Source organism: Saccostrea cucullata, unplaced genomic scaffold, assembly GCF_032062105.1.
Source record: "Saccostrea cucullata isolate Sc308-1 unplaced genomic scaffold, CSIRO_AGI_Scuc_v1 ctg508, whole genome shotgun sequence".
Lineage (NCBI taxonomy): Eukaryota > Metazoa > Mollusca > Bivalvia > Ostreida > Ostreidae > Saccostrea > Saccostrea cuccullata.
The window spans coordinates 48,426-120,514 of NW_026924048.1; the positions used below are offsets into that span (position 1 = coordinate 48,426).

The 72,089-nt window shown below is 33.0% G+C and overlaps 1 protein-coding gene and 1 long non-coding RNA gene across 2 annotated transcripts; both read right to left on the reverse strand.

Annotated features, from left to right (window-relative positions):
- Positions 1-3,182: 3,182 nt before the first annotated feature.
- On the reverse strand, positions 3,183-5,754 carry LOC134265574 (uncharacterized). Its single transcript, XR_009991777.1, has 3 exons — positions 5,518-5,754; positions 4,869-4,970; positions 3,183-3,703 (listed from the first exon to the last, which is right to left on the reverse strand). It is a non-coding gene; the product is annotated as an uncharacterized LOC134265574 (long non-coding RNA).
- Positions 5,755-31,915: 26,161 nt separating this feature from the next.
- On the reverse strand, positions 31,916-44,547 carry LOC134265575 (calcium-responsive transcription factor-like). The gene is made up of 7 exons (XM_062747800.1): positions 44,199-44,547; positions 43,858-44,021; positions 43,116-43,241; positions 33,620-33,772; positions 33,277-33,488; positions 33,022-33,114; positions 31,916-32,128 (listed from the first exon to the last, which is right to left on the reverse strand). Exons 1-7 carry the CDS (start codon positions 44,332-44,334, stop codon positions 31,927-31,929), a joined length of 1,086 nt encoding a protein of 361 aa, XP_062603784.1. The 5' UTR covers positions 44,335-44,547; the 3' UTR covers positions 31,916-31,926.
- Between the last annotated feature and the right edge of the window lie 27,542 nt (positions 44,548-72,089).

Consider the following 72,089-nt stretch of genomic DNA (forward strand, 5'->3'; position numbering starts at 1 on the left):
TGCATGTATCACATTATTTCATTATGTACATTTTACATATTTAGAATGTCTCAATTACAGTACATAAATAATAGGTGATAAACTTCTATCAGATGAACTGTAAATCTCTATCTCTGAGCCTTATTCAGTTGTGATTATATAACGTCACAATGCATATTTTGTTAAATGTCTAAATAACGCCCACATAACGTCACGAATGACGACATTCTGTAACTTATTATTAAGAAATTAGATATCATTATTCCCTAATTATAAGGATACTTTTATAACTTATATTTACGTATGGGATTGATTTATTACAAGTAGTACGGTACTTGTGACGTCATATTTTATCAATGTGTTTAACTCATTCAGTTTTGAAAAAAAATCTTTTATGGATAAAAAACTTAAGTAGTAAAATATTTAAGTTTTTAATCCATAAAAGATTTTTTTGCAAACATTTGCAAATATAAATATATAATTTTAAATGTACTGATAAATCCGCATGGGGCGCAGGCGCTAAAGATAAAAATTTTATTTGTCGTTTAAATTTGTAAATATTTATATAGGTCCTGAGATTTCATTTCATAGAAAAATAGTTGAAAAGAGATGTGTTTGTGAAATAGTGATTCCCAGGAAAAGGTGCTCATGACATGACAAAGTTTAAAGGTACTTGGACACAGATTTGAAGTCAATATTTTCTCTATAATATTATGACTTATATATTTCAATAGCATTTCACACAAAAATTAATTAAAAATCTTATTTCATTTAAAAGTTATTAAAACTTCAAATTTTTTGGCGGGTTTGATTGACACATCCTTGCACTTTCACAAATTTTAACCTTATCCTTAATCCTTAGGAAAAGTGGCAATCTTGTTGTGTATTGATGAAAAGTATTAAAATATTTATCCCGAAAAATAATTTTATTCAGAGTAGAAATGTTAGAAAGCAAAACTCCTTCACAAGTATCGTCAATCCGAACTAAGAGTTGCGTACAGAGTTTAGCAAATCGGGCACACTCGTGTTATGAACACAGTTTTTGTAAACAGGAAACAAGTTCTGTTATTGTTTATGTTTACAATTCACCGGGTGCGTTCAATTGTCACAGTCTGCTTACCACAACTGCACGGACTGACAATATACTGTGTGTTTGTTTTGCTTTCGAATATGTCAACTCTGAATTTTCTGGATTATAGTATTAAGAGTCATTCTCTGTAAAAACCAAAGAATCCAAGGAGGCCGTAAAAACGAATGTCTCCGAAATACGTAATTTTTTGTATTTAGAGTGTACTCAGGTGTCTAACTGAGAAAACCACCTTAGTTCATGTTTCAGGGTGTCCGTTGCCATGGCAACCGTAACTAACACAAATATGGCCATTTTGACAGGTTCTATTTCATGAAATATAGCATTTTTAACCTCAATATTTCCTTTAAACACGAAAAATATGACCACTTTCAATTATATAATTTATTCAATGCATTCTTATATAATTAAAATAATTAAGAATTAAATCTTTTGCCTGAGGCGTTTCAAGCTGATAGAAGGCTAAAAATATCAAATTTCATGATTTTTTCAAACTGCAGAAAAATCCATTTTACCCTCTATTTCAATTACATTTATCTTTAAATTCCAAGATAGGTTTTTTAAACTTCTTGTTTATTCCAAATATCTATACTATAGTCTTTCATTTCATATAGATTCCAAACATGTGTTTTTCAGATAACTCGGGAAATATCAAAATGAAAATAACCCATAATACCGAATTTCCTCAGATATGGATTGGAAAACTGCGTTATACATTGTATATGGTATATTTTGTAGGGTTTTTTTTTTCTCTTTTAAGGTCATTTTTAATGTAAAACAACCTTAACAGAGAATTAAATGATAAAAATGAATGAAAATTATCATTTTAGGGGCGGATAGCAACATAGCAGTGGTTAACAGGGCTCATGGGATTTTTTTTTTTCATTTCATGTTTTTATCGGTTCAAAATCACTTTTGTGGCTAAATTTTAACAATACTGACGTGTATATTAATCATGCTACTAATCAATTCTTTAAATGAAATGTATATATATTGAAGATATAAAAGTAATACACAGATATTTCATTTTACCCCCCCCCCCCTTTTTTTTTAATGAGGAAAAGGCTGGGGATTAATGACACCCGTTCTATGACTCAAATTTTATCTTCTTCAGCTATTAAACGTATTTGTTACAAATTTGGCTGAAAAGAAAGAGTCGATGAAAAGTTAATTTATTGACTCTATCACAATGTAAGGCTAAGGCTAAGGTCAAAACTTCAAAGTTAACTGAAGAATATATACATGTAGTATAATTGCTTCTCCACATTTTCAGGAATTGACTGGATGACCTTAAGTCAGGATTTCTGATTACAGAAACAGAATGCTATAAAGTACAACATGTTTAATCCAAAATGGTTTAAATGGACTAAATAAACAATTGATAAATGAAAATAAATCTGAAAATTAAAAGATTATTATTTATTTTTTTTTTTTTCAAAGGAAATATAAAAGATTATGGTGTGCAGAGAAAGTTCGGGCTAATTATTTTTTTAAAATAACTTTTCAATTATCAATTTATATTAAAGCTCACACATTGTTTCATATACTTGTAATTGATTGATACACAATGAAGAATTTCAAAAATATGTATGTATATTGTTGAACACAAACCATTCACAGCAACTTATCTAAATAATTTGATTACTGAGCTCATAAAATTATAATACCAGCAGAATAAGGACAACTAAAGTAAAATAAGGCCATACATGTAAGTAATAAGAGTTCCTGTCATTCAGATTTTCAACTTGATTGCAGGCTCGTAAGAGGCAATTTCGGTTGGAAGAGGGGGGGGGGGCACAACCATACATTCACAGTGAAAACTACCAAAAATTTCTAGAAAGCAAAATAAGGACAAAAGATCATTAGACGTATTTTCTGAGGGGGCACAAGCATAGAGTAGCTATGTTTATTATTGGCAAAATATTAGGGGGGAGGCAAAGTTTGGTCATATTGTGAAAAATAATTATATATTTTCTATGAAATACCCAAGAGCCATTAGCAGGAATAGTAGGGCAATGACATACTTAAGTGAATAATTACATAGATGTACAATAGGTGGTTTTTCACTTTTATCAGTTAATATTTTTGTCATCCAAGTGAACGTTATCCTTAAGTCTTGAAAATAGTAATAGACACTTTTGACATAGATTTCTTTAATTTTTTTGTCAATTTTATAAAAATTCAATAATTGTAACAAAGGATGGAATTATCATTTTACATGCAATGAGACTACTGTTTATACACTTTTTATCTTTTATTTAAGAATGTACATTATTAAATTTTTTTTTAATTATTTGAAGCATATTCATAGTACATGTAGTGCATAGTGGACCCATGTTAATATGCATGAATAACTTCAGGATAAGTGGTCAAAACTTCCCTCAGGTATAATACTAGGCAAGACTAGGATTTTCTTCAGATACTGTAAGACTTCACTATTTCTTTGAAGTTCTTTGGGAGAATAACAGCAATGTTTGTCATTATATTGTTGTAGTATAATTTAGCAGACTTAGTGAAGGTGTCCCGACGGTATCTCCCATTCTCTGAAAACTCTCACTAATTTTCATCAGATACTCATTCATTTGCTGAATGTCATGACTGGTCATGACTAAATGTAAAACTCTGGCTTCTTGAGTTCTGTAATAGACAATACAAGTATTTATATTTACCAGGTAGATAATACAAGACTTAAGTTAACCAGAAATCTCTGTCAAGACTGTAGCTCTACTGGTTTGTACTTATAATAAAGAAAGAGAAAACTAGCAGTTGGGACATTTACAAAAGCAATCAATAGAATAATGACAAAAACAGATACATAGAATTATTTATCTTAGTGTAGTTTACTTGTGTGCCAAGTTATATTTAAATCAGACCAAAACTGTAGGAGGAGTAGCATTTTGAAAAACTGTTTACAGACGGACAGACATACAGACAGCTAAACAGACGATGGACACATTACTATCGCATAAGCTCTTCTGGTCTTTGACCAGTAGAGCTAAAAATGATTATAGGTACCAATTGGATCATGAAAACAGTTACACTTGTACATGTAATAGGTCATACATCCTCTCTAAACCAGTGTAAAATGATTTTTGGACTTTGCGAAAATTATATTGAATAAAGATGTAAATAATAAGCTTCTCTATTTCATTTTCAATACATGATACATGGCATTTAACCCCAGGAAAAAAATGTTCAAACACAGTATCAGTAGAAATAATTGCTATTTACTTCTATGGAGAAGATACATGTAAACAACATGTTTATAATTTAGAATTTAAACTATCTTGCCCTTTTAAAATGTTAAGAATACTTGATTTGATTATAAACTGAGTAATATAGTGTAAATGTATATTTATTGGCATTTAAATCTAATGGCAGATAAATAGAACAGAATCGTAACTCTTTAGTGTTCAGTGTAGAGAGGTTTCTTAAGGAAAGTGGTAGAAACTCTTGTCAAAATTTTTGAAAATAACAACTTGGGTCATGTTTTAATGAATAAAATGAATAAGTTTTACAGTGTAGTTTTTTTTTAATTTCTTATTCAAAGTTGCACAAAAATTGAATTTCAAGTAAAAAACATTTGTATAGAATAATTAGGATGATTTCAGATGGGTAGAAATTGGAACATCACAGAACGTTTACATGCCTTGAAAAGTGGGTCAATAATAGTAGTTAATGTATATATGGAACATGAAAGCTGTATCCTCTATCCTTCAAAATTTATTACCAATGTCTAATTTCTTGAAAGATATAGAAGTCAAGGCTATTGGGTCAAAATTATAGTACATGGACACTATACCTCTTTATAATTTGGTTTTAATACGATGTTGAAGGCTCCATGAATGATCTAAATATCTTCCCCTTCCTTGTGATGCCCCTCACTTGATCACACAGCAGCATGCTACAATAAATTGTATATTTTCATAAAAATAATTCAATTTCTTACAGGTACTAATTAAAGCACAATTATATAAAAATGAGTTGTTAATTTTTTTTTTGACATTCACCACATATTTAACGGTACTTTTTATTTAGTTTTTTATGTTGACAGGTCTAAAATAAATAACTGTGTACAATAATTCAAATTGGAGAAACTTTTTAATTAATATCTTGTTAAACTTTAAATGCATACATCATTATAGAGTGTTCAAGATGAACAAGGAAAATGAAATTTACAAGGTCAAGTCCAAAGATTATTTCTTATTCTTACATAGCTATTAATAGCTACAATGTACATGTATGTAGGTTAAAGCTACCCAAAATAGCTATTTTACCCACTTCTAAGACCTACACATGTAGATAGAAATGCTTTAGTTAGTTTAGTATAGTCTTTGGACTGTACCTTTTTACATTCATTTCAATTTAATTCTTTTTCAATAATTTCATCTACTCATAACTCTACGAACAAATTTTTATTATATTGTGCATCAGAAATTGTAGTTCCTTACGTGTACATGCATGGTGTATAACACTGGTAGCGTTGCACCAGCTTGACCAATCAAATGACCTGCTTTCAAATTTTCACATGTTCTGTTTGGAGGGGAATTCTTGGTCCATCTCCTCTGGTGTTTTCAATATGCAGGTGTGAACTTAGAAGATTTGGAATTTGACAAAACTTCCTTCTTCACCTCTTTGTATTTTATTTTGAATAAAATTTAAAATAACGTCCACATTCGATAGTCATTCACTGTATTAACAGTATTTACTAAATAATTAGCAAGTGTAACACATGGCATACGGCCTACTTTAGACAATACATGGCCATTGCTAAAACTCACGAGTTGTTGAATGTCTTCAGAATAAATAATATCACATCTGCCAAGGAAGCTATACTGTATAATCTAAGCAGTTTTGTATAAAAATATCAGTAAAACACATCGTTTGTGAAAAGGAACTCCAAACCGGCAAAACGTCATGCTTACAAATACTTTTGTTTTTACCTTCCTTCACTGTCGGAACTAGAGAGTTCTACAAAGGGAGATAATATTTTTGTGAAATGCTAGTTTTTTAAAATTTTCAAATGCATTTTATTTTTTTAAAGCAAAAAACACACGTCCAGAATAATTATGAATAAATAATCAAGTATGTTTGCTTTCAAAATATTGTTATATTTTATAAACCTATCTTGGGATTTTTTATAAAATGGCACTGAAAGTATGGTTATTTAGCGTGTTGGTTAAGGGTTAAAAATAGGAGGAAATTAAATTTCTTTTAAAAAAAAAGGGGAGTTAGTGATGAAGCAAAATAATTTTTTATCTTTACTTCACACCTTGTTTTCACAATTTAATGCACTTAATCTAACCATAGTGCATTACTTATTTTGAATTTTTTATGTCAAAGTAGGATAAAACTTACCTTTTCAAACATGGGGGTAGCCACATAATGTGTTAGGGGGCCATAACCTGGAGGATAGGTCACATCTCAAAATTTTAAATATACCTAATTGATCTCATACACATTCATAATTTTTTCATATATGTTTTATTAAAATCTGTGGTATTCGTTTGAACGGCATCTGTGGTCCTTACAGAGAATGACTCTTAATATTTTTCATTTATACAAAACAAGATTGCCACTTTTCCTAAGGATTAAGAATAAGGTTAAAATTTGTGAAAGTGCAAGGATGTGTGGGGTATGCCCCTTATGCAAATTATCCAACGTTTCCCACTATTGTTGCTGCGATTCCCTAAATATAGCACTAAAAACCAACAACACTGTATATCCTAAAAAAGATGTACTAAGTAGATGCAAGGTTTTAGATCATGGATGGACATTTATATAAAGCACTAAAAATGACCCATGACATGACTATAAATTGTCGAATGTTCGGAACGACCTGTCCATATCCCTAGGACAAAGAAAAAAGTTTAGAAGTCATACAAACAAAGGAAAAAAGTAGAGAAAACAACAAGCATAACTACTAACACTAAATATTTGCAGTGTGAAATGTTGAATTTGAAGTTTCTGATCAGACTCGCAGAAAAAGAAATCCAGAGCGCTGGAAAATGCGCCCCTTCTGTCAGGTGTACTCTGGCGAAGTCATATATACATATACATGGATATTTTTTTCTGATCGAGTACCCAAATAAGACTGTAATTTTATTGAGACTAGTAAAGCCCTGATGAACCCCATCATTGATTTTTTTTAATCACTTTTTAATGCTGTAACAAATATCAAGCCAAACGAAATTATTTTCTTGTTGTTCATTTATCTATCAATGTCTTTTTTTTTAAATTAATTAAAGTATTCCAATTAATTCAAATGGTAAGTACACAGCTCTTATTAAGGGGGGTTGTAATCAGTAATGCAATTTTGTAACTATTAGAGAAAAAAAATAGAAAAAAACTATTTTTTTAAAGAAAAAGACGCAATTTGTCAGGATCGACAGACGTATATTATTTACTTGATATACCGTTAAAACGGTGTTCATTAAAAACAAAGTATTATTTCTATCAAAAAAGGACCAAGATAGGTGATTACAGCTGTGTGTTAGGCAATTTGGCTACGGTAATTACAGTAACAATATAATCGAGCACACAGCCAATGGCGATAACGGGTACTTTGATAATTTACAGATGTCATTAATAGCTGTATGGGATTATGGTTATTGAAATAAAGAAAAGGTTTGGCTAAAATTATGTAAAAGTTTTGTTTTTTCATTTAAGGTAGATTCTGTGTCAGTAAAGTCTTTGTCACAACATTCTTAAAGTTTTCCATTTGATAAATTAGCATCTGCTTATCAATCAGTCAAAAGCTCATGGCATGTTTACTTGTTATTAAATGGAGTGTAGCCTGTGAAACTTGGAATTGTTATGATATACTGCGACTACACATTTTCGTTCATTTTAGGAGTACTTATTAAGAGAATGTAAACAATCACAAAAATATTTCTTCAAACAGTTTTTAGACTTAATTAACTGAACAGCATTAATTACCCAAGAAAAAGTCTTTTCTTATTTAATTCACATAAAAGATTTCCATATAAAAGTCCACATTTCGTCCTAAGATATGCATTTATTGTTAATATTCTAATATATTGCTTTGACCTCTATGATATTGAATAACAACCAAAGAAAAACTTATAAATTGTTAACTAGGAGACCCTAGTAAAAATATTGCACACAGGAGCCAAATTAACGGACCGTGTTCGCATACATGAGCAACAGATAAAGGACCCGACCATACGAAACACGCTATGTAGTGAGCACTTCGAATCCTGTGGCAAAGGGAATTTTCATTTATTTTCTTATTCAAAGTAATTTAAGAAAAGGAATAATTTTTCAAAACGTAACTGTTGAAATAAGTTTATATCGAATTATTTTATTATGTACAATTTACATAGACTGTCTCCATTACAGTACGTAAATAAAAGGCGATAAAATTTTATCAGATGAACTGTAAATCTTTAATTTATCTCTGCGCCTTTTTCAATTTTGATTATTATAACGTCACAAGCATATTTTGTTTAATGTCATAATAACACCTATATAAAGTCACGAGAATGACGGCATTATGTAATTTGTATTAAAGAAATAAGGTATCATCATACTTATTATTACTTATATTTACTTTGGGACTGATTTATTACAAATAGTAATTATAAGTTACTAAAGTTTTTTATCCATGAAAAAAATATTTTTTTAACAGAAAGCAAAGGTATAAATTGAATATGTTGAACTAATTCCCGGTCGAAGGTGCTTATGACAATGGTTAATGTTTCTGAATTACATTTAAAAAGGTTATCAAGGTTAAGCTGCAATAAAAGAAAATATTTTCAAACAGAGAAATGACTTTTATGTCTCAATACATACGTCTGCATCTGGTACTTAGACATCAAACATTTTAAAGCAATTGACAAGGGTAATAGTTTTAAAAGATTCGGGCCAAATACTCAGATATATTAGTACTTATATACTGATTGTAAACACAAGTACTGTGAAGTTGACAGTTGTAGTGGGATAAAAAGGTACCACAGAGTCTATCGCATCTGTTTTATATTTGGATATTTTACTTTAAAAGGACGTTAATGGTAATCTAACAACCAAGCTCTATGATAAACGTGTTGACTTTAACTTTCCTATCGTGAACTTCCTTTACTTATGCAGCAATATACATTCATCACCTGCATGCGGAGTTTATACGAGGGTTGTCCGGTAAAATTGTGGACAATATGTCTAGTTTGAAAAATAATCATCACTGTGTTCTGAAATTTTCACTACTCTTTAACATATATATTAAAATATTCAGAGCAAATTTCAAATAGATATATGCATAAATAAACAAATTGTGAGATTTTACGAGGGGTGATCAAAAAGTTCTCAAACTATCTCTATATCTACGAAACCACAATTCAGATTAGAATGAAATTCGGTACACACATAGCCATACACAAGGTCTATAAATAGCATATGCTGAATAAAGTTTCTCTCCTTGTTTCTGACGTCACAATGTGAAAATGACGTCACTATTTAGGTCACTTGTGACGAAAAATGGTTGCCTCAGTCGAACTCGTTCAACAAACGACCGTACAATCTATTGTAATATCTTAGAAATCCCTCTACAGTATCATATAATAATTTGTACACAGTTTATTGAGATAAATGATTTCCTATAAATTCAAGTAATGATTGGATTAATCGTTTTAGTGAAGGAAGGCTGATGGTTAAAAATGATACTTGTCATCTTGCCCAGTGAAAGCAAGTTTGAAAAGATATGTATTTTTAATTAAGCAATTTGCTATCAAAGACCTCCAATTAACACTTTGAAAAATAGTTGAATATTTGAACAATGATATAAGTATCAAAGACCTAAGATATCGTTTACTTTAGATTTTAAACATATTAGATATGATAAAAAGGATGCACCCATTCTCTATCCACCTTGAATAAAGGTCTCTCCTGAGACAGAAGATTTGGTTTTTAATGGTCGCCATGCTTATTTTTGGAAAGGATGTTATTATCCACCCATTCTGTTGCCGAGATATGACCATTTCTGACAAATTAACTGTTCTTGTCATAAAAATTAACTCACATGGAAAGAAATATAAAACTCGGGAAAATCTTTTAACTTTTGTGACAGAACGCTACGGAGGGAGTCACGTGACCGCCAATATCAAGTGATTCGCGCATGATTTTGATGTGCATTAAAATCGGGGAGGATTAATTTAAAATATAATCAACATTAAAACCAAATATTGTTTTTTGTATGGAAGTTATTCAATTAGTTTGCGAACTTTTTGATCACCCCTTGTATGTCATGTACATTGTATTTTATCGCCCTACGGCGCACGGATTATAACGTCAAAGTCTATAAAATAGCGTCATGTTACATCTTTGCTATAAATCCCACTTAAATGGAGAAATTCCATTGATTTACGTACTTGAGTCTCCAATCTGGCACAAACTTGCGATTTCTGAAGATTTATTAGCAAGTTACAGACAGTATTCTCACCATCATTCAACTAATACATGTAGAGAATCTTAGATCGACAGTCGAAAGTGACAGCGTCTTTTGATATTACAATAGCAGTTTATCTGTTTGTTTTGTACTACCTGGGGAATCAAAAAGACTTCGCTAAGAAAACTTCCATTTCCTTTGCATACTAAATATCTGGTGATATTTTTCATATTATTTTCTTCTGTATTCATTTAAAGTCTCTTAAAGTGTAATAACAACATCCTAATCAAACTGAACTGCTCTCCAGTGCGCCGTAACGCATCAAACGCCGCCATTTTTTGTGTATTGTGTTTTTCACTTTCCTATTTTGAATGCTCGTGAAACTACCAAAAATGCTTTGTCCACGATTTTACCGGACAACCCCCGTATATCTCAGCTGATTCGATACGCAAGAGCATGCTCTACGTATGTGTCTGTTGTCTGTCGTCGTTGTTGTCGTCGTTGTCTTAAACTTTTCACAGTTTCATCTTCTCAAGAACCATTGGTCCAATTTCAGTTAAACTTACCACAATGTATCCTTCGTTGATTCGTTACGCAGGGGTATGTTCTTTGCATGAGCAATTTCTAAAACGAGGTAAATTATTGACAAACAAGTTAAAGCAATATGAGCTGCATTTTTGATAATTTTATCTAGCTGTTAAAAAGTGTTGTTGTGATAATTATTCATGTAATTCAAATCTCTGATCAATTAGACCAAAATGAAGTACTAAACTGTTTCAGACGAAATACTTTCTTACAATCAAATATGTAGTACTATTAAAGATATCAATATAATGTACAGGACGGACAATAATGTAATGTTCCTTCAATCACAGGTTCTAAATAGTTCTTAAATTGCAAATATGAGTAACAAAGATTTATAAATATTTTTTTTCTAAGTTCTTGAAATAGTGAATTACAATTTTGCACTACAAATTTCCATCATCTAAGTTGCAGCTCATAATGCTTCAATTAAACAAGAATTTTAACATCTCGTTTAAAGTCATCATTTCGTAAGTTCTATGGTCGATACAATGACTTTCTCAGCAAATACAATTTATCATTGAGTCAAACGCTGGCTGACGTTTTACCCACTAACTGGTAGTCCATTATTTAGACTGAATTGACGACGGATGTCCCAGTTATATCCCAATCATTACAAGGAGCACACGGTGGGTATTGTCGGTCGGCAGGGGATGCTCCTCTAAGGCACTTGATCCCACCTCCGATGTTAATGAGGTCCATGTTTGCTCTGCTCCTGTTTTCTATTGTTTTACGGACTTCTGATCTTGAATATTATTGTTTGTTTTGAACATATTTTATACTTTAATTCATACAAAGGGATTGGTAACAAGTTCTTACAACTTAGAAAAACCTTTCCCAGTAATATGTACAATAATTAAAATTATAGTGATTGTCAAAAAAATTTATTGAAATTGTAAAGTTATAATCAAAAAAAAAAAAAAAGAAAAAAGAAAGAAACGCATATTGTTTAACTCATCTAAGGAATTTTAAAAAAGTATATGGAACAACTATCTTTTTTATCATTGGATACCTGTACCTGAGTACAACATGGGCTTTTTGATATTTTTAATATTGATGCTGCAATGCCACGCCTAAACTAAGATGAATGCAACAAGCCTCTAACAATGATACTAACTGGAGCTACGCAACAGGAAGTTGTAACTGCATTTGGTGTACATCAATGGGCTTTGCAGCTCGTTTCCACCACCTAGGAACACGGATGACAGACCAAGAACTGGCTGTCAGCGGGTTACCACACCCAGATTCAACCGCCAGATCCTCCTTCAACACCTGCGCAATCAACTCAGAACTGCTGTACAAAATGCTGAAATCAGCATAAAGTGCACAAACTACTCGCAAGAGAATGAGAGGAGCTGGTATTCGTCACGACGTCTGTACATTGGAAATCCACTAGCGCTGAGAGGTCGCAAATGACTTATGGACTGGTTAAGACGTAGGCCTCTAGAATTTGGAGGCGAAATCAATGACAACAACTTAACTTGTCAATTAGGACATGTTTGATTTTTATGACAACACACTCTAAAATCACTTTTAAAAATCAAGGTCTAAACTGAAAATTTGTTTTATCTGAATATGCGTTTCTTTTTTGTTGAATATATATACGAAATATTTCAAAGACACTTATTAAAGATTCAGAGTTCTTACAATGTGTAAATCTATAATGATATCTGTAAATGATAACACTGACAAAAATGCTTGGGAAAGAAAAGTATAAAGTTTAAAAGAAAAATATATGACAATATTGATAATAAATAATAAACATGATCACAAGTAAAATTCTCACGTTATAGATAATCAAACTTATACATACAGGGTGTCCCAAAACATATTTTACACTTTTAATCATCTATAACTTGATCAAACCAAAAGCGTTCAGAAAGATATTTTGTCCACATCTAGTATATCGGCATATATTTTATCTGACAAACTTTTATGAAAATCTTTTGAAAAGTCAGGTAATTATGATGTGCTAATGACGTCATCATATTTTTAATATGGAACCTTCATGTGAACTGCTGGTAGAAATTGGAAAACTTTACTATGAGTATAAATCTGCTTCTTTTATCATTGGAAACATTAGAAAACAACACCCTGCAATAAAAGTGCTCAACAGAATACTAATTTACAGTCCTGTGGGGGAGTTTGAAGTTAAATGCACCTTAAATGACACTTGACTTAATTCTGGTAGAAGACTAAGAAGTGTCAGTACCAAAGAGTTATTACCGAAACTTTACAAAATCCCTTAGACGGTTACTGCATGGACAAAATAGCACCTTTGGTAAATCTAGTGTTCATAAAATACTCAAATTTGATTTAAAATTGATTTTTTAAAATAAAACAAAAGCAATGCAGCATTTTTAAGAGATGCATAAATTGGAAGTCGTTTAGAGTTTGCCCATTGGATTTTAATTAGCCCAGACTCTGAAAATTTAACAGATGCATGGTTTTCCGATGAAACCTATTTCCATTGTAACAATGTTGTTATCATGAGAAGAATCTTAATTAAATTCTTCTGTTTAGTAAAACCCAATTTTAACATTGAAAAACCTCTGAACTGTTAGAATGTTAACACTTGTTAATGCTTGGTAAAAAAGAACTTCAGATTTCGTGTTCAAACAAGGACGTCATTTTGAACATGTTGTAAAATGACATATGTTATTCAAAAGCAAAAAAAAAAATGTTGATTATTAACAAGGAAACTGTGACAAATGTATGCTTAACAAAAATTTTATTACAATTTATTCTATATTTTAAATTTCATTGACGTAACTTGAGGCATATAATTTTTATAACGGTTTAAAAATGTAACATATGTTTTGGGACACCCTGTATATAATTAAATGATAGAGATACAGAAAAAAAAGGAGATCAAAATATACCTGAATCACAAATGAACTTTTGGACACAGTGAAATATTTTAGTATTCACATCAACAGACAAGGATTCATTTCCGAATAATAAAAGATGGGAGTTGACCATTGTCAAGTGATTGTTTTTAAAATATTGTTTAAGAGGCAATCTCTTGGCCGCTCATATCTTTTACTTGCAAAAATGAAATCGTATACATCTTAAATTTCTCCGCATGAACAATTAGGAGAATCACATATTTCTTCGTATACTACTAAGCCTTCATTTTGTGTGAAATATATTTAAATAGTGTTTCTCATATGAAAAATATGAAGGCGGCTTTGAGGGGTGTGAGCATATTCTTGTTTTAATTTACTAATAGAGGTTGTGACTCTTACGTCTTTAGAAAGGGAATTCCAGGAATTAATTGCGGTGGAAACAAAAGATTTTTTAAACGTTTCAAGTCTACATTTAGAAATAGAATAGTCTTCTTGAATACTGTTTGATATCTCCATATGTTTTATCCAGGAGAAGGACATTTCTCTTCAAAAATAATTAGTGCTAAGATTAATATTTTCATTTAAAGGGGCATAGTCACAGTTTCAGTTAAATTTTCAAATTTTATTTTTCCACTTTTACAAATATTTAACTAGGGTCTTTCTAATGATAATCAATAATTTGAACATCAGTTGTCGAGATACAAGACAGATTTATAGCAACAAACCTTTGTTATGTAAACAAGGTCCGTATAATGTTTTTGTTTACATAAGTTAAGATACTAATATATGTTCGTTGCAAGTAGATAATTTCAATAAAAAAAGTTAATTTTAAATGCGATTCAACAGTTTCTATTGATTTGCTGAATTTCATTTTGTTATAAATATGATATTTTCTATATGTAAACAAAAACAAGGCACGAGCCTTGTGTACATTATGAAGATATCTCGTTTGTAAATCAACAAATAATTTTCAAATTTTTGCTGATCATTAGATGAGGGCTTAGGTAGGAATACTAAACATTAAAATTGGTTTTAAAAAAAATCAGTGGAAACTGTGTCCATGTCCCTTTAAAAGTGAATCATACCTATAGGTAAGCTCAAGAGGTCAACACATTGGTTCCCAATGAAAGGTCTTGTCACAAGGAATACCCATGTGAAATGAAATATGAAAACCAATCATTAACCAATTAAAGTTATAGTCCAGGATGAAGTTTGCAAACAGACACATAGCTAGACAAAGAGAGGGTTGGACAGGCAAATAAAGAATTCAATCCACAAAATGCCTTATTTGGCCTAGCAAATATGTAAATTTTGAAAAAGGCATTAGAAAATATGTTTTGGGTTATTATCAACCTAGAACATTGACACATTTCACATGTGCAACAATTTCGTCAAAACCGGATGTTACGATGTCAAACTAAATTCTAAAACGCAGCATGTTTCGAGGTTTTCCGGAAAATTGCTCAAATTTTACACAATAAATCGTGAATTTCACATAGAGCACAGTCGTTACCGCAAAATATTGAAACAGAAAAATAATTATAACTGTTCGACAAATAATTTCCAATGAAAATATTTTGCGGTAACGAGTGTGCTCATGGTGAAAAAAAATAAAATAAAATGTCAACGCGTGTAAAAATGTTATGATCATGAACCACCATATTTGTCTTTGTCTTTTATTCAAACTTTAAAGGATCAATTAGAAAGGTGTATAATATTGATTATGTAAGTGGATGGACACTCATATCACACAAGTAAGAAAATGTCAACTGAGGCACCTATAGACAGGTCTGACTACTGGAATAAATATGATGGCTTCAGTCTAAAAACATATCCGTTAAAAATGCCGATTTATCGACAGTTCTTTTTCCAAAATTAGATTGATTTACAGACAAGTACAACTTTCAACTTACTATATGCATGAATATCGCAAATATAAACTTTCATGTCGATTATTATGTTTGTTTATGACTGTGACGAGTATAAGAAATTAAAGTTAAATCTAAACTTTGTTATCAAGAATCGGTAATTTTTTTTAGAGTGACAGTCAGTGGTTCATTGGTAGGTCATAGGACATCAAATAAATAGATAACACATGGTGATAGAAAAAAAACAGTCAATTGTTCATTGAAGGCAATAAATGTGGCAAAGAATTTAAAAATTACATTTCTGAAATCAAAGGAAAACAAACTTTTGATTTAACAGTTGTACATGACGTTACTCGGTGTACGTCATTTGTGACGTCATAATAGAAGCAGTCATTGGGAATCAGTGGCAGGGAGAAATGGGGAAAATTCTTTTTTTTTTAAAGATATACATGTAGTTTTCTGTCGCTTTGTTAAATTCATTTAATTGAAACGGGAAATTATCTATTATTAAAAAATTTAACAACTTTGTTAACTGGATTCAACGTAGAATTAAAACGTGTGTGTGTTTACATAAAATGCACATGTTCGCTTTAACAAATCCCCACGATGCATACTATACATATATTTGTATAAGTATCAAATGTAGCAGCAATATATATTAATCAGTTTTTTTTTAAATTTGAAAACCTAAAAAACATTCATTTCACTACATAAAACCCGCGTAGATAATTTTTATGCACTTGCATAACGTGAAAAATAATTTTTAGCTTTCTTCAAAAGTATTATGAAGAAGTGGTTTCAATTTTGTTTTCAGAAACAAGAGCTGAATTTAAAATATATGACCCTAGATAGTGTTTATTATTATTTATAAAAGAACATCAAATCAAAGATGCTTCTTTGGCCACTATAGTGTTTCTCATATCAAATATTGATTATTCTGTATTTTAATTTTTTTGCATGTATAGATCAACATTCAAAATTGCCCCTGCATTGTTATGGCTTAGGGTGGGCGGAAAGGTGGAGTATAAGGGGACTATGTCTTCCTCTGCATTTAATATCTGAAAATCGCTGGATACTACGAAGATTAGATTAGTAGTTTATCACTATACGATTAGAAGAGGTCACGGTGGGGGGGGGGGGGGGTCCATGCTTTGAAAAAAATTATGCATTCATTACATGAGCATTATTATGAACTACAGGACTTGTCTAAAATATACTTCAAAATTATATAATTTACTGTAACTTTTTCTTGAAAAAATTATTTTTAAAAGATAGAACTTTGTATATGTTCGTCCTCTGTATAACCCCCCCTTTCTTTTCTGAAATGACTTACTACGACCATAAATGTGTTTTTATTTCAAGAAAAACTGAGACCATTTTACACTTTCCTGTTATAAATGCTGTCTATAATAAGGTCTTATTAAGGAGCCTTTTTCGGGTAAAATCAATCTTTCCCTGCAAGTATTAGTAAAATGTTAATGTCTGTACTTGTATTTCACTTTTTATTTTACCACGTATTTATAAGAATTACATTCGCATGGAAATCATAATGTGAAAATGAAATGGAAAGTGATAAACAATAAGCTAGCAATGCACAATTAAAAAAAAACATAATAAAATTATTACATGTAAGTCAATCGATAACAATGTATTAATTAACAACACACTACAAATACCATGTCCATATATAAATTATTTTACTGGATTAAACATGACCCAGCGATTGGCTGGTTCGCGAAGATGAGAAAAAATATCTGTGAGATTGAGGTGTGCGCGAATCTCGCGGATATTTCTCGCTTGCCTGTGAAAATTTATTAACAGCTGAGGCCTTATATTCGCGAGTGCTCGCCAAGTTATTAAAAATGTATAGAAAAAAGGTCCTTTCAACTATTGTGTACATGTACTTCTTTTCAAGTAATGTACTGGTATTTAGATCTAGATTTTTATCGCAAATCTCGCTTCAAAGTATACACTTCGGCCGAAATAGCGTTGCGTTGTGTGATGATACTGTTGGATCTGACAACTGAACAATTTGAATCACGGATTTCGTTTTGTAAAACAAGCGTTTTAATTGGTTGATTAGGACCCGCCCACTCTCGCGCGGAAAGCGTTGTTGACTCTGAAAAAAAAACCCAAACAAACTATAAAATTTTTTTTTAGCATGTGATATATTCCTTACGCAGACGATACATGCCGCATATCATTCGATGGCACACGCTATTTCATTTCATCCTACATGCTTTTCTGCCGATTTTCTATTGACGACATTTTACACTTTAGGTGTTTTTTTTCTGTGCGACTTTTCAGTGCATTAAATTTTTTTTTCTCCATGTTTTAGTCATAAGTGAGCTATTTCATTGCGTTGGCAAACACAAATTTAAAACGGGGTATTACTGGAAATCATGTAATTACCCAGCTGACAGCGGACAACTTGTTATTTAGTGGAAAAAAAAAATAAATTCATAATCATAGGTGGTAAAACGCGTAAAACATCGGATTTTTTCAAAAGTTTACTGCTTTATTGTCAATATTGTCAAAAATACCATATTTTTTAAATGCATCTGTGCTACTACGTTCCCATTTCAACGGTCGCCATGGCAATAAACATGCGACCAGAAAAATCTAGATCTTTGTTCTTTTTTGCGGGAAGTGAAATTTTTACTGTTATGGCGAATGTTAGCTGCAGATCTGTAGCGTTAGGGTTTTATATAATTTGTCTTGGACCATAACACTACAGATCCCGTAATGCAAAAAAGGTGCAATTTACGGTGCAATATTTTTTGGGAGAATTTCTCCACTTTCCAGCATCGGTCAATTAACTTATAATCTTTCACTTCCTATTTCTAGGTACATTATTTCATTAACTAACCTGTATATTTTATCCATCTCCCAATCCTTTATAGTCGTCTCTACAACTGATAAACTCGCTGGATTAAAATTATTTGTTAGATTGCTGAAAATTCACTTCAAGCGAGTTTATTGCCTGTGGAGACGACTATAAGTGGTGGAGGTGGATAAAATATACATATTGGCTACAGATTATGTCTAGAATTAGGGAGTGAACGCTAGTTGATTGACCAATGCTAAAATGTGGAGAAATTCTCCTCAAAAGAGCGCAAAAAATAATGCTCCGTAAATTGCACCTTTTTTGCATTACGGGATCTGTAGCGTTATGGTCAAAGACAAATTATATAAAACCATAACGCTACAGATCTGCAGATAGGCGAATGTTATTCATTAAAAATATGAAATATTACTTATAATTCATTTTAAAAATAATTAATGTAACAACATTTACCAAATCTAGGTACGTTTTATTTTTATTGGTGCATTGAAGAAAAAAAAAGAGAAACGCCAACGGTTGTGTTCATGTGCCCCGGGAACATGCACCTGATATAACATGACATGACTGCTGCCAGCTCTGGAACATATCGTATTTGAAGATCATTATACAGATTACCCACATTCACAATAATTAATAAGGTATTGTAAAGGTCTATTAAATTCTTAGTTCAAAATATACCACTTTTTTGCCCGTTTTCTACAGCAGTTATATTTTACTTCGAAACATTCCATATTTTCGGCTTTACATTTGAAAAAGTGGGCGGGCCTATAAAAAAGCACCAATCAGATTCTTTGTTGGATTGCGCAATCGAAAGTCGGTAAGATTCAATTGTATTTCAATCATATTCATCAGTATCGTCACTCAACGCATCACAATATCGGCCGAAGTGTGTACTTTCAAGCAAGATTTGCGATAAAAGGCTGCAGTATCAACTATTTTATTGATCTAAAACAACCGCAGCGGAAGTAATTTCCAATATTTTTTTCTAATTCTATTCATTCAGAATTATCATCTTTATTGATTATGAAGTTGATAAGATGAATATAAAATTGATTCTAATTATTGCATTTTAAAAGTCCTATATTCCTATATATCTGTGCATTATAATAGCAAAGTCATTCTATCGTTAATTGACGTGACGTTACATTACAAAAAAAGACGTTCCTATTGCATTTTTCCATTAAAACATTGCCATATTGCAAGACCTCGTTTTTAAAAAGTATAATAGATATTCAAAAAAGAAAAACGGTTATGAAAAGCTTAAAGTCTATACTATCTATGATAAAAATCGCGTGAATATTTTGCAAGAGGCATTTTTTGATGGTTCGTGGACTTTGCTCTTTAATGCTGAATCTTTGAATATAGAGGCTTTAAAATCGTTTTATACTTCAAGCACGTTAATCATTTAACAATAGATACATGGATATACATGGATATAACTTTTATCAAAAGATGATTTAAATGGGGAAACTTAAGAATCGTGAAATACCTTTTAGACGATTACTAAGCATTTTCAAAGTAAAGAGCTTAATAATGAAAACTAGTTTGATATTTTAGATATTCCTCTTTGTTAAAAAGAATTTTCAAATTTTTCATTTCACCTTTATTTACCAACCCCTTAACCAACTCCGACAATATTTCGAATATAATGTACTCGTGTCAGTTTTAGTGTCCTGTATTTGTCTCGTACAAAACAATGATTCACATACAAATCAAAATATCATATGATACGTTAAACTGTATAGGAATTAATAGCAAGATTATGTAGCATAATCATGATGAACCCCTCTTTTATGACCGACCCCATTTCATTTTAAATGACTTTAGCCATCCCATTTTATGTTTACTTTATTACTTGTTAGTTTCCAAAGCTCTTAAGAGAATCTTACATAAGAAAACTAGATGGAAAATATTGTAGTGTGTTTTCAGATATGAATTTGAATGCCTTAAATAATTGTAGCGGGTATTCCCGGCATATGATGGAAAACACCAAGTAGTAGTTTAACACATTTATTATGATGACATCTTTAGCTGATATGGAATATTGGAATAATGGATAATGGAATAAATAAGGAAGTCCTGCAATATACAAATTGCGTCATAAAAATATGTATAAATAGTAATTTAATTAACATATATTCCGATCATAAATATATAACAAATTATCTGTCTTCCCTTTTACAATTAATTATCATCATTTACTATGATAACACATAAGAAATATACTTTATACATGATATAAGGGAGGTAACTCTTGTAATGCAATTATACTTTACAATCTTGTGAAGAGTTATCTTTCTTTGATATTTCTTTACAAATCATAAAAATATATATACAGTTAGACATACCAATCTATGGAACTGAACTTTCTCCAATTCAAGTATGCATTTCTTTATTTTATGGTGTTACCTATGTACAATAAATATAATAATAAGGACTTGCTCTATACAAATACCTTTCTCAAAATAAATAATTATTTAGATTATCTTGATTACCAAAGTCTTCACTTCAAACTATTTTCAGGTTTATATACAGATTGATCTATGGGAAAACTTCATCAGATTTATCAATACCCTAAAATCTTGAAAATAAGCCGCGGCTTATTTTAAGTTTTGGTAAGAAAGTGGGGGCTTATTTTCAAGACTGGCTTATTTTCAAATTGCGGCTTATTATCAATGCAAAAAACTGGTAAGAGAAAAGAGCACTCTTGTATTCATTGGCGTTTCGTTTCCCGGTGTACGTTCTTTAGGATCGTCTACTTTATATTTTTAGAATGCCGATCCCGAAAAGTTAATTTCATTGTATACAGCATATGAATTTACATGAAATATAAATTTGTTTTAAAAAAGTAAAAATAATATATAAGATATCTGCTTGCAATTGAATTACTTGATAAATTAATCAAACAAACACATATTTAAACAACTCAATTATACGGTACATTGAAATGCAATTACTACCAAGCCCTGCCGATCAGCAGGTTTCTTGCCTCGGGCAGTATTACCTGGCAGTTAAATGCTTTACAAACAGTTTGTACAGGTCTAGATGAGATAATTATCGTTCTGACAATTTCATGAAAAAAAATTCACCATTTTAGCTGGTTCCGCAATTAAGTTGTTTTAGCCAGCGTAACATGATTACTGGTAAAAAAAATTAACTTTATAAACAACCTTTTATTTAGTAAGTTTACATACGTACATTAGTAGCTACAGACTTCGTATATGACGTCGTTACTCGTACTCGTTTGTACTATGTTGTATGCAGAAATTGGTAAAGGTAAAATGAATTAAAGAAAGATAATTTTTTATTTTGCACAGTAAATAAATATCGTCAAATTTTTCACTCGTCAAATTTTTAAGACGAGGAAATCGTCAAACGTTTAACATCTTTCCTAAATGGCATTGTCATGACCGGCTTATTTTCAAAACTGGCTTATTTTCGAGTAATTTTTAATGCAAGAAATAGGTGGCTTATTTTCAAAACCGGCTTATTATTAAATCCGTCTTATTTTCAAGATTTTAGGGTATCTGATTAAATAGACAGATAACTTAATATGTTAACATTTAAAAGTAAAATATCTTGTTTTCCACATTTTTAACATAATATTATAGAAAACATATGTAATGGCATAAAACAAGTAAAAACTTACATTTCAGGAATTGTCCAAGGTCTCAAGTCTTTGGAAAATAAATTACAGTCAGCAACAAAATAAACTAGGTCTTCTCCATTCAAAATCAGAATTTTTAGAGCTTAAATTGAATAAAACTCACTACACCACAAAGACCAAAACACTAACCAATGAAAACTAAGTATTTCGAAAACTGACCAATAGATATGTGTGTGGTCATGTAAAAGTGTATGTACAGGTGAGGATCCAATTGGGCGTATAACTATAGCACTAAATACCCAAGTTAGTAAAGAATGAAAAGAATAAAGCTTTAACGGAAAACTATCATTTATAACTTATTTAATACTTTATTTAGTTTATATTTAATTTATATTTAATATTTATTTTATTTCATTTAAAATCACTTCAACTTTTATTATTTCAAATAAAAGTACCTTTACTACAAACTCCCCCCCCCATTAGAAAATGACGTCCCCGTCATTTCTCTAATGGACTTACCAAGTTCCTGCAATTCTTCAAGCTAACTGGACGATCTGAAATAAAAAATAAATATGTACAGTTAAAAACAGATTAATTTCTCTTTAAAATATCTAGCATTGTTTGGACTATTTCCTTTTCATATGATTTCATTTCTGTTGAAGACGTCAAACGATTCAGATAATCGCATTTCTTCATCCATTCTTGTTGCTGCTGTTGCTGAGCTAAAACAAATTCCTGGGGGTTTAACCTATCTGGTTTTCTTCTCTCCCTATTGCTTCTTCTTGGTAAAACTGGTACAGGTTCTTCAGATCTTGGACTACTGGCTTCAGCATGTTCCTGCTGTTGCTCCGCCTCTGTCTCTACTGGCTGTTGATCTCTTACTTCCTCCTCTGCATCATGATGCTGTATTTCTTCTTCTCTTTCCTGTCTCTGTTCTATCTGATCCATCTGTTGTATGGGTCTTTGTACAGGCTGTTCCCTAGGGCTATGTACAATCTGCTCTTTAGGGCTCTGTACTCTCTGCTCTCTAGGGCTCTGTACTCTCTGCTCCTCTGATCTCTGTACTCTCTGCTCTTCTGATCTCTGTACTCTCTGCTCACCTGGGTGCTTACTAACATCTACTGGGATGTTAACCTCAGGGATCCTTGGTACCGGTACCGGAATGAATTCTGTATCTGACTCTTCTGTCTCTTCATCTGAACTAACTTTGTCATTCTCTGATTCTCTAATCTCTGGTATTTTCTCTTGAACCTGTCCTTGTTTCTTCTTCAGTGTCTGCCTTGTCCTGGGTTTTGGAGTAGGTCTGGAAGTTGATGGTGATGTTTCGTCTACACTGGTTTTATATGAATCTAGATGTCCAATAGGGAGTAAAAGGTTTCTATGTAAAGTCCGAGTTTTTCCTTTTGTTGTTTCTTTCTGTACTTTATATACTGGGATTTCTGGATTAGGATGTTCAATTACTAAGTACGGTTCTTCTTCCCACTTATCAGCAATTTTGTGCTTTCCATCAAAAGCTACAATTTTTACAAGTACTCTGTCTCCTAACTGTATTTCTGCATTTGTTGTTCTTCTATCATAAATCTCTTTCTGTCTTTCCTGTGATTTCTTGGTAATTTTGTTCACTAGTTCGTAAGCTGCTTTCATGTTTTCTTTCAAGTTGCTGATGTATTTCGATACTGATTTCTTTTCTTCTTTCTTTAGGCCAAACTCTATGTCGATCGGTAATTTTGGTTCACGTCCAAACATGAGGAAATATGGGGAAACTCCGGTTGACTCGTTCTTGATGCAGTTGTACGCATGTACTAATGGATTAATATACAGCTTCCAGTTCTGTTTCTGTGATGGTTTCAGGGTTCCTAGCATGTTGAGTAAAGTTCTGTTATACCTCTCACATTGTCCATTGCCCATTGCATGGTAAGGGGTTGTTCTTGACTTTTTCATCCCTGTAATCTGACATAATTCTTTGATAATTTGGCTCTCAAAATTAGCTCCATGGTCTGAATGTATCCGTGTTGGAATTCCGTAGTAAGTAATAAAGTTGTTGTATAGCGCTTCCGCTGTTGTCTTTGCAGTCATGTTGCGTGTTGGTACCGCATGCGCAAAACGAGTGAAGTGGTCAGTTATAACAAGTACATGTTAATACCCTCCTTTACTCATCTCTAACTTCAAGAAATCCATACAAACCAGTTCTAATGGATAAGAAGAATTGATGTTGACTAATGGTGCTTTCTGATTTGTTGATTTCCTGTGCACACATCTGTTACAGTTCTTGATCCAGTATTCGATGTCTTGGTGCATTCCTACCCAATAGAATCTGTCTTTGACTAGAGATGATGTTCTTTCTCTACCCGGATGGCCAAACTTGTTGTGTAATTCCATCAAAACTTTGTCTTTGAATGATGTGGGTATTACCAATTGCTGATTCACATTGTCACATGAAGTTGTTTCCCTGTAAAGAATATTATTGATAAGTCTAAGTTTATTGAAATTCCTAACTAATACCTGTGAATGAGGATGAAATGGTAAGTCCTCAAGTCTAGGTTTCTTTTGTAGCTTTACATGATGAATCCAGGATCTAATAGTCGGGTCGTTTCTCTGAACACTGTACCAATCTATCTGCTGGTCAATAACATCCTGTTGAGAAAAAGTTTGATCAATAATAGAAGTATCTAAAGACAAAGTAGTAACAAGTGGCTCTGCATGAACTGCTTTACATACGGCTTTGATGGAATCTGTAGAAATGGACTGAAAATTATCATTAGTTGGTCTTCTGGACAGGGCATCTGCGTCTTGATTCTGTTTACCAGGCCTGTAAATAATATTGAAATCATAAACAGATAAAGCTGCTAACCACCTATGCCCTGCTGCGTCAAGTTTAGCTGACGTCAGTACGTATGTCAAAGGATTGTTGTCCGTCAGTACTGTGAATTTATGTCCATAGAGATAATCATGAAATTTCTCACAAATCGACCATTTCAAAGCTAAGAATTCTAATTTGTGAGCTGCGTAGTTCTTCTCTGTAGGACTTAGACTGCGGCTAGCGTAGCTAATGACTCTTTTTCTTCCTTGTTGTTCCTGGTACAGTACAGCTCCAAGTCCTAGCTTGCTGGCGTCTGTATGTAGCTCAAATGGAAGATTGTAGTCTGCATATCCAAGAATTGGTGGCTCTGTCAAAAGTTTCTTTAGATGTTGGAAGGCTTGTTGTTGTTCTGTTCCCCATTTAAATTCCTTAGCTGCTTGTTTTCCCTTTTTGTCCTTCTTACTATTGGCTTTTGGCATCATTTCTGTCAGTGGCTTTGAGATTTTACTGAAATTGGGGATAAATCTCCTGTAATACCCGATGAAACCAATAAACTTTCTTATTTCTTCCGGTGTTCTTGGAATGGGCCAATCTAGGACTTTCTGTACTTTCTCTGGGTCTGTCTCTATTCCTTCCTCTGAAACAATGTGGCCTACATACTTTACCTTTCTCATAAACAAGTTACACTTCTTAGGTGATAGTTTGAGTCCTGATTCCCTAAGTTTGTCAAATACAAGTTGTAATCTGTGAATGTGTTCTTCGTATGATCTTGAGAATATGATTACGTCGTCAAGGAAAATAAAACAAATATTCAAATGTAGGTCTCCTAAACAGCTCTCCATCAGCCGTTGGTAAGTGGCAGGGCTGTTTGATAGTCCAAATGGTAGTCTATTAAATTCGTGAAAACCGAGAGGTCCTACGGTAAAGGCTGTACGCTCTTTGTGTTCTTCTAAAATCTCTACCTGATGGTACCCGGACTTCATATCCAAAACTGAAAAGTAACTGTTTCCTGAAAGAGCATTAAGAATTTCTTCTATCCTCGGCAAGGCATATGCATCTTTCTTCGTCCTCTGGTTAAGTTGTCTGTAATCTATGCACATCCTTAATTTGTTGTCCTTTTTTCTGACTATGACCACATTACTGGAGAATGGTGAACTTGATTTTCTTATGACGTTGGAATCTAGAAGCATCTGTAAATGGTTTCTGATCTCTTCAAACATAGCAGGTGGTATTCGCCGTGTTCTCTGCTTGAAAGGTTGTTCATCTAGTAAGTCGATTCTGTGCTTTATGGTGTCATTAAATCCAATATCAGTCTCGCCTTTTGAAAATATATCCTCATACGCTCTGAGTAGTTCATGTACTTCCTGTATCTGACTTGATGATAAGTTGTCAGTAGAAATATTCACATCCTGTAAATGAGTTATCTCCTCTTGTTGTAGATGTTGAGGCTGATCTATGATGGATACTGGGTGTATCTCACAAAGTATTGCCTTTGGATTAACAGTCACTGTTCTTGTTGTCAAGTTGCTGATATTGACTGGTATGATCTGATTTTCTTTAGAGTTGAAGTTTACGACAGAAGGTTCAATGTCAAGATCCGTTGGAATTCTGGAGTATGTTGTTGATTGTAGTAACGCACAAGTTGAGTGGTATGGGATCTTTCTATCTGCATACCCATTAATCATTACTTGGCTACTTGGACGGATGGTGATTGTCTGTTGTTCGGCTGATTTCACTATGGCTAATCTAAAATTCTGCTTCATTAATGTTTTCTCTCTCAGCTGTAAACTTCTGAATGCTAAATACCAAGGTGTTTGCAATGGTGTTTCCTGCAAGAATTTCTCTCCATACTGTTGATGAGTGTTGCTAAGAAATAAGTTGATGATGTTGGTTCCTAATAATATTGGAGTTGATTTGCTGTAATTCGAATCTGGTACAATCAAGAATCAAGATAATAAAAAAATAAGTAAAGTGTAAGAACTGAATTCTACCGAAAACTAGAAAATAAAAAAATACACAGAAAAAATAAAATAAAGATTTTATCCTCCATTTTTTTCGTTGTGGTCTTTCATGTGAAAAAAAAACTTCCAAACGCTGATTTAAAATATTTTGATGCTTTTCATCAAGATAAGGTGATTATTTATCAAGCACATTCTCATGTTGAGAATTTTTTCGAGATTTTACTCAATACCGTGATAAAAATCCACATTATTTGGAATTTATAACATTAGGAATCGAATTCATTCTTCATTGTTTACACGACACGTTCCTCAAAAATGCATAATTTTTCCCAAGAATTTGTCATTGAAGTAAACGTACTTAAACAAGTTTCCTCACAAAAAATAGGGTACCTTGCCAAGTATTTGGACAAGATACTACAGGGTTATTTTTTATATAACCCTTATGGGCTACAAGTTTGGCTTTCCAGAAAGCCTGAAATGTCATCTCTTTGGTATCAATAATGTCAAAGAAATAAAACAGAAAGGGAAATATTTTAATGCAATGAATATACGGATTATTACACCTGAAGTTCCCAAATGACTTATTCAGCAAACTCCACAGTAAAGTACGCAGTTTCTATTGGCTGCAGCATATATATGGAAAGCATAGACGTCTGCGAGAGCACCCAAGGCTATTTTTGGTGAAATTTCATTCTAGCGGTCTTTGTGGTTCTGAGTGTTTACAATTTACTTAAATTCAAATACTTTCCTTGAACTATATTTTCTTAACACAATATGGAATTATCAACAATAATTATCATTCATTTAAAAGCAGCTAATCATTAAAGTTTGACAGGAATTAATTTAATAAATCCAATTACAGACTAAAAAATTAACATAAGATTAGCGTTGACCACTCTTCATTCATTTTTTGCAGAATCTAATTGTAAGCTTGTTCTTTTGTGCGAGAACCAGTTTTCCCTTCGCGTCAACAAATCTATATATAGAAATCACGTCATTGTCAATTCTTTTGTGGCTTACCCATTTAATAAGGCATAGTATTGAGGATCAATATATATACGACACACCGAAACTATAGATATCTATAAGCATCGTACTTCTTTTCTAAATTTTCCTTGGCTTTCAAATAGGCCTAAACCGAAAGTAGATCACACACTCCTAAGCTAGTTCTTCTAAAAGAAAACCAGTTTACAGACTACTTGGAACTCTGTAAAACATCGAGGACTCCCGATAGATAAATGGAGGCTTACACCAGGACTTCACTTCCGGCATACAATCTTAATGTGGTGAATGCTAGTTCAGATCATTTACAGGGAGGTCGCTTTTCGAAACACCTCTTTTTTTTTCATTTTTCGTTCGGGCTCGTGGTACAATACTCAATGAATGTATCGAAGTACGGTTGTATCGAGTTAAAAAAACGTTTTATAATTAAATATCATGATTTGTGGACATAGGTCCACAATCAGAACGAAAAATTAAGGTCGATTGAAGTTCCGATTGGTCTTTATATACATAAAATAGAACAAATTATTTTTTTGTGTGCAGTATAATACTCACACATCAATGTTCATGTTCATTGCATAATGAAAGAGTTCACCAAATAAACGAGGATTTCAGGTTTCTGCATGATTGTAAATTATATCACACCCACCCCTTATAACTATTAAATAGGCCAATAAATATGGTGAATATAAATAGAATATTAATAAACATGATAAAAGAAGAAGGAAAGATGTTTCTTTTTTTTTTTTGGAGGGGGGTATATAAATCAAATACATGACAACAAAAAGTAAAAGGAATGTTGGTTAATTACTTTTTTTTCTTTTTAATTGATACTCTATGGAATTTTTATTTAATGTATTCGTCGAATAATGCCAGTCTCAACTTAATTATATAAGTTCACTTTGTTGTAGGTACAACGACAGCAAAGAAAAATATTAGGGACTGGATTTAGTCAGATAATATAAAATTAATATATAATTATAATATATTTATCATATTATAATCAATAAATACGTGGGTTGTCCCGTAAAATCGTGGACAAGTTGTCTAGTGTGAAAAATAAACATCACTGCGTTCTGAAATTTTCACGATTATTTAGTACATATTTTAGTAATATACACAGCAAATTTCAGATAAATATATGCATAAATAAACAAATTATGAGATTTTATGCCATGTATTGTATCACCTTACTGCGCATGGATTATAACGTCAAAGTGTCTAAAACAGCGTCACGTTTTATCTTTGCTGAAAATGAAGTTGGATGAGTCCAACTTAAATTTAGGAATTTCATTGATACACATTCTTTAGTTTCCAAAAACAGTCGAAGAATCAATTGGCACCCTCATGCGATCTTCTGAAGATTTATTAGTAAGTTACGGACAATATTCTCACCATCATTCAACTAATAGAAAATCTCATATCGGCGGTCTACTGTGACACATAGTGACAGCCTTTTTTGCTATTACATTAGGAGTTTGTCCGTATGTTTTGTACTCCCCAGGGACTCGATCAAAAAAAAACTTCACTAAGAAAACTCCTATTTCATTTGTATACTTAAGATATGGTGATATTTTTATAATATTTTTTCTTCTATTGTAATTTCAAGTCTCTAAAGAAGTCATTAAAACATCGAAATAAAACTGAACTGTTCTCCGGTGCGCCGTAACGTCATAAAACATCGCAATTTTTCGTGTGTTGTGTTTACCACTTGCTCGAGAAACTGCCAAAAATTAACTAAATGCCTTAAAAGTTTTACAAAGACTACAAAATTGATTGTGAAATTGAATTAGGATAATTTTAATCCAAATCTTATGCTTTTAAAACTTTTATTTTGAATTCAAACTTGTGTATTCTTTAATAAAACCTTGGTATTTTGACCGTGCGCCGTAGGACAATACCCCGTGCACATTCAAGCATAATAAAATCTTTATTTTTGCCTATATTTTATCAAAATATTATCATGCACTTAAATATGATAAATAAACATTTACTGAAATTTTCAGCTTAGTGCGCCCATTACTTTTAGAGAAAAACGTTTTGTCCACGATTTTACGGGACAACCCTCGTAAATCCACAAAAACTGAAAAACAATACCAATCTTATTTCTTTATTTCAATTTTGTGAGTGTGTGTGCCATTGGCAACTAAATATAATATCAAATTGCAAAAAAAAAAAAAAAAAAAAAAAAAAAAACAATTAAAAAAAAAAACAAATAAAAACAAAACAATTAAGGATAGAATTTCTATATTGCAACGGCATGTTGTCATACATGTGACATTGTCATAGACCTACATCAATATTATTTATCAATTCAGATCAGGTACAGGTAGGTTAATACACATACAGACATTGTCATAGACCTACATCAAATACTCAGTTATTTCAGATCAGGGACAGGTAGTAAGCACACATACAGACATTGTCATAGATCTACATCAAAAACTCAGTTATTTCAGATCAGGTACAGGTAGGTTCACACACATACAGACATTGCCATAGACCTACATCAAATACTCAGTCATTTCAGATCAGGTACAGGTAGGTAAACACTTATACAGACATTGTCTTAGACCTACATCAAATACTCAGTTATTTCAGATCAGGTACAGGTAGGTAAACACACATACAGACATTGTCATAGACCTACATCAAAAACTCAGTTATTTCAGATCAGGTACAGGTAGGTAAACACACATACAGACATTGTCATAGACCTACATCAAATACTCAGTTATTTCAGATCAGGTACAGGTAGGTAAACACACATACAGACATTGTCATAGACCTACATCAAAAACTCAGTTATTTCAGATCAGGTAAAGGTAGGTAAACACACATACAGACATTGTCATAGACCTACAACAAAAACTCAGTTATTTCAGATCAGGTACAGGTAGGTAAACACTTATACAGACATTGTCATAGACCTACATCAAATACTCAGTCATTTCAGATCAGGTACAGGTAGGTTCACACTCATACAGACATTGTCATAGACCTACATCAAATACTCAGTCATTTCAGATCAGGTACAGGTAGGTAAACACACATACAGACATTGTCATAGACCTACATCAAAAACTCAGTCATTTCAGATCAGGTACAGGTAGGTAAACACACATACAGACATTGTCATAGACCTACATCAAAAACTCAGTCATTTCAGATCAGGTACAGATAGGTAAACACACATACAGACATTGTCATAGACCTACATCAAATACTCAGTCATTTCAGATCAGGTACAGGTAGGTGAACACACATACAGACATTGTCATAGATCTACATCAAAAACTCAGTTATTTCAGATCAGGTACAGGTAGGTAAACACACATACAGACATTGATGATAAGTTTGCAGAAAATAATGAAAAATGAGTTTTGGGTGAGTCACGTACGTGTGAATATAAAATCTGCAGGTTAAAGACAGATAGTAAGCATATTAATCTTGATGATATTACAGAAAGATTTTTTTCATCAATGAAGAAACACTCTTAGATGAGGTGTGATTTGGTGAAACGAAAATAAACATATACAGTCTCAAGATGTTGGATGAGAGCACACACAACAAAAAAGCCCACACACTCCAACTACAATTTAAACAACTTACCAGTACTCTGCTGTAATAAACAATTTGTTAAAAAAAATGAAATATTGAACATTGTGATTTAATTCTTGACCCATTACTTTTTTTCTTACATGTATTTAATATTTCTTAATACTGTTTGCAATTGCAAATATATGACAATGAAGGCATCTTTTTTAACACATTTACCAGAAAGAAAATGTTATTTGCAATACTTAGGCAAAATATCAACAAAACAATCATTCTTTTACCTTCGAAAGTTTCCTCTATGGCACTAATTTCAGATGTATCGAAATCAGTCATAAAATATTTTGGACTCCATGCAACATTCCATCCTTTAGCAAATGCAGTCCTCTCATTATTGACTTCTTCGTTTCATCTGCAGTAATGAAGCAGCCAACAATAGTGTAACCAACATTGGTGTTGACACATACAAAAATGCTGGTAGGTCATATTTTGTAGTTTTGTATGTTGCATCCAACAAACAGATTTCTTGACCATATATATTGAGTAATCTTTTTTGCCATTCTGTCTGGCCAACAAAGAGGAAATCTTCAGTTCTGTAATAAATTTTCACAACAGTATTAATTCAAAAATAAAAAGATTTATCTTTAAAATTCTGATGACACCTAGAAGTAAAGTTAGACATATATTTTATACATGTAATAGTTGTTATGTTGTACATTTCTTTTACCACGTGATGTTCATTTCTGTTTATCAGTACAAATATTGGTGATATTTGAGAACTTCTTCATAAGATGAGAGAGTTGTAGTGATTTAAAATGTTACATCTTTAAATAAATATGAACAAGATGTGTTTGTGAAACATTATGCACCTGTCAGTAACAAAGTTTGAAAAAGATAGTTTTAGCATAAAGGTCAAAGTTAAGGTCACAAGGTCATTGATCTTGGTGTCTTTTGAAAGAACTTATTTAGTGGAGTATAAATACCAAATATGAAGTTTCTATCTCTCATGGTTCCAAAATTATGGCGAAAGTTTGAAAATGCTATTTTTAGCATATAGGTCACAGTCAATGTCACAAGGTCATTGACCTTGAATGCCCTTGATGTAATTTGAAAGAGCTTTATTAGTGAAGTATGCTTTCTAAATATGAAGTTTTCTATCTCTACTGCTATTTTTAGCATATGGGTCATAGTTAAGGTCATCAGGCCATTGAACTTGATATCATTTGAAAGAGCTTAATTTTTGGAGTATGCATACTAAATATGAAGTCTTTATCACTCATGGTTCAAAAGCTATGGTGAAGGTAAAAGTTGACAACAGACAGACAGACAAACAGACAGGAGAAAAACAATATATGCCCTTGGCGCATAAAATCAGACAGATGCCTGTCAAGTATACTTTTGCTATTAAGTTGCTTTGCAAATTCTCAATATACTTTACTAATGAAATTCAATTAATAATGATTGAAAAAAGAATCCATTCACATACTCAGAGATATAAAGATAGAAGCTGTCTTTTTCATTCATGGACTTATATTTCTCCAACAACTGCTCAAGATTTTCTTTATCATCCTTGGAAAATCTAAAATAGAAATGAATCAAAATGTTTTAAAAACAAGTACACATCATATCTCCTTCTTTCCTTGCATGGCTTTTAAATCAATGAAGCATTAGTGCTAGTAATACATGTACTAGTTAAGGTTAGTGAATTTTATAAATGTCTGGCTATAATATATAACCTAACCTTGTTTGGTTTTTATATGAGTCCATAACATTTCTGATGTCTTTATCTAATGGATAGAAGCGTCTATTCTGTGTGGATGTCTTTCCAAGATCTTTTTTACTAAAACTCTTCAGATGACGCTTCATTTCGGCTACTTTGGTGACGCCTTCATCCATTAGACATTGGATTTTTTTCTTTATTACTTTGTCGACAGGCTGACAAAACCCTGCAAGCTAAAGAATAGGAAAAACACACTTTAAAGATGAAATAACTATAATGACACCAATATACTTTAAAGAGGTCAAAATATATATTCAAAATATATCACAAAAACAAATTTTTATATGTCAATTATTTTAAATACTTGTCCAGTAACATGATTCCTATGATCATCATGGGAAGGAAAAAGTATATGGATCTCCTCTTTCCATGCCACTTTGTTCTTCTTATCTTTAAGGGCTGCTTTAAGTCTCTGTGACTGGTCTTTTCTTTTCCAAATGGAGTCTGGACCATTGATCTGATAATATAAAATCATACAGTTGCTTTTTTTAAAAGTAACCAAAGTACAAAAGTATGCTAATATTAAAAATGATTACTGTCGATATTCTATGCTAATCATTATCTGTGTAATTTCTATATGAAATGTGTTTGTGACACACTGATAAAGATGCCCCCTTAATATGGCAGCTTATGACAAGGGTTGAAGTTTCTAAAATGTGTAACGTTTTTCTCTCTATGGGGTGTTTGTTTCTACCCGCGTCACAAAATATTGTGGATCCCGTGTATAAATTCTGGAACTCTAGATCTTTATAGATCTAACATAAGAACAACGACAAAGTTCGTTTCAACGAGTGTATTAATAATATCCAAGAGTAGTTTTATAAATCAAATCCAAGCTATGTATATCATTACTCACTAACTCTCTCTCCTTATATACCTTGTCTGACACCTAACGTGATTTAGGGCACCTAGTTAGGGCGTTAGGCTCCATCGTTAGGGCACCTGTTAGGGCGTTAGGCTCCATCGTTAGGGCACCCTGTTAGGGCAATCGGCTCCATCATTAGGGCACCTATTAGGGCAATCGGCTCCAAGTATTAGGGCCTCTGCACCATTGTTAGGTGTCAAGACACTTGATACATTTAGGGCATCTGATAAGCGCCATAATTAGGACACTAATTAGGCTCCAAGATTAGGGCACTAATCAGGTACCATGATTAGGGCTTATCAGATAAACAAAATTCTGATCTCTGTTTTATTTATAACAATAACATATTTTTATATAAAACAAAAACATTACATTGGTCCCTCCTTTTGAAATATGACTTCCACTGTCATCAATTTTTAAAACATGAACATGAATTATACGTATAAAATCAAATTACACAAAAGCCAAACAATCAATAAAAAGACAAAAAAGTAAAACAACAAAATTATATCAAATAAAAATGTCACTGGATTAAATCAAAAGTTCATCTCACTGGTAGCTTCACATTGGTCTTTGGATTTCCCCGGCCTTATTTTAAGCACTTCCTCTTCCAACTTCTGTTTTGGGTTTTAGGCCGTATAAAGTTGACTGACACCTGGATTGGGTTGCTCAAAACTCTGGTTAAGGTTAACCGTTGGTTAAATCTCTTATCCAGTGGTTAACTTTTAACCGTTGGTTAAATTCTGTTGCTCAAAATTTTTCCACTGGTTAACTTTGCTATCCAGTTGTTAAATATTGGCTAAAGTTAGCCATTCCACAGAGGTGGGTTAAGTCTCTTAACCAGTGGATAAATATGACTAAAAAATTATTATTTGTTGTAAATTTTGGGAGATAACAAAAGAAACAAAGGCTTATAGATATTGTAACCAAGAATTTAATGTTGATGAATACTTAAAAAGACATATGCAGTAATATAAAGTCAAGTTGACGTGGTTTTGTAGCAATATTAGGCAGGAATAACATCACAGTCAGGGATATGATAGGTTTTTATGTCTTCATCGTCAGTAGAAATGTTTTAAATGGGTTCTTTCAAGGATTAATCTGTTGGCAGTCAAAGGATCTTATCAAGCGGCCTTCCCTTGCTGAAAAATAAATAATTATTATATGTATATTTTAAATAAAAATTATAAATGAATAAAATTGTTGGTCATTTGCATATAGGTCTAATAATGGATATATATAAATTGTTCTTTGGTTACCATACAACAGTATTTAAAATCAATTGAGAATTGACCCCCTCTCTCTCCCCCCCCCCCCTCTGACACACACACTCCTCTCCCTTTTTTAAAGATCTTGCAGTATGTATTTGTTTTTCAAAATAATATTAGTTATCATTTCCTTGCCGATATTTTTATCTGCCTTTCTTGTTGACTGCTGCATTAGATTTTAAATGCGTACCATTTCCTTGATTTTATTATCATTTTGGCAAGGTCTCGGTGAGATAAAGTGAATAAAAATATTTATTCAAAATTAAATCTAGCATTAAATTCTAAATATCTATCCATAGGCATCAGGATTTTTTGTTTGTTTGTTTGTTTTTTTTTTTTGTTTTTTTTTTTGCAAAGATAGACTTGATATAGGCTTTGAAAATTGGGGTTACCTTTTTTCAATTTGTTGGTTTAGCCCCCCTCCTCTACGCAGTACAGTTAAGGTGCGCAATGGAAATATTGACTAAATTTTGTATTTAAAAATGTATTTGTAATCGGGATGGCGATTATTTTTAGTACATTATTTATATCAGATAATTGTAATTATGATTAATAACTACATATCGAGGACGATTATATTTTATATTTAGACTAGTCACGTGATGCGGCAGTCAGGCGATTTTAGCACATTGACTTGAAGTATTGATGTTACATATAAACATCACTAGTGCAAGGGCATAATCAAGTTAAATTTCCAAGTTTAGTATATAAATATTTTCAACACGCATTGTTGTTTCTAAAAAGTGCTGCGATCCTGTCTAAATTCTGCAATTTCATTGTTAAAATTAATCTTGAATGACCGAATGCTGTATTTTTTGCTGCGCAGCGGCATGAAATATTGAAGTAATTAAATTATTTTTAAGATTTCATCAGGATCGCAGCACTTTTCAGCTGCCTTATTACTTCTAGAGCTGAATAGTAAAAGCTTACTATGATCCATTGAGTGAAAGCCCTTGCACTAGGTCGATTTATTAAGACCCTCACGTTACCCTCCGACGTGCTTGCATACAAATATACGGCAGTGTCGATTAAATACGTAATATACAGAAAATATATTATTAAAATAGTGAAGAAGACATTAAATCTAAGTTATTGGCCCATGGAATATCTGTAAAAAATATTTTATTCAATTAGAGAATACATATTTTTTTGAGAAAATAGTACTTGATCTGTTTCTCACTGCATACAAACTACGTCACGGTGTAAGAAATGACGTCATATTGACAAGTGTATTGCGATCAGTGATTTGTTTATAACTTGTTATGTGGGATTTAACTAACGACAAAACAGCACGCTGTAGTAAGTTTTTATGTAGTTTGATGATTTCTTACTGGTTAAATTAACAGATAAACTCATTTTGTGGTATTTTAAAGAAATGTTGTATGACGTATATTGTGTATGATGTCATAGTCAAGTTTTCCCGTACAAATTAGGCCCCGCCTCCTTTTTGTAACCTTAACTGTGCTGCGTACCCCTACCCACATTCAGTTAGCTACTCTACTTTCACAATGCTTCCGATGCATATGCTATCAATATCTTTGTAAAGATTTTGATCTAATTTCTACATATATATTGATGCTAATATTAAAAGGTGTTGTATTTGTAAAATACACTTGGGATAATGCATTTTAGTTACACCGCAAAATTTAATTGTACGGAGCGAAATGCATTAGTGACGAACTCGCTATATCTACTTCCATATTCCATCATGACCTTTCTGTAATATTTAAAAAAAAATGCTACCCACTTTCAGTGTAAGTGCATTGTGATGCAGGATTACATAAATGTGATGAAAGTTATTTCTTGTTTGGAAATATTTGACAAACCACTGGACTGAGATCTTTCTGTCAAGGTATGTATAAAAGCGATAATACAACAAGTGCGAATTTCCTCGAATAATAGCTGACGACGTTTAAATGGTGTAAACAGTAAAGGTGTCCTGACTCCAATCAAATATTATTTAGGTATGAAACGATACAAATTGATGTATTTGCCTCGTAATTATAGCTGTCTTGAGTAGGTATTGTTTTTAAAATACTTTCTGTAAAACTAAGATCTAACAGCTTAACAAGCATCTAGGTTTCTGCAATCATTCTATCCATCTTACCTGTGGTGCTAATCCTTTACCATTCTATGTGTTTACAGTAACTGCATCCTCCACTTGAATTTTCAGCAAAGAATAATCCCAGCTGACTTGTGTGTTCCTCACTTTTTGCGACTAAAGCGTTTGTTTAGTTTTGATACTGTTACATATCGATATTTCTCCACTTCTCCACATACGGTTGTAACGTTAAAACGTCTCACTATTTACTTATTTGATATTTACCATGGTAGCCATTTTTTGGGGTTGACAACTGGACAAGTGTAATGCATTGTGGGATACTAACCAGTGGTTAAATCACTTAACCTGTGGTTAGTTAACCAGAGGCTAATTTTATTTTGAGCAACAAATATTTGACCAGTGGTAAGTTACCCAGTGGAAATAGAATTTAACCAACGGCTAACTTATCCAGTGGACAAATTTAACCAGTGTTTTGAGCAACTCAATCCTGGCCTCTGGCATCAGTCATCTTAGTTTAAATAATTCCATACAGCTCCCTTTTCAACACAATTTTGGTCTCGAGAACTGTTACTTGGTTGAAATCCTCCTCCTTCTCTCTGGTTCCATGGGTTGTAAGGGCGTCCCCTACTCCCTGGTCCTGTACTGGTACAAGTACTTGGGGTTCTCATGTTTTTATAGATACTGTTGAATCCGTCACCCGCGCTTGGAGGTTTGGCAGTATCCGCAGCTGCTATTTCATTATTCCATTCCCCATCTTCAACCTCATACACAGGTCTGTAGCCTGGTTTGGTCTCCTTTATCAATTCTTTTTCCCCAATTCGTAAGCATTCTTCTTGCATCGCATTAAGAACTGCTTCTTGGAGTGTCCTGGGTCTGGTCCGTTTCACTGCGAGTCGAAAATCCTCAGATTGCCCACATTTATCTAAGAAGGTCTGTATAGCATTGTCTTCCACTAAATCTGGATTTCCTGGATAGGCTCTTCGGTAAAGATCTTCGATGGCCTGCCCAAAATCTTGCAAGGACTCACCAGGTCGTCTCTTCCTTAATTTGACATCTGCAATATACATGTATCTTTCTTTCATTGCAGAATGCCCGAATCTTTGATTCATTTTATCCTTAAGTTGCTCATAATCTTTTTGTACAGTAAGGGGCATTCCATAAGCATAGCTCTCGGCTTGTCCTCGCAAGGTGCTAAGCAAAACTCTGCGAGTTTTACTCGGGTCCCCATGAGTTTAATTCTGAGATGTTTTCAAAATATTGTAGAAACTCATCCCAAACATCATCATTGGCCCCTGAGAAGGTCCTCCTTACTGGATATTCATTGGTTCGTTGACCAGCATTTGGTGTCGTAAGACTGTTTGTAGGTGTCCCATCAGTAGTAGGAAATTCAAAATTGTACCCAAGTCCCTGAGGAGACTGATTACCCAAATAAGGAGTAGTGCGTCCAGATTGCCCAGAAACTTTGGGTTCCTGATAGGTACCTGTAGGGGCATTCGGTGCACTACCACCAGTATAGGGTATATCATTAGGTATCAAAATTTCCCTTTCCTTACTGGCATTCAGCAGACCTGATCCTCCATACTTCCATAATACTCTGATTATCATAGCAAGTAATACCATACTTGTTACGGATAACAGAGAAACTACTGGAATTTCTTGAGATTTCTGCACAATCTCATTTTCTGGAAAATAGGTCCATGTCATCACTGTCAGGGAACATCCTATCAAGGTAAAGAGTACCCAAATAAATAGGATTCTCTTTAAGCTTGGTCTTGGATTGTGCTCGTCTTGTACAGAAAGGCCCTGCGAGCTTTGCCCGAACTCCTGAAAGTTAGAACTGTCTGGCATTACTCGACTTGTGAGCTGCAAATCTGTTGTACACCCAGAATTGACCTCTATTCCAGAGTCATTCAGAGGAGTTGGACTGTCAAGGTACTGTCCTACCTTTCTAGGCGTAACTCTCCTCCTTATGATGGGTGTCTCCATTTCAAACTCAGTGCTGTCCCGTTCCTGTGTTACACGTAGAATAATTTCTTTGGATCCCACCGCTGCCACCAATTGTAACGTTTTTCTCTCTATGGGGTGTTTGTTTCTACCCGCGTCACAAAATATTGTGGATCCCGTGTATAAATTCTGGAACTCTAGATCTTTATAGATCTAACATAAGAACAACGACAAAGTTCGTTTCAACGAGTGTATTAATAATATCCAAGAGTAGTTTTATAAATCAAATCCAAGCTATGTATATCATTACTCACTAACTCTCTCTCCTTATATACCTTGTCTGACACCTAACGTGATTTAGGGCACCTAGTTAGGGCTCCATCGTTAGGGCACCTGTTAGGGCGTTAGGCTCCATCGTTAGGGCACCCTGTTAGGGCAATCGGCTCCATCATTAGGGCACCTATTAGGGCAATCGGCTCCAAGTATTAGGGCCTCTGCACCATTGTTAGGTGTCAAGACACTTGATACATTTAGGGCATCTGATAAGCGCCATAATTAGGACACTAATTAGGCTCCAAGATTAGGGCACTAATCAGGTACCATGATTAGGGCTTATCAGATAAACAAAATTCTGATCTCTGTTTTATTTATAACAATAACATATTTTTATATAAAACAAAAACATTACAAATGCAAGTAAAACTCCAAGGTCGAAATTGCTGGTATCCAAAAGAAGGTCCTTTAGCAAGGAATACACCTCTGAAATATAAAAACCCTAGCATGAACTATTCACAAGTTATGGCCAAGGTAAAGTCTCTTTTAAAAGTGGGTGAAAATCTAAAGTCAGGGTTACCACTGAAAGGTTTTGTAACAGTGTATACACCTTAACCTATGATGTAAATAGTAATGTATTTAACTAAAGTTTGAAACCCATCATGTTTTTTTTCAAAACTCAACGGTATAAATTGAATGTGATTATAATGTCAATCGATTATGACGTCACTATCAAACTGCGTAGATCGATTATGCCAAACAATCAATTTTTGGTCACATGACGAACTTGTTTTATGGAAATGTAAAAACGCCTTGTTCAAATAGTGATATATAAGGGAAAACATTTGCAAATGTTAATATTAAACTAGATACGACCTCGTTGCGAGCAACGAGAGGTCTTCCGTCCGTTTTAGGAAAAGAAACCCAAGTAAAATCGAGCTGAAAAGAGATTCAAAATTTTTGTCACAAGGAGCATTGAACCCATGTCGCTATCGTGAATGCGTTTTTTTTTTACCTTTTTAATCCCCGACGCGCTAACCATTAAGCTATTGGGAGTACTGCTCTAAACATACTTGTGTATACTTTTGCAACAGTTCACCTATCTAAGAATTATAAAAAGCATTCATAATTTCGCGCCAAACGCCACGAGTAAATATTCGCGCCTTTTCTTTGGACTGATCTATTTAATAGGTATGATAGCTTCAATTAAATTTTAAAAATAAAACATTCTTAGCGCCTTTATTTTATTTCGACGTTAAGAAAGTATATGTAACACATTATACACATTACATATCGTATCTAGCCCAGTTACACGAAAGCAGTGAAACGGAAATTAAGTTTTAAGATTGACACTCAATTGCAACTTATTACTGTAACGTGTCGGACCTGAGCGGTCAGTAGGTCCGTGCTCGGATTACCGAGTTTTACTGGGGATATGATTGAATGCAATATATACAGATAATAATATGACACCTGCCTGGTGTCTTTAAATCAAATGACCTAAGTGCTTTGTACAATTATATATCTTCAGTTAATACCGGCAACTGCCTGGTGCCATATGACAATTGCCTTACTATACAACTGACTATATAAGTCAACAGCCACCTGCTTGGTGCCTCTTGATTTAGCCATTAACACCTGCCTGGTGTCTTACTGCTTACCAAGTTGCCTATATAACCCTAGCCAAGTAAGAGCTTCTCTGTCCTAATGACAAACCAATAGCTAAAGTCACACGCTATATTTTAACTATTCACTGACTACGCAAACTCTGCACAATCCGATTTGATCGATACACTAATTGGTTTCTGTTCCAAAGTGAAGACACAAGCCAATAGGCTGTCCTGCTACCTTCTACCTCAACTTAATCAATGATAATAAGTTATCAGATATCATATTGATAAAATACAACAGACTGCCTTTCTTTTTGCAACACTATTATCATTTTCTAACAGAACATCATTTATCAATAATACTTGTATAATTCTTTTGTCAATTGACCAATTAATTACACTATTTACATCGATTATCTATTATAATATAAACAAGTAACGGGAGGTAACTCCTCCAACCATTTCACTACTACGTGAGAGTCGAAGTAGTTTCTTGCATTTCATGTATCCTTATGTCAGAATGGTATAATCAAACGCTCAGCTGCCTCCATAAGCCCCTACTCGCGAAATGTCGGAGTAAACAGAGACAGCCGCCATCTTGGGCCCGCTTCAGATTTTCAAATATTAATATCTAGAGTTCAGATTAACCAATATTGAAACAACTTATATAGTAAGAATCAATAGAAGTGTCTCTATTAATATTCCAAAAATAAATGAAAAATATTGAAAAACAAAGAAAGTTGAAAATTTGGACTTTTTGAATTGGCTTCCGGTAGCGACAGGAAGTACTGACGACGAACGAAAAGTTGCGTCCTGGAAAGTATTGATCATCATCTATAAACTCTGAAAGTTTCACATTGATATCTTTTACCGTTTTTGAGTTTAATCGTGGACAAAATGTCGTTTTAAAATCAGGAAAATGGTCCAAAACTTGGCACCAGAGAGGAATTTCCAAAAACTGTCTTGGAACTTTCAAGAGTATCTTACAACACATCTTTCCTGAAAATTTCATGTAATTCTATCCAGTAGTTGTCGAGAAATCGTGTCAGAAAAATAATAATAATAATAATAATAAGAAACAGAGCAATAACTATAAGGTCTTCCGTGAAGACGGAAGACCTTAATTATGTGTTTTGGCACATTTTATATATAGTGAATGATATTATACTGTATAAGCAGAATTTTTAGCGATGATTTAATGTTTGCATTATTAGCAAGGTCGTTGAAATCACTCAGATGGAATATTGCTTCACCAGTAAATTAATTGTGTTTTATTTTAAAAATCTTCTCTAGTAGGCATTTTAAAATCACTATAATTACTTCTTACTAAAAATAAAGTACCAATTTTTAAGGAGGAAATCACTTAATTTGTACAGTATTTCATTTACCAGTCTAACCAATTACATATTGCTTTACAGTTCTCCTTTCTACTTTTCATCTTCCAAAAATTTTCTGAGAGTTAGTAATAGTTAGATCATATTAAATAAAATTTTTAGTGGTTAACAAGGGACGGAGGGAGCGAAGTGACCGAGACCCATTCTTATCCAATAAAATTTTACTTAATATGATCTAACTTACTTAGAACCTATTGCGCCTTTTCATTGGCTTATTAGTCAGCCCGCCTAGTTACAAGAAAAAGAGGGTTAGGTTCTAAATGTAGTTTGAATTTTGTAACATAAAAAACTTGAAATTCTTTTACATTATAGCACAAATAGTGGTGCTTCATATGCTAACAGTATATACGAGAAAACAGAAGCAGTTACTTATTTATATATTACCTTATATTCTGGAAAAATACAAATTCTTTTGGAGTGAATTCTCGCAGGACAATCCTGCTTCTTGGTGTTTTGCAGCAACGTCCTGCCTTTTTGTGTGTAGGAATGGTCTTTTTTTCCTTCCAAAGTCTAGAAATAAAAAATTCCCCATTAGTTATACAGTTTCATATAAACCATTTTCTTATGAAGACATTAATATAATCAGTGTTTTCCCTTTATTTCAAAGTAAAGGGTTAGAGATCAATTGAAACAGGCCAAGGGCTGATGTTTAAGAACAAAATATCTGTGGAATTTACAAAAAAAATTTATTTCAATGCGGCCTTTTTGTTAATTGAAATGGTCAATTTGGCCGGTAGCCGGTTCTTAGGGAAAACACTGATAATAGCTGATAATCATGATAGTACACTTTGGGAATACACAGAAATTAAACTGGCTATATCTATGTATGCTGTGTACCAAACAGAAAAAAAAATGTTTCTATACAATACCATATTTTTTTTTATAGATATGGTAGATATAATGAAATTTTATTCCCATTCTATCATTGGAAAGGCTTTGTCAATTAAATGCATAATCATTAAGAGGACTGAATATCTAAATATTTATCTTATAGTACTTGAACTATTGTCATGTATAGATTTATTTCATAAACTTTAATTTAGCTTCAACAAAAGTTAAAATTATAGCATTGAAAAAAAATCAGTCGATACCCAACTCTATATTTTGTGTATAGAATTTAAGACACCTTTTCCAACTGATACTTCTGCTTTTGCTTCACATTTCGGTCTGGACCAAACTGACACTCTCGTACATCCCATCCTAATATTATAAAAGGGGTTCCATTGTACTGAATCTTTGGTCCTTCCCCACGACTAACATCTTCCCATTTTACTTTGTGTTCAGCTAAGCCTGTTAGTAAAATAATATGCAATGAATGGTATTTTCTTAATTAACATTATTTTCTTAATAATAATTATACTCCAATAACTTGTTTGAATAATTTTTTAACACTCTGAATATTACACTGTTACATACAGTAAACATTTTCTTTACAATAAAACATACTGAATAACAAAAGAGACTTGCCGTTTATGTCTTTTCTGAATCCCTTATTCCGACGAAATATAGTAAAAGTTGTTACTGTCTCAACTTCAAAATCCGTTATTCGTTTTTCAGCGTCATCGAGAGATGTGACAACAACGTGAGGCGAAGCTTCAGCCATTCCGTTACTGTAATTTGATACTGCATGTGTGCATGATGTACATGCAGATGATAAATAATTATTTTCGCAACCAAGGGTCACATAAATCAATTAAACATTCACATATCAACATATCATATATGACGATTCATACCCTGTTCAAACATGCTTTCAAAATGTTGACTGAATTCATAATTGACAGAAACCCTCCAAAGTAAAGCTGGAATTATTTGTTGCCCGAACCCGATGTAATTATCTAGAGGTGTTCCGAAAAGCGACCTCCCTGTAAGTGATCCACCAATGTGTCATCTCCCGAGGGAGATGACAATAAATCTCTTGAATGGCTTACATAACAATTTTGGGTGTACTTATATCTAAAAACATTTTGAAATTAATGTAACTATTTTTTACATAATACCAAGAGAAACAGGACATATATTTGAGGAACGTGTCGTCTGACCTTAAGCTACAAGAATTAAATTTTGTTGAAAACTTTTCAATACATAACCAAATATTACAAATTACATGTACAGGGTGTCCCAAAACATATGTTATACTATTAAATTGTTATAAAAATTTTATGCCTCACGTTATATGAATAAAATCTAAGATACATAATAAAATTGTTATGAATTTTCTGTCAAGCAAACATGTGTCACAATTTCCTTATTTGTTATCAATACTTTTTGTTTAGAATAACATATGTCATTTTACATCTTCTAAATGAGGTCCCATTAAATTAATACTGTTTGAACACGATTTGTGTTTATTTTATTTTATGATGTTAGTTTCAAAAGCTATTAGGAGAATCTTACATAAGAAAACTAGATGGAAAATATTGTAGTGTGTTTTCAGTTATGAATTTGAATGCCTTATATAATAATAAAAATATAAGTAAAGTGTAAGAACTGAATTCAAATTTTTCACAATTTATTACCGAAAACTAGAAAATAAAAAAATTACACAGAAAAAATAAAATAAAGATTTTTTACTCAATTTTTTTCGTTGTGGTCTTTCATGTGAAAAAAAAACTTCCAAACGCTGATTTAAAATATTTTGATGCTTTTCATCAAGATAAGGTGATTATTTATCAAGCACATTCTCATGTTGAGAATTTGTTCGAGATATTACTCAATAACGTGATATTGAATTTGTGAATTACAAGAATTTGTCATTGAAGTAAAGGTACTTAAACAAGTTTCCTCACACAAAAATAAGGTACCTTGCCTAGTATTTGGACAAGATACCACAGGGTTATTTTTTTTATAACCCTTATGGATAATATCTTGAATGGATTACATAACAATTTTGGGTGTACTTATATCTAAAAACATTTTGAAAACAATGAAGAAATCAGAAAGAATGATAAATATATAACTATCTCTTTTTTTTTTTACATAATTTCAAGAGAAACAGGACATATATTTGAGGAACATGTCGTCTGACCTTAAGCTACAAGAATTAAATTTTGTTGAAAACTTTTCAATACATAACCGAAGTGTTACAAATTACATCTACATTACTCTGTCACATGTGTAATTTTATTATGTATCTGACACATTATTGCATTAAAATTCTCTATAAAAGGAAGTATTGAACAGGAGTTATATTCATTATCGATGCGATATTCTAATGTCAGTAATGACTGGTTCTCTGAGTCTCGTTTTCCTTCTGGTTGTCTGCTTCGCTGTTGCTGCTTCAGATGACCACCTTCACCCCAATATTAATGTGGCGTATGGAAAGTCGGCGACTCAAAGTTCCGATTGGAATTCTGTATTAAATCCAGCATCGAATGCTATAAATGGTGACCTAAGAGACTCCTCTGCTACCAATAAATTAAAGAAAGATCCCCATGGCTGCGGATTGATCTTGGAAGGAACTATGAAGTTCACGAAATAGAGGTCTTTACCAGACCAAACTGCTGTGGTAAGTAATCAACAATTAGATATTAAACACTCTAAAAGTTAGTTAAATATAGTTTTGAGAAGTTTTTTTTCAGGAAATTTAATGTTCAAAGCGTTGAGACTACAAACTTATATATATATATTCATATATATATGAAATTTTGAAACTGCATTTTCTTAATTATATATATATATACATAAGAAAAAGAAAATGCAGTTTCCAAATTTCCTTTAACACAAGCGCTTCCTGGATTTCATAATCCGTACATAAATGGAACTGATTGTTTTATTTGGTAACGTTTACCATGACGTCATTTTCTTATTTCTAAAGTAAAAATAAAAAAAAAGATTGTAAATGCATTAGAAGTATTTTTTCCCTCTGTTTTGTATTTTTATTGTATCATCGTATTTTACATACAATATAGGTGGTCGACTTCACAACGTAGACGTCAGAGTTGGTAAAACAGCGAATTTCAATGATACGGTCTTATGCGGTCATTTCCAAGGACCTGCACACGTTGGAGAAAAGTTTTCTGTATGGTGCCCTTCTGAAACAGTTGGAAGATATGTACAGATACAGATCATGGGAGGATCAGAGACTCACTTAGACCCGGCAGAGGTTGCTGTTTGGGGACATTTGTAATTCATCAAAGAAAAATCAATAAACTAAATTTGCATGAAATGTGAAATTCTTATATTAATTTTTTTCAGTTCAATATCAATCATGATAATTGAATTTGATAAGAAAAACAAGAGGCCCATGGGCCGCATCGCTCACCTGAGCACTGTGGCTAGGAAAAAGTAGAAATGGGTTTATTATTGAAAAGCTTAAATCTTAAAGTTGTCCCATGACCAATCATGGCTTTGCTATTCTTGACAAGAAGATTTTTAAAGAATTTTCCTCTATATTTCTATGTAAAACTTTGGTCGGCCATTGTGGCCCCGCCCTACCCCCGGGGGTCATGATTTGAACAAAATTGAATCTACACTACCAGGACACTTCCATATAAATATGATCAATTACGACTTTACTATTCTTGAGAAGATGATATGATTTTTAAAGAATTTTCCTATAAATTTTTATGTAAAACTTTGGTAGGCCATTTTGGCCCCGCCCCTACCCCAGAAGGTCATGATTTGAACAAACCTTGAATCTACACTACCTGATGCTTCTATATAAATATGACCAATCATGGCTTTGTTACTATTGAGAAGATTTTTAAAGAATTCCTATATAGTTCTATGTAAAACTTTGGTCGGCCATTGTGGCCCCGCCCTACCCCCGGGGGTCATGATTTGAACAAACCTTGAATCTACACTACCTGAGGATGCTTCCATATAAGTTTTATCTTTCCTGGTACGGTGGTTCTTGAGAAGAAGATTTTTAAAGAATTTTCCTATATATTTCTATGTTAAACTTTGGTGGGCCATTGTGGCCCCGCCCTACCCCCGGGGGTCATGATTTGAACAAACTTGAATCTACACTACCTGAGGATATTTTCCTATAGGTGTCATCTTTCCTGGCAGAGTGGTTCTTGAGAAGAAGATTTTTAAAACATGCCACCAAATTTTTATTAATTCCCAATTATCTCCCCTTGAATGAAGGCTTGGCCCTTCATTTGAACAAACTTGAATCCCCTTTATCCAAGGATGCTTTGTGTTGCAAGTTTGGTTGAAATTGACCCAGCGGTTCTTGAGAAGAAGTCGAAAATGTGACAGACAGACAGACAGCTGGACGGACAGACGGACTACAGACAAAATGTGATCAGAAAAGCTCACTTGAGCCTTCGGCTCAGATGAGCTAATAAGGACGATTTTATCCATTATTGCCACACTTTTTTTCTTTTAACGCTCTAAATACCATTTATAAGAGTGAAGAGAATCTGTCTCATTAGACAGTGGAGTATTGTATGCAAACAAAGAGGTAATTACTTAAAACTGAAAAGAGCAGAAATGCAGTTTAACTATAAATAATAAAAAATGGAATAACAAGCAATCAAGGAATAAATAAATTCAAGAATGAAAATATAAATCACTCAAACTTGCACGCAACTTTTTACGTCAAACACCGTTCAGGCCCGATGGCTGGTTGCGTTTCATTGACGATAGAGGGATGAAGTGATTGGGATGTGGCGAGAGCCTCGAGTCATTCATTTCGTTTTCCAACAACTTCCATCAAATTCACAGTAATGAGGTCATCAATACCGGTATTAAAAATTCATTTTTATTTTTTTTGAAAAATTAAATGAATGTACCTAAAAAGAGTGGGACATTCTTATGTGCCTGGCGACACTTTTAACACGTACCTACAGTTAACATATATACGTATAATTAAGGAATCAAAGCCTAGTTAGTATAGTATGCCAGGGCATCAATGATAGTAGGAAACATGGGATAATTTTGCATAACTGTCGAAGTCCGCTATGCATAAATTATCCCATGTTTCCCACTATCTTTTATGTCCCTGGCATACTATACTAACTAGACAGTGATTCCTTATAGTATATTTCAATCCAATCAAAAAAAATTGTAGATTTAGACTTTAAATTTGTAGACATAGATTTAAATTACACGAGGACTCTCATACCAATTCCAATAGTCCTCATCCTTTGACATCAAAAACAAAGACAGCCGCACGAGATCTACATGCATATCTGGCCTCCTTAGCGTCAAACACAGAGACAGATTCGCACGAGATTTACTAGCATATTAGGCCACCTTCGCTCCTGACCTATCGACCTGCTGAATTTATATTCCTATAAATTATCAAGAAATCAACTCCGCTAACTCTCAAAGAGTTATCACAAAGAAAAAAGTAAGGATGAAAATAGTGATTGTAATAGACTGAAATAATAAGGATACAGATTATAAGTACGATTATGTTGGATTGTAAAGAAATGTTTTGCAACTTTCATGATATGACATTAGCTTTACCGTTGTTATTTTCACATTATGACGTCAAATTACATAAGGGCCCTTTCCGCATTGGATTTCATTGGATGGCTCCATGCTACAGAGAAGAGCTGTTGTTCAGTGTATGTAATCAAGCATGGCAGTTGACGACGAGGCAGTTTTGATTTATGAATAAGGATATAAATAATTTATTTTCGATATATAATGACTGAAGAACATAACTTACAACGCTTTGCAAAGTTTATCCTTATATATATCTTATAAATTGATTAATGTCATAAAACATAAAGAACCAAGAGCCACAACGGTCATCTGAGATAACTTTGGCTTTGATTTCCCGCCCGAAAAAAAAATATTACTCCTTATTTTTTGCCTTTTATGACTCCACTATATACACAGGGGGTGTGATTTGAACGGAAATTGATCTATGTTACAATATTATATGGATCCAGTCAACCCTGAAAACCATGATGAAATGTTTCATAATCAACACTATCTTCTGGAATCTTTAATATAAGGTTCCCCTTTTCCAGGCTAGTGGTTCTTGGAATCACATTTTAAACAACATTCCAATATTTTTAAGCCAAACTTTACTATTGTTGCCCCATCCTTTACCCAGGGGGCCATGATTGAAAAATATAGAAACAATACTACATCAAGAATGTTTCGCATACGTTTTTGCTTTTCTTGTCCTGAAATTCTTAAGTAGATTTTAAAAGATTTTTATCCATATTTCAAAGATTTTAAATGTCTTTTCCTAATTTTTTTTTCAATGTTATACATATACTTTGATTCCCTATTCTGTCCCCTTTTCCCCTCTTATGAACCATTTAGAATCTACGATACCTTAAAAATCTGTCCATGGGTTTTTGAGAAAAAGATTTTGAAAGATTTTTCCTAAATACAATGTATTTCAATGTAAAACTTTGATTTCTTATTCCGACCCAACCCTCGGCTTACACCTTGCCATAATTCGAACAATTTAGAATCTATACTACCTTTGAAAGTCTTTACATAAGATTCCCCTATATTGATCCAGTGATTTTTGAGGAAAAGTTTCTTTTTGCTGACCTCATCCTATTTTTGCGTTTTCTTCATCACCCCCCCCCCCCGGAAATGGCACTTTATTTGAACAAATGAGAATTCCCCTTACCAAGGAATACTTTTCATCAGTATTGGTCAGAACTCGTTCAGCTTTTTTTGAAAACAAGTCGAAAATGTGAAATGTTCAGAGACGTACGAACAGCTGAACAGACGGATGGACCCTTATAAAAGGAAATCAGAAAAAAAAATCCTTTGAGCTTTCAGCTCAGTTTAGCTACGAGGGTTGTTCAGAAAGTTCGTGGACTATTTCAATATTCATTCTGCTTCTTTCAAGAAATTTAAAATAAGCATGATATTAAGTGTAAAAATATACATTTTTGTGAATGTGTGAAGTTTCCTTCCAGTCGATTTAACAGAAACCAATTACTTCATTTTAAAAATAAAATGTTTTGCACAAGCGGAGCACAGTAAACCGAAATGAGACGTCAAAACAGTGCCTCAAAATTTCTAAATAATACTATCCTTATACATTTCACACAGTATAGTCCAATACCAACTCATTAAAAAACATTTTCTTTACTTGACATTTATTCTTTTAACTGTTGTTCTCGTTGTATAATTTCCTTTGTCAATGTTTTATTTTATTTTAAGGTCAGCACTTCTGAAGCCTATATGTCTTTCCAAAATGTTCCAAAATGACGATTTTAAATGTCGTTTCCTAATTTTTTTTTCAATGTTATACATATACTTTGATTCCCTATTCTGTCCCTTTTTCCCCTCTTATGAACCATTTAGAATCTACGATACCTTAAAAATCTGTCCATGGGTTTTTGAGAAGAACATTTTGAAAGATTTTTCCTAAATACAATGTATTTCAATGTAAAACTTTGATTTCTTATTCCGACCCAACCCTCGGCTTACACCTTGCCATAATTCGAACAATTTAGAATCTATACTACCTTTGAAAGTCTTTACATAAGATTCCCCTATATTGATCCAGTGATTTTTGAGGAAAAGTTTCTTTTTGCTGACCTCATCCTATTTTTGCGTTTTCTTCACCCCCCCCCCCCCCCCCCCCCGGAAATGGCACTTTATTTGAACAAATGAGAATTCCCTTTACCACTGAATACTTTTCATCAGCATTGGTCAGAACTCGTTCAGCCTTTTTTGAAAACAAGTCGAAAATGTGAAATGTTCAGAGACGGACGAACAGCTGAACAGACGGATGGACCCTTATAAAAGGAAATCAGAAGAAAAAAAATCCTTTGAGCTTTCAGCTCAGTTTAGCTACGAGGGTTGTTCAGAAAGTTCGTGGACTATTTCAATATTCATTCAGCTTCTTTCAAGAAATTTAAAATAAGCATGATATTAAGTGTAAAAATATACATTTTTGTGAATGTGTGAAGTTTCCTTCCAGTCGAATTAAGAGAAACCAATTTACTTCATTTTGAAAATAAAATGTTTTGCACAAGCGGAGCACAGTAAACCGAAATGTAACGTCAAAACAGTGCCTCAAAATTTCTAAATAATACTATCCTTATACATTTCACACAGCATAGTCCAATACCAACTCATTAAAAAACATTTTCTTTACTTGACATTTATTCTTTTAACTATTGTTCTCGTTGTATAATTTCCTTTGTCAATGTTTTATTTTATTTTAAGGTCAGCACTTCTGAAGCCTATATTTCTTTCCAAAATGTTCCAAAATGACGAACTTTTTATTTTTCTTTTATAATTTTTTTTTTCAAGATGTTTACAGTAAAATTGTTTCGTCACAGATTATCCTTGTCCAATACAAAGTCTCTGTCACTAAAATACCGCATGTAACATTTACACACACATGCACGACTGACATGTTGTTTTCTACAATATTTTTAGAGTTAATTCAGGATTTTACCCAAGCATATCACAAAATCGCATCATTATCTTCTGCTCCGTGACGTTCTAAAACGTACGTCAGTTTACCTTTAATCTCAAAATGATTTCTTTTAGACGATGCAAAATGTTGAGCCATAATTTAAAATATTAATCGATGTAACAGGTCCTAATTTAACCGTTTCTGATTTTTTCTTGTTGTTTCTGTAACAGGACTGGGGGTTATCAAATGAAGAATAACTGCCTGTTGAGGGTTCTGACAAGACTTTATTTACCAGATGTAACGGAAATGATGAAAATAACCCTGCAATATTAACAATATAACAAGTGTAAATATTTAAGCATAAAAACACAATGATTGTAAAGGGATATAATTCATTACACATAGAAAATACATATATTTCTCCGCAATTACATATCAATCAATATTCATCATAAAACTTTACAATAAATATCATCATAATGTATTTGAACATTATATATTACTGAATAATCATAAAACTATGGACATACCATTCTATGGGAATAGGTGTGTACAGCATGCGCAGCAATGCTGCAGATTTACAAATCATACAGTCTGAGTGGTCTGTAAACAATTACACAATATATTACACACCAAATCATAAAAATATATGTTACCTTAAACATGTATAACAACTAGAGGTACTGTGAGCAATGGGCTCACTAAATGATACCCCCCGCCTCCCATATGTGTATAAATGGCAGTGTACATGTTTTGCTATTGGAAACCCAAAATATGTGTCGGATCAAAAAGTAAAATAGGAGGTGCACAATAGCAATATGTAACTAGAGCAAGTAGATCTTCCGTCCTGTTTTGACCGGAAGTGACGTCAACAAAAGAAAGCAATGAGCTAAGTCGTCTCCAGTCACTTCATAATTTCAATTTTGCATCAAAACCTTTAAAAATAAGCTATTTTTGGCTACTTCCGGTTTGACCGGAAGTGATGTCGACGGACACAAAATTAAGTTTTATGCTTCCAGTGACATATGTTACCCAAAAACTTGTCAAGAACGGTAAAAATATGACTTTTCTGACGACTTCCGGTTTGACCGGAAGTAACGTCACCGGACGCATTTTGACGACTTCATTAGATTGAGCTTGACATTTTGAACAACTTTGCTTCTTGGACGTATTACAAATTCTGAGTTAATTCTCAATACTTTTTGAGATATCTGGAAAAAACTTTTGGCCCCTCTAGATCCCTTAATTTAGGGGTCAGCCCTATTTCCGAGATATCATTTGAAAGAACTTATAATTCTGCCCAAATGTTGTTCTATATGTCTTAACAAAATATTTTTAGTTTAGAAGATATAAAGCAAAATATGAGTAATTAGCTCTTTTAGGCGTTCTAATTTTTGACCCCTATATAGCGCCATTTTGAATAGAGAAATCGAAAAACAAAAACCAATGTGCACAACTTCAATCCTTATAGTATCTAAAATCAGTAGAGTTTCTGCTCCAGCTTTAGCCGTCTCTGAGCCTTTGTCTGGAAACGAAAGCCTATAAATTTCCATTTAAAGGGAAATAAGTCAAAACCGGAAGTGACTTTTTGAAATTTTTGACAGCATTCTTATAGAGTTTAGTAACTTCTAATGCCTCCGAAAATTTGAGGGAAATCAATTGAGAAATGAGTGAGATATGAGGCTTCAAAGTTGGCGTCTAGGAAGTAGAAGAAAAACTAGAGCCGAGCTCGTTGCAAAGCAACGAATAGGTCTTCCGTTGGAGCTACGGACTAGAAGACGTAACCTTGAGTCGAGGTCAAAAGCCACATACTAAAGATTGATTGATTGATTGTATATTGTTTAACGTCCCTCTCGAGAATTTTTCACTCATATGGAGACGTCACCGTATGCCGGTGAAGGGCTTCAAATTTTGACCTTTACTCGGCACTCAGGGCCATTGAGCAGTGAGGGATCTTTATCTCGCCAACGCCTGCCGCTGACACGGGGCCTCGGTTTTTAAGGTCTCATCCGAAGGACCCGCAACTTTCACTTCAAAGTACCGAGCGCATGGCCAAGGAACAGTTGCTACCCACTTTAACGACTAGGTCAGTCGCGGCCGAGATACGAACTCACAACATCCCGATCACGCAGATACTAAAGATATACAAGTAAAAAACCTTGTAAGAGAAGCAACTTACAATGTTTCGCTAGGAAAAAGACTGTAAAGGAATACTAGTATGTGTGACCTTGATCTTTCCAAATGACCTTGTGCTAAGCAATAAATAACTCTCGTTAGAGCTAAAATTGAGATAAAAAGAATTATGTTCAAAAATGGTGATGCCATTAAATAGCTCTCATCAGTATGCATCAACATGTGAAGTTTGATAACACCATTTTGAATGGTATGTTTAAAACTGAGCTAAACACTAATTTAAGAAAAGTGAGGTATATACATGTATATAAAGTCAAGTTTAAAAAAATGTTAATGCAATTGCATAACTCTAATTAATTTCTATCAGTATTAAAAGATTGATAAAAATATCTTCGATAGTTTGTTTGAAAAGATATTTTTATCAAAGCTTTGAACTGAGATAAAGGCAAAGTGTGACAGAAGGAGAGACGGAAGGACAGAAAGTAGAAAGGATGGAAGACGTCCGACAAACACCAAATGCCTTGGCCATATTCATGGCAGGGCATAACATGTCATGTATGATTATTGGTTTACATAAAAAAGGTCGTAACTTTCAGTCTCGGAATTCAACCCCTAAACTACATGTATACATGCATGTACAAAAACAAATCAACCGACTGACATTCTCTGCTTAGAAGGAAGACATTGTATTCATATTAAGGGATTGGGTACTTATAGTGATGAGAGGAATTAAACCACCTGTCGGTCCATGGAACATTATTTTGGAATGTCTGTATACAGCTGCGTGGCTTTTCTTAGAATGAAATTAGTATTTTTTTAAATATCTAAATAATTCTTTTATTGACGCCGTGATATATTTGATAGGCAGTCTGGCTGTATAATAGCTGTTCGGATATAGTGCCGTTTGAAGGTTCAACACCTTTCTTTCAATATAACCAAAGGTTCTAGTGATCTTTTTTCCGTATAGTTGAAATGCATGGGAGAAAGAAAAAACGTGGGGTCGTTCAAAAACAATTTAATGAGTTGTGTTTTTCATCTACACAGACACTTTTTTCTTCTGGTTTTCCTTTTTTGTGAATTGCCGTTTATTTTGTTTACAAGCTTGTGTTCATACCGCTGTTCATACGCACAACCAATGTGAGAGGAGAAAATCAAGACGTCGTCAAGCAACAATGACTGACCAGATGGACGTTTATATACATTGTAATCATTATACAACCAAATATCAGAGCGAATCGATAATTTAAGTACCTAGTTAAATACAGAGGAATCCAATTATTAAGGAAAGAATATTTAATTTATATTTTATGATAAATAGGCAATAACGAATTTTCTAATTTTGTAAAATCGTATTCTGAAAGCTCTGAATGTATATGTTTGGCCGCTCTTCTATGTAAAAGTTCATACATATAAAACATGTAATTATTATCGGCTGCGGTAGCGGCCAATCTTTTTGTGATTGTGTTAGAGAGTGCACATGGGATAATGAGACTTTTTTTTTTATTACTTCAATAAAATAATTCATAAATTATAACAAGTAAAAATCATGCGTAAAATATTTTAAAAACTTGCTTAAACTTAATATTAAATGTTGAAATATATTTTAATTTCATTGTCATTAATATCTCATGATCATCGATAATTTATGGTCATATAAAAAGAGTTTACATCAGATACTCCCAAGCCTGATGGTATGTAAGATTTGAAAAGAAATCTCTTGATTTTCCGGATAATGATGATGTGGTTAAAGTGCATGGTAAATAAAAAAAATGAGGAGTTTTTCAACTTCTAGTAAAAATTGTTTTGAATTTGCTCTACATCTACAAATGACACAAAGATCATAAAGATATATATTTTTTTAATTTGTACTGCGGTTTGCAGCATAGCCTGCTCTGCAGAAACCATGAGCATTATCACATAATCAAGATCCAGGGTATCGAGGCTCGGACAGGCCTACACCTTCATTTTGATGACAATAAATTCTTCTTATACATCAATGAACATGATTTTTTTTAACATCGTTAAATCTATTTATGAGCAAATGTGGTAAAATTATTTTTTATTTTGCTTGGAAAACAGCCTGAAATAGAATTGAAAATCTATTTCAGCTTTGAATATCTTGACGTGCTTTCCTTGCGTGTGAAAGAATTTTTTTGCTTTGCAGCCAATTTGATGATTTGCATCAATTAAATTCGTACTGACATTGTACATGTACAGGCATGTAAAATATTCTGTTTATTGGACGAAATAGTATACCATTCTGTACAATATCATTTTAAGTTTAGTAGCAAATAAGTGCTTGATATCATGTTGGATTTCCCCCTGTGAATTAGAAACGTTAACTCCACTTACAATTATCATGCATGCATACATGTAGTTTAAGATTCATAAAACAATTTCCACTTCGATAAATACAGGAAAAAATGGTGTAAACCTAGCTTGTGTGTTTTTTTTCGGCTATCAAATGGCATAAAACTTGAAATGAATAAATGCACAAGCGATTACGATTGATTAAAACAAGCTGAAATAGAGTGAAATTGAATGATATGAAAGGAGTCGACATGATTTCAAACCCAATTTTCCATTTGTAACTATCGTAGTACACAACGGATTTTCAAATCGACATACCCGCTGCTATCTGCGGACACGTGCTTGTAAATGAGGACTGGGCTACAAAATTTTAGACACAAAGCGACAAAGCTGGATGTAAACTGTTTATTACAAATACGTGAATAATAGTATATTTTAAAGTATTTTTTTAACGTTCAATGTTTATTTATATAAAAAAAAATATAACGGAAAAACGAAAGACTGACGGTAAAAATAAAACGTACACAATAGTATATTACGTATCACAAGACTTCCATCACTAATTATGATTATTTGCCGAAGCCCCTTTTCAATTACAATTTAAATGAAATACATTAACACGGAATAGAGAAATAATTTTGCGTGAACAGGCCAAAGAAAGCAACCACAATTCAAAATGATTTATGCACCAGTGTTTCGAATTACGATTAAATGAGAGATCGGTGAAGTATTCTTATTGATTCGATAAATTAAAAACATGATTTTCTATAAATTGATAGGTCTTTGTACACAGTGGATTTTAAACACGATCACAGACACTTGCTTTGTTTACGACAGGTGGCTGGTACACTAGTGACCTCGCGCGTTGGATTACATAACTGTTACAAACATCTGGGCGATCTTAGAGACCGCCAAATGTATACAACTAATGATCGTGAATTATTCGATGCATAAAGTTAAAATAACTTATAATTGTTATAATAATCAATGTAGAAAGATAGATTTAATATATTCCGTTTATGAAGACGTGTTCGCTATAAAACTAATTAATAATAAATAATAAAGAAAGACTAATCGTTATAAATAATTTAATAGTGAACCGTGAAGCACGTATAAGGCCCTATTTAGAAAAAAATTAACATTAAATACCTTAGGGTTTATTACTGATAGGAAGTTTGTGTAAATTATACACATGAAGAGGTCTGATTTCTTTTCCGAATGAAAAACGCTACCTGTTTACCTGGCCTGCTTTCAACTACGTATTACGCAATACCCCCGGTATAATCAAACACAAAACATTTTCATCAATTTAAAAAGGTGTCAAAGAACAAATTTGCTCGTATAAACCAGATCGAAATATTTACCGTTTTTGAGTTATAAAGCAAACAATTTCAAGCTCCCTAAATCCCTAATCATAGGGGCCAGCCCCTTTTGAATAATATTATATGAAAGCCCTTGCAATTATGCACAACTTTTGTTCAACATGTCTTAACAAAATATTTTTAGTTTTCAAGATAAAAAGGAAAACATGTGTAAATTTTCACTCTTTTAGGCGTTCTATTTTTTGACCCCTGTATAGCGCCATTTTGAATAGAGAAATCGAAAAACAAAAACCGATGTGCACAACTTCACTCCTTCTGTTATCTAAAACCAGTAAAATTTCTGCTCCAGCTCTAGTGGTCTCTGAGCCTTTGTCTGGAAATGAAAGCCTATAATTTTTCGTTTAAAGGGAAATAACTCAAAACCGGAAGTGACTTTTTGAAATTATCGGCAGCATTCTGATAGAGTTTATTACCGTCTATAATGTCTGATAATTTGAGCAAAATCCATTGAGAAATGAGTGAGATATGAGGCCTCAAAGTTGGCGTCTAGGAAGAAAACAAAAAAAAGAATAATAAGAATAATCTTAATCTTCAGAATCAGTAGAAGGTCTTCCGTTGGAAACGGAAGACCTTAAAAAAAGAATAACTAGTGCTAATTGTAACGGGGACCGTTACAGATGTTCCCCAAACGCTCCCCATCTCCCTTTTGGTGCCATATTCCCTGTTAGCTTCATTAAATAAGACAAACTTTATGCATTTGAGACTTTAACAACGTTTACCCAGAAGGGTACCAAGTTCATTCAAATTTTAGCATTGCACGCGTACGCATGTGAACGCATGTGCGTAATGACCATATCATCTTGTCTACACAATCTATATACTTTAATATACTAAACTTTAAAGTATTTTATCCAAAAGTATTAAAAAATACGCTCATTCAAGTGTATTTTTGGTTTTACTCATTTCACGTGCACGCACGTGCACACATGAGCATGGTGAAATACCTTCTTGTAGAAGTCCATTACATCTATCTATGTTCTAAAACTCACTCCGTTTGGTTGAAAACCAAGGGAGTTATAGCTATTTAAATTTTAAGCCAATCAGATTGCAGCGCACGTACATGCACGTGTATGGATGTGAATGGTGACCATACCTTCTTGTAGAAGTCTATTATATCTATCTATGTTCCAAATCCCATCCTGTTACGTTGAAAACCAAGGGAGTTATAGCTATTTAAAGTATCAGCCAATCAGATTGCAGCGCACGTGCATGCACGTGTTTTCTTGATAATTGCTATATATCATGTTGTAGGATATCCTAATGCATGGCTATGCTCAAAATTTCAAAGGATTTCATCAAAAAGCAAGAAAGATATGGAGACTTCAGTTTCAGCCAATCAGAGGGAAGCGCACGTGCATGCGCGTGAGATCTTGCCATTTTGACCATGTCATATTGTTTATGCTACTACTATATCCTTATATTATGAGTTTCAAAGCATTTCATCAAAAAGGTAAAAATTTATGCCTATATCAATGTACAATCATTTCATGTGTTGCACGTGCGCGCTCTTGCAAGCACGTGCGCGCAAAATGACCTTCGTTCGGCAAATCTACATAACATGTCTACTGACCCTAAAAACATTTTACCTTAGTCGGATGTGTAGTTTACAAGATTACTCGTGGACAAAATTTTCCCAGGAAGAAGAAAAATAATAATAACTAGAGCAAAGCTCGTTGCAAAGCAACGAGTAGTCTTCCGTCCTGTTTGACCGGAAGTTTATGCTACTTCCGGTGTGACCGGAAGTGTTGACGACCGACAGAAAATTAATTTTTATGCTCCCAGTGACAGATGTTACCCAAAAATTTTTCAAGAACGGTAAAAATACGCGTTTTTCGACTACTTCCGGTTTGGCCGGAAATGACGTCGACGGACATATTTTGACGACTGCATTAGATTAAGCTTGACATTTTGAACAACTTTGCTTCATGGACGTATTACAAATTCTCAATACTTTTTGAGATATAAAGTAAAAACTTTCGGCCCCTGTAGGCCCCTTATTTTAGGGGCCAGCCCTTTTTTCGAGATATCATTTGGAAGAACTTAAAATTCTACACTTCTTTTGTTCTATATGTTTTAACAAAATATTTCCAGGTAAAGAGATATCGTAGAAAAAGTGCTAAAAATTTTGAAATTCACGATAGGCCTATTTTCGGGCCATACCGAGCGCCGACGTGCAGCACTTCCGGTAAAAATAAAATACATTCCACAAATCTACAGACATAGGTCTACTACACCTGAAAGTATCACGTGTCTATCTAAAGTCATTTAGAAGAAATCGTGCGGACAAACTGACCCTTAAAAAATCATTAAAGTGCTGATAACTTCGGACCGGAAGTGACGTCATCAAAACAGAAAAAAACGCATAAGGTTCAAGTGATGTTACATAAGTCCTGAAAGTTTCATGGGAATCCATCGAGCCGTTTTCGAGTAATCGCGTGCACAAAATTGGTAAGAAAAAAAAACAATAATAATAACTAGAGCCGAGCTCGTTGCAAAGCAACGAGTAGGTCTTCCGTCGGAGCTGCGGACAGGGAGAAATGACCTTGGGTCAAGGTCATGCCACGTTCTAATGTTAAAGCAATCTTTTAAGGGTAGATCTCATTTTATTTATGTTTTACTATTAAAAAAGATAGTAAAGGAATGTTTGCAACCTTGACCTTGTTAAAATGACCTTACGTCACACCATGACACACGCTGGTGAAAAGCAAAGCCAATTTGTGTGCTACCGTATTGACGAATTCTTAAGCTATACTTTTTTCGATAGGCCTTGTCAAAGCTAATACGTATATACATGTGTAAATCTAGGTATGAAAGCGTTATACTTTCTTTATCAAAAGTCATGGTCAATTTTAGGCAATGTTTAAATTTTGGAAAAGCCGGTTAAACTTCAAGGTCAAAGGGTCAAAAATCATAATGAATTTTCAAAGGCGTTGACACGGGTAATACATTACATGTTTATAAAATGAAAGTTTTCAATAGTTATGGTCAATTTAAAGTAATGTTATTTTTTAAGTAGGTCAAGCTCCAAGATCAAGGTCACGGGGTTAAAAATCACAGTATATTTGAAAATCACATGTCACAAGTAATGCACATGTGAAATATGAAAGTCCTAATTCAACTCATTCAATAGTTATTATCAAGTTTAAAGTTCTCGTGACAGATGGACACTGTCAGACTGGTTGACAAATAAGGTTTAATGTGCCTAATAAAAAAAATACACGTTATTTGAACATGATAAATTGAGAAATACGAATAATAAAAAAATAGAAAATATTAGAAAAAATTGCGCTGAAGCTATTCAATATCCGTGTTTTTCAACTGCTTGAATCTAAAAATATTATTTACCGTGTGTCTCTAGCACATTCCTTAAATTTTTCTACAGTTAAACATTCCTTACAATCGTTTTTAATAGTACTAGTCCTTCTGAGCCTGAATTTGAGATAATATGTGTAGCACTGTAGCTCTCTGGTGATCCATCTCAATTTTTTAGAACAGCTAGCGAGCTACAGATCTGCAGCTAGACAATTGTCATAAAGTTAATTCTACAAATTCATTTGAAATGTAACAGAATTGAATTTTATGAAAAGAATTATTTCTAATGCTTTTTTTTAACATATGCTAAAGTTATTTACCTATCAAGTTAAGTTAAGACAGTAAAAAGGAATTTGTCACTCAGTATTTATCTAAGGAATAAGTGTCAATCCTCAACCTCAAAGAGCGTTCTACTTGTATGATAATTGCGTATGTGTGATAAAACTGCCGTGCACTATCCCGGACGTGAACATTAGATGTACTGGACATTCCGTATCAAGAAAATATAGCTTTACTCTGGACTATTCCGAGTTACCAAAACATTTGTGTGTATGTCCATGTGTGAGCGTTTCAACCTGTCTTTGTTTTATGTGACTTGACTTGATTTATTTTTCAAAATACAAACTTTAACTTTTTATTGCTTGACTTTCGTTTTATAAATCATTTGTGTTACTTTCACCAATTATATTCTATTAACTTTGTTAACGTTGAATTGCTAAAAACAATAGTGTAAAAATCCAGGATGAAAAAAATGAATGTAACAAATAAAATTATTAATTGTCGGAAATGCAATGCAAAATTCGGGAAATCAAATGCAGCGAAAACTGGTACCCCCCCCCCATAAAAAAAAAAACAACTACACTGTAGTACATGTAATACATGTACACACTTCGATGCTCGATTGTATACTCTTATCGGCACAAGTTTTAGAAATTAAAAAGTTTATGAATAAGAAAGTTTAGTGACGCGTACTTATCTTTGCCGACTTTTTAAAAAAAATTATTTGACAACCTGCGAATTAAAAAAAAAAAGATCGCGTATGATTATTGGTTAATATTATAATAGGTTATGGATTAATCATGGATTTCAACACCAGCCCTGGCCTGCCATTCTCGACTCTGAAGGAAAGCATTGTATCATTTCAGGCACAGGTGCTTGAGGACAGGACCCCCCCCCCCCTCTTAATATAGACCCCCGGGCCTGTTAGACTTTTTTCACATAAATTATATATGGATGACACATTTGTGATATATTCTATCCTATCAATTCAGAAAATTTGCGTAAACTTACATTTTATAAAAATATCTACCCTCTCTATATATAAATTAACAAGGTTGCCAACTTCGTCTGCAAACCGAGAGGCACTTCCGAGAATTTTGGTTGAATCGTCTCATAAATCTAAACAAACCCCTAAAATCAATAACTCGTATTGTAGATTGAATATTCTTTTCATTAACCACCAACTCTCATGAAGGTTAAGGCACTTTAACAGTCGTTATGAACAAGTTTTCGAAAGGATGTCAGGCTACAGTCAGCGTTTTAGCTTAGTGAACGGAAGTGACGAGGAGACGACTTTTTACCAAAATACACAATTCTGCAGAAAGTTTGAGACACTGTTTTGAAGTAAACTTTTGAAGAAATTTGGTTGTTATACACTTTAAAAAATTCTTTAAAATGTATTGGGAGAATAGAGTTCTAAAGCGCTGATGCAAATGAAATGTCTCTCATTATTTTTTAAATACCTGATTTGCATGTGAGAGTTATGCCCTTTTAAAAATACAATTTATAAAAATATCTTCTTTTCTTTAAATATTTGTGTAAATCGACAAAACGTTTGAAATTAAAATTTTAATGAAGATATGTACAAAAAAACAAGAATATATCTATTGTTGATATTTTAAACGCATATTTGGGTATATGGAGAACATCGGGAATTAGTCCTCTCCTCATTACTTCCGTTCAATAAGCTTTTGACGGAGTTGGCAACCTTGTTGATTTTTATATAGAGAATGTAGGGTAGATTTAATAGAACGTTTGTTTTAGGTAATTTTTCGATTTGCTGGTATAGATCATATCACAAATATGCCAATGAAAGATTTTTTATTAGAAAAAAATAGATAAATCCCAGGGGTCTATATCGAAGGGGGGGGGGGGTCCTGTCCTCAAGCACCTGTGATTTCAGGGGGGTTACGTATCGCAATGAGTGGAAATTTAATAATTTAATCTCTTTTAGTCTAATAAACACGAAAGAATTTAAAGGCTTGGAATATTTGTTTGAAATTACAGGAAGCAATTTTGAATTTGTAAGAAAAATTTCTAATTCTTCATTTTTTTCTCGTATTCTTAAAGCTCATATATGTTGGGTGCTCTTCTGTGTAAAACAGCATGTACTTAGTTAATATCAAGTACATGCACATAAAATCATGTCATTGTGATATTCTAGCTTTTTATTCGATGAAATAAAAGAAATTTATAATTTAATTTTCGATTTTCATGAGAATTGAAAACGTCACTTCCACTTACAATTTACTGTGTGCATTTGTCATGTTTTTTGTAATTGCTATTATAAACAACATCGCAATTTTTCCTGAAATGATTTAAGCAATTAGAATAACTTGATATAGGCCCGTATACATGTAACGATTGCAATTACTTCAAAGTTGAGAGGGAGACGACGGCGCCTAAATATGTGTACCTTTCCAATAATAGAATCATCCGTTCAAATTAAAAACAATTAAGTTGCAGTTGTGATATCCCGATTCTTTAAAAAAACGAAACTGTAATGTACATCACAAGTGTAGAATTCAACATTAATTTATGTACATGTGCAATTACAATCACAATCAAAACTGGCAGAGTTATCGATAGGTCATCCTGCGTCACCTATCAATGTAACCGATGGACTCGTCCAGAGAAATCATCTGTACCTGAGTAAAATCGCAACGCCTTTTATTCATTCGTCAAAGAATAGAATCAGACATTTTATTTTTTAATACTCATACATGTTCAAGAAAACCTTTATATTTGTGTCTAGAAATATTCTTACGATTTACGCAAATATTATAACAAATTCTTGATTTTAAACTGAGTAAATCGATGACTAGCATCGTTTTAGATAACTCTGGGACTCGCGTAAAAATCAAAGAGCGGTAATGTTGACCTCCGGAATGTATATAGGTCAATGCGCGATCGATAAACGGGTTGCACAATTGTAAACAAAAACAGTCAAAGTCCGAGGAAAATTCACGATGCATGAATTAAATGACAGTGAATTATTTTAAGCTTGATTTCTTTTTTTTTTATATAAATAATGCTACATTGAGTATCAATCGAATGAAAGATGATAAGTATTTTTCCTATCTCCCGTCTTGTAAATTAAACTAAATACAAGGAGAAAGTTGTCTCTGAATAATCTGTATGACATCCAGCTACAGAATACGTTAAAAACTTTATTTCAACAAAGTTTAACATTCAATTTTGTTAAGTATATTATTCTTATCCAGTTTATTTCAGTTATAGTACGTGTTATTCACGTACGCATAAAGAATTCTTCACTTGCTGAATAAAATTAATCAGTTACCTGTACATGGATTATAAAGTTTGCTGCTCATTTAATAACACAAGATTCGAACAAATAACGTTTTCACGAGATCAATAAGATGTTAAAGAACCCACTTCAAATCGATAACCGTCGAAATATTTACCGTTTTTGAGTTATAATGCAAAAATTTTCAAGCTCCCTTGACCCCTAATTTGAGGGGCCAGCCCCTTTTTAATGATGTCAAATGATAGATCTTAAAATTATGCACAACATTTGTGAAACATGTCTTAACAAATTATTTTTAGTTTAAAAGATACACAAGGAAATATATGTAAAATTTGGCGCTTTTAGGCATTCTCCTTTTTGACCCCTATCTAACACCGTTTTGAGCGCAGAAATCGAAAAAGAAAAACCGATGTGCACAACTTCAATTCTTTTAGTATTTAAATGCAGTAGACATTCTGCTCCAGCTTTTGTCGTTTCTGAGCCTTTGTCTGGAAACGAACAGTACCAAATTTTCATTTAAAGGGAAATAACTCGAAAGCGGAAGGGAATTTTTGAAATGTATGAAAACATTTTAATTGAGTTTTGTAACGTCCAAAAACTCTGAAAATTTGAGCGAAATCCGTTAAGAAATGAGTGAGTTACGAGGTCTCAAAGTTGGCGTCTAGGAAAAAAAAAAGAATAATAGGAATAATCTTAACCATCAGAATCAGTAGAAGGTCTTCCGCCTGAGCGGAAGACCTTAATAAAAGTGAAAAAGAAACCTAAGAATAACAAGAAGGTCTTCCGCTGAAGACGGAAGACCTTAATAAGAAACAGAGTAAAAACAATATGTTGACCAAACTCTGGACAAAGAATGTCCAGAAAACCAAGAACCTTCTGGAGGGAAAACCATGAACCAATCCCCAAGTAAAACACAAAGTAAAACACCAATGAAATTAAAAGAAACATCCAACATTAGGCCTGGATATAATTAATGACCTAAGGCCATTTCTACCTATATACACTTTTGACAGACATGGGTGAATGCACACTAAAAGCTTGAAACTCAATAATTATATTATTCAACATGTGCATTTTAAATCAAATTAAATATAATAAATCATAATTACCATACATGTATATAATAAATACATATATGCATAGAAAATTAATAAAATATGTATCTGCCACATTTCATTTAACAAAGAATATAATTACAGAAATGATTTAGTGTATTGTTTGTAAATTACTTAATTTTTACCTGCGCCGCAATCCGATTTTTTCTCTTTTTTGTAAATTCTAGAAAAAAAAAATGAAATAGTTCATGATATTTTTAAAAAAAAAAATTAATACAACTCTTTTGAATTCATTGCGAAAATATTTCTACTAAATTTGGATTTATAACATATGACGTGAAAAAATATAATAGATCTCCACGAACTCTCCGACCAACACTCGTAAAAACCACCAATAATAAAAATATTAAGCACTCGGGTTATAGAGTGATAGGAGTTCCGGTCTCAATAACCTGTGTGACATGTATTCTGACGTCCACGTAGAAACGAAAGAGGAAGTAAATTAAGGGTATTTCCACAATACTAATAATAATAATGAACCTAACGTCTCCTCATTTGAAATCAATTATTAGTGCCTTCTTTGGAAATGTTCAGTCAGAAAAAATTACGACGATGGATTGGTTTTATCTATAACGGTAATGATTTTCCATGTTCAGTTGTATCTATAACAATACTTAAGAAATAAATAACAAGTTTATAAACTTCAATGGGAATTGAAGTGGGTCGGTCACGTGATCAAATCCTGTGAAGGCCGAAGGCCTTCTCAGAAGATTTGATCACGTACCGACCCACTTCAATTCCCATTGAAGTTTATAAACTTGCTATTTATTACTTATATATACATTTGAGACAGACAATTGAATATTTTCGAATTTAAATTATTGCACTAACCGTCCGTCGTAGATTTTGAAAAATGGCGCAAGGTGTAAATCGGCTTGCATGGCGGTTACGCTTCAAATTCATTAGGCTAAAGAATCTTTTTCGAAGGGAATATTTTGTGAAAGGCCTACTTGTGATCGGTAATAGTGAACAGATTGTTGTCTGGGAATATTTTATTCGTGAAAAATGATAATCGATGCTGAAAAGACACAAGAAACACGTCCGAAGTTTGATGATAAAAAGTTGGAGGAATTTCGGTCGCTGGAAAGGGATAGATGGATCCGATGGACTGAGACACTTGTCCAAGCCAGTTAATTTGCAATTTGATCAAAAACATTCCACGGTTTCAGTAACTAAAGGCATACTTATCGTAAAACACTGATAAACACGGAGACACTGGCGACAGCTTTACATTGAACTACGAAAACGCCGAGCAGCTGTTCATGGTATGATTGCAAATTAAGATATTTTCCAACAGATATACACATTTATTGTGAGTAACATTTTAAGATAAAATAAAAGTTTATCATGAAAATCTAACCAAAGGTCTATCCAAAGAATAAGGATGAACGTTAGAGACTGTGCAGCTCTTCACAAAAGTGAAGAAAAATGTAAACAAACGCTAGGCTCCTAGTTTTCTCTATATACACAGGTTGAATCGATAGCCCAAAAACTGTATGAAATACTTGTTTACATTTAAAATAAAATAATTATCATTTTACTTGCTTATTTTATTCATTTTTATACATGAAAAGCAAGTAGAGCAGGTCATTTTATAATTTATGTACTGGTAGATATTATTCCGCCGTGTGATTAGGTCACGTATTGACCTCTGACCTCTGACAAACTTCATACAGAATTGAAGATATTCTCTCTCTGTATGTTTATATAATGGAGAGATACCACAAATGTATATATATCTGTTTACAGCGTTTCAGTTCCTCATAGCGGAAAAGGTGTGATTTAACTAGGTAAGTGTAAAACAAGAAACGAGGAAAAATGGAATGGAATGTCTGATTTAGCATAAAATTATTTTAAATTAATAGGCTACCTATTGACCAAACGTTTCAACAAAGGGAGACAGCTTTAATTTTTGATTTCATTCAGTTTGATAGCAATGTATATCCGCACTACTATCGCAAAGACACACGCACAACGTTTTGACAGATTTAATTAATACAATATTATTACCTGAAAGAAATGCTTTCTCGGATATTGTTTGAAATAATGATTTGGTCATGAAATGATAAAATGATACTAATAAAATTGTAATTTAAAAATAATACCTTCATTGATCATGTTGATAAATTATTTAATTTATTTTCGCCAGGGTACTAACGTTATATATAATGGTTCAAATTTCTTTGTCAGAATTCTAACTATGCCCCAGAAAGGTGTATAAAGGCAACACCCCTCAGCCACGCAATTCCAAATTAAGAGCACCCGACACAATGCTGCGATTTTCTTATTTCTCTTTACAATGATCTAGATGTTCGTCCGTCCATCCGTCTGTACATCCATCCGTCTGTCTGTTCGTCCATTCGTACGTCCGTCTATAACCTTTTGGGGACGGGGAAGCAAACTCTCATCTGAAATTCGTCTTATTGACTGAATGAAATTAAAGGGCACTTTCAGGGAATCCTTGTTAATTTTTGATCCGTCATATATTTTGGTTTCCCATAAAAAACATGTCAAATACCACAGAATAAAATTTGATGATACTTCCACAGATTCTTTATTACAGAATGTCAGTGTGCACCTATTATTTTACTTTTTGACTGACACTTATTTTGGGTCTGCCAGAGAAAAACATGGACTATACAACTAATATTCATATTAATTTTCTCAACATTTTATTTTTTATGTGTGAGAAAGTTGTGCTTTTTAAAAAATTTCACTCTTCGTCTATTATGCAAAAGCTGCCCCACTTTGTAGACATTTTAAAGATCATTAATTGTATTATGTTGAATCTGACATTCCAATGTTTCTCCTTTCTAGTTTTGTGTTTTACCCGAATTTATTTCTCTCAAACCGCCCGTAGGAACCCAAATATATCATTCTTTTGTATATCTGTTTTTCTGTCTGCATATTGTGTGTACTTTTTTTAAAAAACATTTTGACACAATCTCAAGAGCAGGGACATATCTAAGGTGGTTTGGTTTAAATTCAGAATTTGAATAAAAGTCGTCCGCGTGGCGCAGTGTTCAGAACGTTTTATCTCGGGTTGCAGAGTAAGTAGTTCAACCGTGCATGATTGCAGGTTCGAATTACACGTCTTGGCGTGGCGACCGGTCTTTTGGATGAGGCCATGCGAACTGAGGTTAGACAGAAAAGGTTGGCACAAAAAAGACCTTTAGTGCACAATAGTCCTAAGAGCCAACTGTAGATCTAAATTCAAAATGTTCAGCAAGTGTAGTAAAAACAGTGGCTTCCCCATATGAGTGAAAAATTCTCCAGAGGGACGTTGAACAACAAACAAACAAACATTCTTTAAGATGGTTGCACTAGATGAGAATCCTAGACCCGAATTTATTGTATCTCTGTACTAATACCAACCAAAGCATGTTTTGAGGTCAACACGCAACCCCGAGGGGAGGATATTTAAAATACTGAAAAAAAGAATAGGTTCCGAAAACTTTTTCTCAAGAACATAAAGTATCTATCAAGCATTGACATTGGAACTAGAATCACAAATTGTGTATAGGATTACTGTCGTTTGACGAGGTACTGTGAGTACTGAGCTCACTCTAATGATACCTCCGCCTCCAATATGATTATGTTTGTTTTGAACGTATTTTATTTACAACATGTCAAAGGGATTGGACACAAGTTCCAAAAACTTTGAAAGTCCTCTCCCATTATTATAATGGAAAGTTTTATGTTTTGGAGACCCGAAATAAGTGTTTGATCAGTATGTAAAATAGAAGGTGTACATTGGCTTTATGTAAAACAGAAACATCAAAAGTATCATTAAATTTTATCCACTGGAATATAGGAGGAGTTGCGGATAAGAAATTGATACCCTTCAGTATTATAGAAAGAATGACTGTTAATGTCTGTTATGTGAAACCCAATTATGTGTCAGATCAAGAAAAAAATAGGAAGTGAAAAATTCCAATATGATCATATGTAACAAAGATTCGGTGGAAGTATGATTAAATTTTATTCAGCGATATAAGAGGGGTATAAGAGGAGTTGCAGTAAAGAATGGGTACCCAAAAGTGTAACAGACAGACAAACACATAGGCATATTGACGGATGTACAAACGGACGGAGAGCTCCAAAAGTGATAAAGTATCGGTTTAAAACTTTAGTTTGATTGGGATTCAAATACGGGTTGACATGTCATCAAATCTTTTAGAATATGTATTTAAGTCTAATGGAGGTTATTGACATCCAAAACATTATTTCTATGATGACTTGAAAAAAAAAAGAAAAAATCCTTTTGGGGAGCGTATGTTATTTATTTCTTCATGATTAACGTGTAGGCCGGTTTTTTTCTTAAAGTATATAAGGTAGAGCCACGAAAAGTAGGTTTGCTTTGTAATTTCTGCGAACTAGTATATTGAGTATCAATTGTGTCAAGGCATTATAAAAGCAACATATTATTTTATCTTATCAAATGACATTACACCGTATATTTTCATATTTGCAGCAATCGTTCAAATGAAAATATGGCATGCAGCTCAAAATCCGTGAAGTTCATGAAGGTCATATCACTTATTCTGGACACTGGAACAGTCGCCCTGTCATACCGATTGAAACAGGAGGTGAAAAATGCTGGACTTAACTTCAGTCATTTTTTAATCGCTAATAGGCACAAGTTATTTCATCTCTACGAAAGAAGAAATTGTTGTGAGTGCAGATCTGCTCAAAATAGAGGTAAAGTCTTTTCAAAATATCAATGGGAAACTCTTTTCAAAGTTAACCACAGTGTTAAGGTGTGCAATAGAAAAAATCCTTGTGTTTGTCAGTATGAACCACAGATTAGTGTTGTAGAAGATGAACTTGATTTATCCATTCTTTGTGCTATTTTACAAAACGTATGCTCGCTTAAATCCGCTGAATTGCAAGATGTTAAGAACATACGAGAAAAAAGAAATACATTTCTTCATACGAAAGCTGCAAGCATTGAAGAAGACGTATATCTGAAAGAATTTTCTTCTATTCGCTCAACGATTGAGTCTATAGCTTTTCACTGTGGACAAGAGGTGTTCGATAAAGTAAAAGACGAAATTGAAAATATTTCCAAGAGTGAGCTTAGTGACAACATGTGTAGACATGTGTTCTCACTACTTTTTCACATCAAGGAAACAACAGATGAACAACTTGGCAGTATTCTCCAAGAGATCCAAGAGATTAAGCAATTCATAACGAGAGAGAGTCCAGATAACAAAACAACTGGACAACTTAAAGACATTTCCAAAGACCTAGGAGATATCAAAACTCACACCACTTTTCAACATGCATCTTGTGATAATGTATGTAAACAGTATGAAAGAATCTAATATATTCTGTATAAGGATAAAATTTAGCTTTTATTTCTCGCTTTACTTTGAATGTTAAATGGATTGGTATTTAGTCATTAGATGTGCTTGTCATATGAATTTCATGAAATAAGAATATTTATAAGCTTTTATTATAAAAGGTACATTTTACAAAATTATTTCAAAAGTTACACTTGAAATATATTTACATAGTGTTATTTTTTTTAATTTTTGCTTTTGCTAGGAAGTTTATGACACCATCGAAAATCGTTCATCGATACCAACAATGGAAGTATTAGAAGTGGATCTAGTGAGGCTTCTGTAGTCCATAATGGTTAGTTATAAAAAAAATCATAGTATGTGTAAGTAAAAAAAGAATGATAAAGATTCCTTGATAACAAATTATTTATCCAATTTTTAGTTGCATTTGTACTTTATCAGTTAGTGTAGATGTATAAGAGGTTGTAATAATCAGGGATGGAGGGGGACTACAATAGGATATAATAGTTTAAAATATGAATGCATTAGAAAAAGCCTTCTAGAAAATAAAAAAAAATATAATGTAAAATAATGAAATATTTGGCCTTTCTACACTCACATGTGATTTTTCTGGAATTATAAATTTAAAAAGCACGAAAAAGTTTTGAAAGTCTCATGGTAGTCCGATCCTCAGGTTTATAAAATTAGCAGTGAAGTAATCAAAATTATTCATAAAAGTATATCTGAATCCACAAAAAGTTATGTTAATTTATCCACAGTTTTTCTTTAAAGTACATGCACTATTAAAGATTAAAGTTAATAATATTATATAGGTAAAATTGTCAAATCTCCAATATTTTTGCAGAGAAAGCGTATTGGAAGATAAGCATCACATTTACTGATTGCAAATTGATCAACAAGTGTATTTTAGGTTAAAAAAAGATAGGTATCCAAGCATTCAAAGAAATTG

Bases quoted from the DNA above. Each gene is read 5' to 3' on its own strand.
- LOC134265575 (XM_062747800.1), bottom strand. From the start codon at position 44,334: ATGGCTGAAGCTTCGCCTCACGTTGTTGTCACATCTCTCGATGACGCT. The intron at 43,242-43,857 runs GTGTCTTAAATT...TTTTATTTCTAG, and splicing joins AGAAGTATCAGTTGGAAAAG to ACTTTGGAAGGAAAAAAAGA. The intron at 33,115-33,276 runs GTTAGGTTATAT...TTTCTATTTTAG, and splicing joins TCATATAAAAACCAAACAAG to ATTTTCCAAGGATGATAAAG.